Raw genomic sequence first — 71,536 nt, 5'->3', positions numbered from 1 at the left:
TTTTGGGCGGGGAGTTCCGACCCTGAATATATAAAATTGTTGCCCTTGAAATTTTCCAAGTGTTGGATTCCCTTTTTGATGATTGTTGTTTGAATGTTATCTTACCGCCAGAGTTTGGACGTGCTTTTTCTTAATCAATGAAACATTAAAGGAATTAAAATTGTTCCAAGTGCACAATGTAGCAGACGTGGTCCGCCGAATATTGTTGGCGTTGCCAGTTAATTCTTGTGCTTGGACTTGGTGACAATGGTTTGAATTATTCCTCGTTTCATTGATAGCTGATAGATCAGCGTTTACAAAAGCAGGGTTGTACCCTTTGGGTAGCTTCCCTTAGCTAAATATTGAACAAAAATTTAGCTAAGTCAAGATGCTCTTGGGTAGCGGCATGACTATTTGTAGTAATACCAAAGGTGCTCGGTATTCCAAGGGTCGCTCGTTGTGACGCCATCCTTGTCCATTAAGTAGAAGGTGACGGGCCTAACGACTTCTACTATTTTGTACGGTCCTTCCCAAGTTGGGCGGAGTGCTGTTGGTGGTGGAATGACTTCCTTCATTACCCAGTCCCCCAGTTGGAGGTTGCAGACTTTGACTCTGGCGTTGTAGAAACTTGGTACCCGTTGCTTGTTTTGCAAGTTGTGCAAATGGGCCTTGTGGCATCCTTCTTCGAGGAGGTCATTGTCGAGGTTGACGCCTTCGCTGTTGTTCTTGGAGCAGTAGCCCTCGACCCTAGCGGTAGGTTGGGTGACCTCAACTGGTAGGACGGCCTCAGTGCCGAACATCATGCAGAATGGTGTTTCACTGGTGGCAGAAGTGGGGGTAGTCCTGATGGCCCAAAGTACTTCCGGGAGTTTCTCCGCCCATAATCCCTTGGCGTTTTCGAGCTTCTTTTTTAGCAGCTTTTTGATTATCTTGTTCGCTACTTCAACTTGGCCGTTGGTTTGGGGGTGAGCGACAGATGCAAAACTCAATTTGGTGCCCAGGTTCGCAATGAAAGATATGAGTTCCTTGTTGTTGAACAGTGTGCTGTTGTCTGTGATGATTGTGTGGGGGACGCCGTAGCGGTAGCAGATGTTCTTGATAGGAGCATTTTAATGCGACGTTTTAACTGCTATTTGCCTACATTTCCTGCGTCATTTCCTTGAAAAATCCCGGTTTAGGAAAGTTTCCATTCTTCAATTGGGAAAGTTCCTTATTGTAGAAAGTTTCCATTTTTTGTAGTTTCTATTTCTCATTTTTAGTAAGTTTCCATTAAAGATTAGTAAAGTTTCTATTTTTCACTTTTAGTAAGTTTCTATTTTTCATTTTTAGAAAGTTTCTATTTTTCAAATCAGGAAAGTTTCTATTTTTCATAATAGTTTCTATTTTCAGGACCTCAGAGCTCAAAAGTGGAAATGAACTCACGAATGGAAAGAGGAGCTTGCGAACGTTAAGGGGAGCAAAAATGAGATACAAAGGGCCACACAATTGAGCAGAAATGAAGAAATAAGCTTTCCTGTTCCAACCAGGAAACCCTACGAAAAGGAGGAGAGCTTACCAAGCAAGTTTCCAACGCAACCATGAAAAGAAATGGAAAAATGAGGTGTCATGACGTTGGAGAAGACAAGGCTTGAAGTTGGCGCAACAAGGCCCAAAAACTCTATGAATTTGACTTGGATTTTCAACAAAATGGATCAAGGCCTACAAAAGCCCATGGAATTAGGGTTTGTGACGCAAAGAGCAAACCCTAGGGATGTTTTGCCGTGAAAAGCAAAGGGAAGAGAGAAAGTTGGCGTGAAAAATCAAGAAGAAAATAAAAGATTACGCCAAGAGATTTTCTAGGGTGGAGTTTATGGAAAGAAAAAGTGTGGACATCAAGAAACGGCTCAAAAGGAGTCTAGGTTCATTCCTATATTCCCTAAAGGTATTTTGGCCGAAATAAGAGAAGAAAATCAGAATATATTCATGCAATTTCGGCAAGAATATATTAGGGAATCATCTTGGAGTTTTGTGATTGGTTGGATGACACACTAGGGCTTACTTGGCAATTTTTCATTGGTGGAAGCTATGTGGAATTATTAAATTAATTCCTTGGAAAATAAACAGAAAAATCACGGCTTGGAGACCAAGCATTGCCGTTCCCTATATATACTCTTCACCCTAGACGTCTCAAAGGATCCCCTAATTCAGAAATCACTTTATACGCGAAAGCTCTCTCCATTCTCTAGTTCTTCTTCTGCGTTTTCAAGCAAGGGAGGAAGAAGCAAGAAGAAGCCGTGAGCATCTCTCCCATTCCACCTTGAAGCCGTGAGGTTTTGAAGCTTGCTTTCGAGTTTCATTAGTTCATCATTCGAGTTATTCATCACCATCTCCATTCACGGTGTAATTCAACCTTCTTTCTTGTAATCACTTTTGATTCCCCTTGTTTGATTTCATTAGAAGTTGTTCTAGTTAACATTGATATTTGAACAAAGTTTAAATCTGAAATTTTATGATTGAATGAGTATTTCGATTATTATGTTGTGATTCCAACGTTGCTTTTGTGTGATTGTTCGATTAAATTTGCTTAATTGATATCTCTTATATGTTGATTCTAATTGGTTCGAAACTTTTAGGGTTTATGTATGAGTGGTGCTAGATTTAAGAACATGATTCAACTTATTGTTTTGTGAACTTGAATCGAAAGTAGTAAAGGTTTTAGACAAAAATCCAATTCAATTGAAAAGGATTGCAATTAGATGAACTTATTCATACTAAGTTGTACACTTGAGTTGATAGCCTTTCTATATGCTTCATGCGTTAAACGTGTTATGATTGTCTAGCTTTCTAGAGCTTGAATGCATGTTTGATAGGATTAGTCTTTGTGCTTTCACTTAGATTAATTAGCATTGAAAAGTAAAATATGGGAAATCGTTTGCTTTCTAACGTTTCACATGATCAACTCCTTTCACATGACTTGGAAGAACAATTGTAAGGTTATTTCGAATTATAAACTTGGTTTTGATCTTTGTTTCTTATGTTTCATTCTTGTATTTGTGTTTTTGTTTATACTTAGTTTTTATTCTTTCTTTTAATTTTTGAAAACCAAACCTAAAACCCCCCTTTAATTCGTAAATAGTGTTTATATGTGTAAATATTATACTTTGTTTTTATTTTAATTGTTTAATTGTCTTATAATAACAGGTGTACCCTCAATCCCCGGAATAGAACGATCCCTACTTGCTTATACTACTAATGATATTTATAGGGTTAAATTATATGCTTGCTTAAAGCGTATCAATTTTTGGCGCCGTTGCCGGGGATTGAAAAATCACTTGTTGGAGTGTGAATAATAGTTGGATATATTGTTGTTTTCGTAAATATCATATATTTGTTTATATTGTGCTCGAAAATTTAGTTAATTACTGAGGTTGTTATTTATATTATTGAACACGAATTTTAATTGTGAGTTGTAAATTAAAGAGGAATAGGTGAAGTCGTGTTTATTAATATTGACCTAAACCCCTTATTGGTACCTAGTTCAGGTCCCTTAAGGTTGAGGGCAGTCTTTATTAGCATTCATTGAACTGTCTTCACACTTAGGACTTTTTTTTCATCTAAGTAAGTATAGCCTATGTGGGATGGTGTCTAGGAAGGGGACAACGTTCATAATGGATTTTGGATCCAGAAGTGCTTACAAATGGGCCTAAACCACATTGTGGGAGTAATGGATTCTGCCTCTTGTGTTCGCCCTCCCCTACCTGGCCATTTCAGTAAGGTTGCCCAAAGGATGTAGGAGGGACTTTGTGTCTAGACAACTATACTTGGGCCGCACGTCCACTTGATTTACCACTTGGGATTTAATTCGACATCAATGATATGTATAACAAAAGAAAATGTTGTGATACACTAAGGTATATTGGATTAAACATAGTTTTGAAAAGGGTAGCTGTTTCAGTCCCATTGCACATCGAGACTCCCTGTTCCCGTACCTAAGTGTTGAAATACTTATAAATAAAAGAAAAGAAAAGAAATAATTATACATAATTTTCGTGAAAATGGTTTACAAGAGTGTGAATTTTATTATAAGTTTTTGACCATAATGGAATAGGTGAAGGACTTTGTCTTTAACATTAGTCATGCACCCTTCTCTTTCATGTGGCGCACCTTAGTAGCATAGGGTGTCTAGGTTGATTGGATACGAGAAGTGCTAGCAAAGGGTCTCGTCCCCTGCTAAACAAGTGAGCTGAGCTCCGCCAAAATCATTCCTCTACTACCTGGCTCTATGTGAAAAGAGTTACCAAAAGATTGAGGAGGGCGACTAGTATTAAGGATTGAGCCCTTGGGCCGCACGTCTAAACTTTGGTTAATGGCTTATAATGGGATTCAAACTTTTATTAACTATATCACACCCTAACTAAAAGTTGGACATATTTGTGACATTTTATTTTGTGAAAATTTAGTATATTATACTTCTCTTTATACTTGTAAAAACCATGAATAGTAAATCATGAATAGTGACTTTTTGTATAAATCATTAATTTGTATTTACTTTACTATACAATTTACTAACTTCTTTAATTCTTAATGATATTCAGGATTCCATGAATGACCGAGTCTTCTAAACTCCCTATTAAACAAGCAATTGAAGAGAGACTTGCTCGTTTGAAGAATCCTCCACAACTTGAGTACAGGAAACCCTCTCCTCTGACATTTAAGGAATACATATTTAACGAGCAAGGGAAGAGGCTCTTTCCTTCTGAGGAATTCGCATCACCTATTGTTTCATCTAACTCACCTTCACCTCAGACTACACCACCTTGTTCACCACCCCCTGAAGAAGAAGAGAACGGAAAAATGGCTTCTATTAGAGAACTCTCTTCATCTGTAATTCAAGGAGGACTTCCCACAAGTATTGTGTACCCTGCCCCTGCTGCAGGGAAGACTGCAGATTTTGAGCTAAAGAGTGGACTACTTCATAGGCTCCCTATGGTCCATGGCCTTAATATGGAAGACGCTAACAAGCATCTCTGAGAATTCCAGTCTGTGTGTATCAACATGCTACCACAAGGAGCAGATGAGAATATCCTTAAGATGAAGGCATTCCCCTTCTCCCTAGCTGACCGTGCCAAAGATTGGCTATATGAGATTCCTTCTGGGCGCATCACTTCATAGGATACTATGATGAAGGCCTTCTTAGAGAAATACTTCCCAGCTTCCAAAATCATTACGCTCAGAAAGAAGATAAGTGGAATAAAACAAGCTCAAGATGAATCTTACTCCACTTATTATGAGAGGTTTCAGTCCTTGATTGCCCAATGTCCTCAACATCAAATGAAGGAAGAAACCTTGCTTACTTGCTTCTACGAAGGTCTCCTACCTCTGGAACTTGACATGTTAGATGCTGCAGCTGGAGGAGCCTTTGTGGATAAGTCACCTACTGAAGGGAGAGCCATGATTGAGAATCGAGCTAAGAACGCCCAACAGTATGAGGGTGTAGGTCTCACAACCCGAAGGGTGAATGAGATAGGTAATAATTCTACCATTGAGGAAAGACTGAACAAACTCACCCTTCGCATGGACCAAGTTGTAAACGCCAAGGGACCAAAGCAAGCTTGTGGGGTGTGCTCTATGCAAGGGCACGTGACTGACCAATGCCCCCAACTCATGGAAAATGGAGGGTGGGAAGCTGTGAACGCCATAGGAGGATACCAAGGGAACCAAGGGGGTCCCCAATGTCCAAGGTATGACCCATATTCGAATACCTATAACCCTGGATGGAGGGACCACCCCAACTTCAAGTGGACCAATAATGACAACATTCAAAATCCTCTTGGTGGAAGTTTCCAACGTCCTCAAGGCTTCTATCAGAGGCCTCAGGTCCCTCAAAACTTTGCTTCTAACTTAAATAATTTTTCCAATCCTAATTATGATAAGATTATTGAGGCACTAACCAATTCCACTCAAGCCTTGGTTCAAGGACAACAGAACCATACCAAGGACATTGTAGACCTCAAGAAGCAAATGGGAAAAGTGGTGGACTTCATGACCAAAATTCATGAAACTGGTAAGCTTCCGAGCAACATGTACAATTCCAAATCCCAAGAGAGGCTTTAAAGGTCCAACCAACTGAGGACAAGAGGAAACCAAGTCTAGGCTGAAAGACTATAAACATTAAGCGCTGCTTAGGAGGCAACCCAATTCAGAAGTAGCTGTGAAGGAGTCTACACACGCAGATTTGATTTCTCCTTCCCTATTTCTCTTTCTTTTCATGTTTTCTTTTTTGAATTTAGTAGGGCTCTTCGTAAATTTCTACCCTATATGCTTACTTGTTTCATTGCATGCTTATAATTGATTACATTGAGGACAATGCAATATTTAAGTGTGGGGGAAGGGATTTATACTTTTGTCTTGAGTCATATATATTAAAAAATACAAAAAAAATTGAAAAATGTCAAAAATAACAAAAAATTCGTTGCTTTATTGAGTCATTGAGTCATGTTTTGGGTGAAATAATTTCTTCATCGTAGGCGCATCTATTAAGGTGTGATGTCTAGGTCTGGTTTGGATACGAGAAGTGCTAGCAAAGGGTCTCGTCCCCTGCTAAACAAGTGAGCTGAGCTCTGCCAAAATCGTTCCCTTCCTTACCTGGTCACATCCCAAAGGAGTTACTGAAAGGAGAAAGGAAATAACCCTAGTCCAAAGTTGGTGTCTATTGAGTCTTTTCGATTTTGAGTCTTAGGATGCCCTTTCAACTGTCTAGGATGATTCTATATCTCTGAAATTATGGCTAAAAGAGGATCACAATATTGAGATGATTTTAAAATGGTATTCTTTGGTTAATTGAGATATATGAAAAATATGTGCCTTGTAGTGGATATGGATTTCGTGACTTTGGTACAGAATATGAGCATGTTAGGATGAGTTTTCATTCATAAAAACCCATGTGAGATATTTGAGCCCATATCCCTTTTTCTTGGAGTGAAATGAAAAATATATTCATATTTTCTTGGTGATGTTTTGATGATCTCATTATTCTTTCATCTTGATTGACTACTTGTCATAGATTAAGTTCGATGGACTAGAGAATGCTAGAATTCGCTCTTGTGCTTGTTGAAACGTTTTATCAATACATGGCCCTGATTCTGGAAAGGATAGAGGCACCCTAGGAACTACCACCATTGCCATATAAACTTGTGTCCCTATTTGTGCCCGTCGTGGGACTCCCTTAGATAAATCCCTTTGAGCCTACGTTAAGCCTTTTCTTTCATCACCCTTAAAATCTTTAACCTGAACCTTAGTATAGTTATAACCCTACCCTTTGTTCTAAGAACTTAGTGGAGCTAATTTGAGACTTTACTTGAGGAATTTTGGCGTCAATAATGAAGGATGAGAAGAGGTGAAAGTTCAAGTGTGGGGGTAGACTTGTCCATAAAAGAAAAATGTATGAAAAAGCCAAGAAAAAGAAAGTGAAAAAGAAAAAAAAATTTGCACGGCTAAAAAGAAAAACAAAGAAAGAAATATCAATGGATTTTAGTCCCCCATACTTGGCGAGTTTGGAGTTTACTTTGAATCGAAGGCCCACCACACAAAAATTTGGTCTTTGTCCAACTCATTAGAGATCAAAGGAAGTTTAGAGTGAAGTTTGGGCGCAACATGAAGACATTAGGCCCCTTTATAACGCCCCCATGGGATTGTGACGTTTTTGCATACTTGGTGGATTTCTAGAAGTCTCTCTACATTTGCATGAGCTCTGCTAGATTTTTAGGACACTTTGTTAAATTCCTTACACTTCGTTTCTTTAAAACCTTGAGCCATGGCCCCGTTACAACCCTTGATAAGACCTTCTTAATCTTTAAGATGCCCTTGATGCGGAGATGAGTTACAAGAGTTGAACCTATGGCTTGGGTCTATCTGTGCAAGTAGTTAATATCTTTCATGAGATCTTTAAAAGATATATATATATATATATATATATACATGTGCTTTCGTTTCATATAATATGTGATATACTTGCTATCTTTCACATATGCTTGAGTGTATAAGCTTTTAAGCATTGCCATGATCTGAGAAAAGAAACAGTGGATATACCTTGTGAGGATTTGAATCATACTTGTTTGAAGCATGCTTAACAGAAACCATCACCATTGTTCCAACCAAGTCCTACTTGTGCATATGTAACTTATGTGTTTTAATTAACTCTTGAATGCCTAAACATTGATTCTTGGTGAAGTGCTAATCTTGATATTGTGAAAGTAAGAGATTGCTGAGACAAAAAGTTGAAGGGCAATAGAGTCTTTTATGTGTAGAGTCTTTAATTTTCGTTTAGTCTAAGTTGTGATTTTGCCAAGGGACAAGCGAAAACTAAGTGTGGGGGAATTTGATAGGAGCATTTTAATGCGACGTTTTAACTACTATTTCCCTACATTTCCTGCGTCATTTCCTTGAAAAATCCCGGTTTAGGAAAGTTTCAATTCTTCGATTGGGAAAGTTCCTTATTGTAGAAAGTTTCCATTTTTGTAGTTTCTACTTCTCATTTTTAGTAAGTTTCCATTTTAGATTAGGAAAGTTTCTATTTTTCACTTTTAGTAAGTTTCTATTTTTCATTTTTAGAAAGTTTCTATTTTTCAAATCAGGAAAGTTTCTATTTTTCATAATAGTTTCAATTTTCAGGACCTCGGAGCTCAAAAGTGGAAATGAACTCACGAATGGAAAGAGGAGCTTGCAAACGTTAAGGGGAGCAAAAATGAGATACAAAGGGCCACACAATTGAGCAGAAATGAAGAAATAAGCTTTTCTGTTCCAACCAGGAAACCCTACGAAAAGGAGGAGAGCTTACCAAGCAAGTTTCCAACGCAACCATGAAAAAGAAATGGAAAAATGAGGTGTCATGACGTTGGAGAAGACAAGGCTTGAAGTTGACGCAACAAGGCCCAAGAACTCTATGAATTTGACTTGGATTTTCGGCAAAATGGATCAAGGCCTACAAAAGCCCATGGAATTAGGGTTTGTGAAGCAAAGAGCAAACCCTAGGGATGTTTTACAGTGAAAAGCAAAGGGAAGAGAGAAAGTTGGCGTGAAAAATCAAGAAGAAAATAAAAGATTACACCAAGAGATTTTCTAGGGTGGAGTTTATGGAAAGAAAAAGTGTGGACATCAAGAAACGGCTCAAAAGGAGTCTAGGTTCATTCCTATATTCCCTAAAGGTATTTTGGCCGAAATAAGAGAAGAAAATCAGAATATATTCATGCAATTTCGGCAAGAATATATTAGGGAATCATTTTGGAGTTTTGTGATTGGTTGGATGACACACTAGGGCTTACTTGGCAATTTTTCATTGGTGGAAGCTATGTGGAATTATTAAATTAATTCCTTGGAAAATAAACAGAAAAATCACGGCTTGGAGACCAAGCATTGCCGTTCCCTATATATACTCTTCACCCTAGACGTCTCCAAGGATCCCCTAATTCAGAAATCACTTTATATGCGAAAGCTCTCTCCATTCTCTAGTTCTTCTTCTGCGTTTTCAAGCAAGGGAGGAAGAAGCAAGAAGAAGCCGTGAGCATCTCTCCCATTCCACCTTGAAGCCGTGAGGTTTTGAAGCTTGCTTTCGTGTTTCATTAGTTCATCATTCGAGTTATTCATCACCATCTCCATTCACGGTGTAATTCAACCTTCTTTCTTGTAATCACTTTTGATTCCCCTTATTTGATTTCAGTAGAAGTTGTTCTAGTTAACATTGATGTTTGAACGAAGTTTAAATCTGAAATTTTATGATTGAATGAGTATTTCGATTCTTATGTTGTGATTCCAACATTGCTTTTGTGTGATTGTTCGATTGAATTTGCTTAATTGATATCTCTTATATATTGATTCTAATTGGTTCGAAACTTTTAGGGTTTATGTATGAGTGGTGCTAGATTTAAGAACATGATTCAACTTATTGTTTTGTGAACTTGAATTGAAAGTAGTAAAGGTTTTAGACAAAAATCGAATTCAATTGAAAAGGATTGCAATTAGATGAACTTATTCATAGTAAGTTGTACACTTGAATAATGCTCGGTTAACGTTTACTGCTGGGTTAATGGGATGGAGGTTGGCAGATTGATCCTCTTGCACCTCAACGTTTCCCCCGCTACTGTTAGTCATGGTGGTTGTGTTGGGACTACCTTTTTTTCAAGGGTTCCCACAGACGGTGTCAATGTTAATGTTTAAGATTGAGCGGTAGCTTAATCTTGGTTAACGCAAGTCCGATGGGCGGATCACCACTCGCAATTTTCTCAGAGCTTCCACTACCTGTCAAGTAAAATACAGAGGGCATGAGAGGGAGACTGCGTTGGGCGGTCTTCTCTTCTCCAAAGTCAGTCAATGTATTTATATTGACAAAGTAACTCTAGATAAGTAATAAATGCGTAATTAATAAGGATAGAGGAGAGAACCTTTTATAGGTGGGGAAGAGGCTAAGCTCTTCCATGTTTTCGATATGGGACTGATGTGCTTCAGTTCCCAGCTTCTGGAGCTTCTGATGCTAACTTGGCGCGGCACGTGGGGGCGCGTCAGCGATGATCTGGGGGTGAGCCGGGGCTCAGGCGGTAGCCTGTTTGACTGTGTTTCCGTAGGTCACACAGTTGGCGGTAGTTGGGACCGCTGGTTGTATCATGAGCATGGCTCATTATAGCTAATTATGCTTGCAAATGCTTATGTAAGTACAATACATGAAGGTTCCTGATGGACTTCAGTTACCCAAATCAAGTGCCTCTAGACCACAGAGCTCGTTTGCAATAAGGTTGAAATGCTCACTATATGGATTGAAAGTTGAAACAATCCGGACGGATATGGTATAACCGTCTAAGTGACTATTTGATTGGAAAGGGATATGTCAACAATGAACTATACCTGTGCATTTTCATAAGGAAAACAAGTTCCAGATTCGCTATTGTCGTAGTTTATGTTGATGACGACATGAACATTAATTGTTGATGAGTTAAGGAAAACCACTGAGCATCTAAAATCTGAGTTTGAGATGAAAGATCTTGGGAGGACATGGTCTTATCTCGATTTGGAACTTAAGCACCATGTTGACGGTATCTTGATTCATCAAACAACTTATACCCAAAAGATGCTTAGAAGGTTTAATGAAGACAAAGTTAAGTCTGCAAGCACCTTTATGGTCGTTGATGGTCTTGACCCTAAAAAGGATCAGTTTCTTCCTAAGGATGATGACGAAGACGTGCTAGATGCAGAAGTGCCATATCTAAGTGCAATAGGTGAATTATTGTACTTAGCACAATGCACAAGATCAGACATCTCATTTGCTGTGAACTTGTTAGCTAGATATAGCAATGCGCTAACGCGACGCTATTGGACTGGCGTGAAAGATATCTTTCAATATTTGAGAGGTACGATAGATATGGGCTTGTTCTATCCGTACAAAGAGAAGATGGATTCGAACCCATCATACACCAAAGTCACCGCCGCCAATGCGAGCCTGTGCTCTCTATCCCCTCCTCAAAACATGAATGATGTTGTGGAAGGTTTTATTAATGCTGGGTATCTCTCTGACCCCCACAAAGATCGTTCCCAAACTGGTAATGTGTTCAGCATGGAAAAGAGCGCAATATCTTGGAGGTCTACTTTGTCACTAAAATTTCGAACCATGCAAAAATTATAGCTTATCATGAAGCTGTTCGTGAATATATATGGTTGAGATCCATAATTACGCATATTTGAAGTACTTGTGGTTTGAAGTCTATCACAGATGAGCTTACAAGCATTTTGATGATAATGTTGCCTGCATTGAGCAAATGAAGCAAGGTTACATCAAAAGCGACAGCACCGAACACATATCGCCCACATTTTTCTATAATCAACAACAACAGACTCGGCTTAAGATCAAGGTGAACCAAGTTCGCTATGAGAACAATGTAGTAGACTTACTTACTAAGTCATTGCCCAAATCCACTTTTGAGAAACATGTTAAAAGCATTGGTCCACCGAAGTTATCCGAGCTCCCATGATCATAGAAATCAAGGAGGTGCAGACATCAGGAGAAGATGTTTACATGTTTCTATCTTGAAACCTGAAAGGTGTGTTGTTCTCTTTTTCTCCTTCGACGGAGGTTATTTTTGTCCCATTGGGTTTTGTTACTTGTCATGGTTTTTGATGAGGTAACGAGAGAAGCACCAACGTTTGGGCGACACAAGGGGAAGTGTTTAAAGATACATTAATATGTGTCTGTTCCAAACTACGATTACTTGTTTAAGTTGTAATAGGGTAGAATCTTCTAGGTATCTCTTAGATATCCTAATCATTATACGATTCAGATTCTATATCTTATAATACTCTATATAAACAGACCTCTATTAAAACAAAGAGACTATTAAAAAGAAAAGGGGAGTAAAATTTATACTCTTCATTTTACAATCCACACTCTATGTTTCATTTTTTAGTGTCTTAAGTTTTTTATTATTATTATTCTTTTTTGTAGTGTAGATTGTCAAACTGTGATGTTGAGATACTAAAAAAAGAAATATGGAGTGTGGATTTTAAAATGGGGAGTGTGAATTTCACTCACCAAAGAGAAACTTTTAACTTCAATTAAAAATAGAAAGATAGGACAAAAAAAGAGTTAAGAAAATTTTGATAATGTTTAAGGACACCTAGTTTTTATGTCTGGCCCAAACTCTAGTTACTTGTCTGAGTTGTATTAGGGTTAGTCTTACAGATATTTTCGGAGATATCTTCGCAGATATCCAATCATTGTACGATTTGTTTCCTTGTAAGACTCTGATTCTATGCTTGTAATCCTCCATATAAATAGGCCCCTATTATCAATGAAAGACACAACTCAATTCTCTCCCAATTTCAATTTTTTAAAACACGTTATCAGCATGAAGCCCTAACCCTGAAACCCTAAATTCATAAACTTGACACCCTAGCTACCCCTGCCGTACACCTTGAAGCCCTTGATCCCTAGAGTCTAGAACCGGTGGCGGAACCACCAAAACAGGCTGGAAAAGCTCCGAATAGGCCACCGGAAGCTCCGAATCGGTTTGGTTAGCCTTGCTTCACTAGTCTTGCCAGCGCCTCTTCCTGCCGGCATCAGCGTGCCCCTGTGTCAACGTTGGCCTCACTTGCCTCTGTGCGTTAGCCTGGCTAGCCCTCTGTTAACCTTACTCGACTCCAGCTGCCATCTGCCGAGACTGGTAATCTCTCATTAATAGCACACTGCGCCCCAGGGCGCTACAGTTAGCCTCGCTCGCCCAGACTGTTTGCCCTCAGCCTGCACCCCAGCACGGTCAGCCTCGCACGCTCACGCAGGGCACATTAGCCTCGCCAGAGCTAGTAGATAGCCTCGCTAGAGCCCATGCCCAGCACTGCCTATGCATATTGCCCCCTGCATGCATACACGCACAGCAGCCTAGCAGATAGCCTCGCTGCCAGACGTGCCTAACAAGCTCGGGCCAAGTTTCGGCCAGCAACTTGCCGGTGATCGGTCACCACCGTCCACTGTCAATTTTTTTGGTCAGATTCAGGCCATTTTCTGACAACTTTTGCGGCAACCCTATTTTTAGGTAAATTTTACTAAAAGTTCCATTTTTTCTAGTTTTTTCAATTTCTCTTCTTTTTCTCGGGGACTTACAACCTTCCTTCTTCTACCCCCTTTTCTTCTTCATAGGGGAGATGTAAGCCGAATTGTGGAGGGTCGTGCTATCTCCAAGCTTAGAGCTTGTTGAGATCTTCAAACTTATAGTTTGTAGAGAATTTATGATCGACCACTTACATCATTGTTTCAATCTAATCCAATACCTCTTAGAATTGAATTTCTTGGGAGTGATTATGCTTAGAAATTCCTAATTTCATGGGAGCGACTACACTACGAAATTTTTACTATTTTTGTGGTAGCATTTTTGGTCCGAAACTAACCCTTTTTCTTGTTCTCTTTCAGGATGAGTAACCTGAACAAACTGGACTTTGCTCCATTGGAAACAACTAGCTTTGAATATCACAAGCGGGTTCATGATGTCCGCCAGCATCTCAAGGCCCAAAGACTCCTGGATACGATTCTTGAGCCTAGCCAGGACATGCTAACTGTTGAGCAAGCTCAAGCTTTGGAAGCAAATAGAGCAGCCTTGGAGGAAAATAAGGCAAAAGCCATCATCCTAATGACTCGTCATATGGATGATTCACTCCAGTACGAGTATATGAATGAAGAAGACCCCAGAAGGCTGTGGGTCTCACTTGAAGAATGCTTTGGCAATGTCTGTGACTCCTTGCTTCCTGACCTAGAAGTGAGATGACATAATCTCCGCTTCTGTGATTTTAAGTCAGTTCTTGACTACAACTCGAAAGCACTTCGCATTAAATCTTTAATGGAATTTTGTGCAAAAGATCACTGATGCGATGTTGATTGAGAGGACTCTCTCCACCTTCTCTATCTCTGCATTGATGGTTGCTGAGAACTATTGAATCGATATTACTGTAGGACTGATCACAAGGTAACATGAGCTCACTGGAGTCATGAATGTTGCTGAAAAGCATGACAACATCCTTGTAAAGAACTATAATTCGAGACTGGTGGGAACATAGTCTATTCTAGAGTCCAATTATAGTCGGGCCCCTAAGGGAGGGCGCTAAGAGCGAAACCCTAAATCTAGGGACATTTTTGGACTTTTTGGTCCATATTTTTGCTCTAATGAGGAAGGTAACCACCAAAATAGGCGAACACGAAATCGAAGAGGTTAACGTGGAAATAGAAAGGGAGGCAACACCTCTGGCCATGTTGGTGGCGCCACCAACACTAATAGCCATCCTAATGAAGCTTTCAAAGCACCTCAATCATGGGAGTCTGAGCACAGAGATGTATGTTTTCGATATGGAGCATCCGGTCATTGGGCGCACATTTGTAGAGCTTGTGAGAATGTTGTCACCGCCTACAAAGTGTATTGTGAAGCAAGAAAAGCTCACTACATGGAACAAGAAGATTAAGAAGGTGATCTAGAGTGAAGGATTGAAGACTTCAAATTTGGCTGGGATCAATAGATCACCAATTCTGCTTATTTTTCCAAGAGATGTAATAGGCAATTGCCATATATATCATAATAAACGCCATTGGTTTCGTTTTTCCTCAACTAGGCTCATCCAAAGTGAGTATGATGTCTAGGAAGGTTTTGAGATAAGTAGTAATTAAGCGAGCTTTGCTCCACCGACATCTCTCTACTCACCTGGTTATATTTATATTGGAGTTATTGAAAGAAGTCAAACGACTACCTTTGTTTTGCATTAGCTAGCATTTGGATTAGATTCTCCTAATGGTCAAGAGACAATGATGTACTCTGTTGGCTTATGTTACACCCCACATCTGATATACCCTTTTTACTGAGTTACATGAAATTCTTGATGGTTACCGTTCGCGGTTATAATTTTAACGTTTAGGGGATGGTTAAAAATTGACTTTTTATGAGTTAATAATTTGAGAAAATTTCCTTCATGAAAGTTGTAGAGGACATTAAACTGAGCGCGTGCATATGTGGTACGTAAAAATCGGAGTTATTATGCAAAAGTTATGAGTGAAATACGAAAGTTACTATTCATGGTAAAATTTGGATAAATATAGAAAGTTACCCGGGTAGGTTTCCAAAACCGGAAACCCACCCCTCTTTCTCTCTCCTCTCCCCCGACTCTTCTCCCTTTTTCTTCGGGTTCTCCTCTTCCCTTCAATTCTTCACTTTCCGGCCACCAACCGGCGTGCAATCGGTCACCTCAAGAGCGGGTTGAGGCGCTCTTGACACTAGTGACCTAGGATTTTGGAGTTTTGGCCGTGAAAGTCCGGATCGAAGCAAGGATTGCTCCGGTTGCAGTTTTGGGATTTCGCCGATTTCCGGCCATTCCGGCCACCTCCGACCACCAGGATAGCATCGAAGGTTCTGTTTTTGATGGAGATCATTTCCCCTAAGGTAGTTCTTTCCAATTTTCATTGTAGAGGTCGAATTAATGATTTCTCATTTCTAGGGTTCTTGAGGTTTCGGGGCATTTCTTCACCGGTTTGATTCGGCCACTCCGAGGTAAAATTGGATTATGTTGTAGTTGGGAAAATTGTTGGGCCTGTTGTGTAGATGCTAGTGCCGAAATTTGGTGGTCATCGGAGGTAGTGGTCACCGGCGCGTGGTGGCGCGTAAAGCTGCGATTTAATTATAGTTTTAATCCCATATACCCTATAATGATTGTAGAATGTAATGCATGAAGTTTGGTGGAAATCGGAGGAATTACGAATTGAGTTTAATTGATTAATTATTGATTTTCGCGAATTCAATCGCCGAATTCCTTTCGAGTTCACTTTAAATATTACATCGATGAAAGATTAATGTTGGAGTATTAAGGATGGATGTTGTAGAGTGTTGAGGAGTCGGATTTTAGGAAGGGGGATGTTTTGAATTTCCAATTATAAGTATCGTAAAGTTAAAATTCCATCCTGTGCATTATATATATTTATGAATGTTATTCGTACAAGACGAGAGGAGTCTCCATACGAGGAAAATACCGAGCGACGTCAGGATTGAGCATATATTGTGAGTGGACTTTTATTTTTCAAAGAATGATGCATGCATTTATTTAATTGGTTCCGAGCTTATAATTTGTTTATAGTATTAATTTCCTGAGTATATGGTTAATTTCAGGAAGGGTTTGGTTATTTAAATATTTGAAGGTTTTATGGCGTGCGGGGTCACGTCATTGGATTATGCTTGTTTTCCTTTATTTATTTATCTATGATGGGATTTCCGGATTTATACTATTTACATTTTATTTATATTCGGTGATTTGTGATTTTTAATGAGATTTCGATGGAGTAAATCTTTATACTTATTTATCTCCTATTTATTTCGAACTTTAGATTATCTTGGCGTGTGGGACACGTCATGGGAAATTCTTTTACGGGATATGGGGAAGTTTTATGTATTTGTGGTTTTACTTGGTTTTCGGGTTTCTTATGCCATACTTAGGGTGACTACTATCATTGCTAGCATTGATCTTCCGCCTTTGTGGCGAGGTGATGGGATCACCGAAGCCCTCCGCCTTTGTGGCGCTGATTACTGTCTCTGTGACAGTAATTCTGAAGCCCAGTATCCTATCGCTACACTTAGTGGCGGAAGGGTATATTACGGGAGTAATGGGAGTATTTTGGCCTGGGAGGCTATCACCCGAGCCTGGGAGGCTCACTCGTATGGCTATCGTCTTCCCCTACTCTTTATACTATTTTCGACTAGCGGGGCTAGTCCGATTTATTTTGGCCAGCGGGGCTGGTTCTATTTCTTTGAGTATCGGAGTTTCGACCTTTTCTTTTATTCGTTTGTGACTAGCGGGGCTAGTCGGCTTTCAAGAGTGGAACTCCTCTTATTTTAATTTTTTTTTTGTTAATCATTGCATGCATCAGGAATTTTAAAGAAATAAATATGGGAAAGTATAAAATCCATTTGGTTTAAAAATCTTTTATTTTTGTCCACTCACGCTAACGTTTTTATATACTTTTCCCTGGGCCTTTCGGTTTCAAATGCCCAGTTTTCAGTGTTGCTGCTCGGTGTTCTGAAGTGAGCCATAGTGACCGCATCCGCTTCCGTCATCATATTTTGTAGGTTATTTATTTAGCCTACTGTACTCTATGTTAAACTTATATTCCTAGAATGCTCTGATTACTAAGGGATATGTGACCCAAAATTGTATGAATTATATTTGAGGTCTATGACCTAACTTTGGTGATTGTAGTAACTTGTACCTTTCGGAGATTGTGTATGATGTTGTTAGCTTTGAGATGGGATTGGTTGAATTTGGGAGCAGGGTGGCTCCAGGTGTTGTGGTTGGATTTATTAAAAGTGAATTTTGGTTTTCCGCAGGATTTTGGGTTATCCATTTTTAAGGGAGGTTATGCCGAAATTTTTGGTAAATCTCCTTTAAATCTCCTTTAAAGGTGGGTCCCGCAGGGCCACTTCGGATTCCAGGGTGGAATTCGGGGTGGGTCCTGTCAGCTTATGAATAAAATTTTGAGTTTTTTTCATTATGACTCCATTTTGATTTTGAGCATATTACTTTGTGACTACAATAGCTGGGCCATCAGTATTAATTCAAGGACATGGAACAGCCTAAGTTCCCCTTGCCAAATGGCACCTTGATTACTGTCACAGAAACTCTCTACGCTCCTAGGGAAAATCGTACCCTATGAATAGCCAACGGATTCCATGCGAAATCACATGTAGATAACGGAAATGAGTTCCTTTGCAATACCTCTAATGATTGCAAATAAAGGCGCATCTTAGAGAAGTTTATGTGTCTCTCTAGTGGATTTTATGTCATCACTCACTATAGGAGAAAGTGAATTAGACGACATATTGAATACGACATATGAGTTAAATTGGTCGTCTCTCTTTCCCTCAGCCAACACAGGCTCAAAACTAAAATTTGCAAAATTTGGGTCAACACATACAATGATATATGTTGTCTGAAAACCCAAAAAAAAAAAAAAATTCAAATAATTTGGTGGGTTGAAATCCTTGAAATCCTTGAAACCCTAATCTAAAGTATTCCCTCCCTAAGCTAAAAAACAAGCTTGGCTTTCCCTCTCGTTTTGCTAGAAAAGGTTTTTCCCTTAGCTGAAAAAAACAAACCCTAGATCTAAAAAAAATACTATGCCAAAAAAGGAATCAGACGACACATTTCCAACAACAGCGAAATTTTTAACTGTCGTTTGATATAATCAGATGACAGCAAGAATTATTCTGTTGTCCAAATTTTCAATTCAGTCAACAGTTATTACATTGCTGTTGTTCAATTGTCATTGAGACAATGGTTATATTTTGATGTTGTCTGAGTGAGTTATTTCAGACAACAGTTATTACATTGACTGTTGTACAATTACTATTCAGATAATTGTGGTATTTTGATGTTGTCTGACCAATCTAATTCAGACAATAGTTATTTTTTGTTGCTTTATTATGTTGTATAACTCTCTTTCAGACAATGGCTACAGACAACAGTTATCTATTGATATTTTACTGTTGTGCAATTTGTATTTAGACAATGGTTGAGTTATGATGTTGTCTGACTGATTTTACTCAGACAACAGTTATTTAGTGCTACTTTATTCTGTTGTGCAAGTCTCCTTTAGACAATGGCTTCCGACAACAAAAATTTACCAAATCAAAATTTACATCCCGAACCGTGTAACGTGTCGAACCAAAATTTACCAGTTTACGAGTCTTTCGATCGGTAAACGACATTTACATTTACTTTTCGGCTCCGTTTTGATATTTTATGGGGCCCTAAAAGTTGACTTTTTGTTCGGGTCAAAATTTGAGAAAATTTTCTTCATGAAAGTCGTAGAGGATGTTACACAGAGCGCGTGCATATATGGTTTGTAAAAATCGGAGTTCATAAGTGAAAAGGTAAACTTACTGTTCATGATAATTTCCTATATATATATGGAAAGTTACTATAGTAGATCAGAATCTACCAACTGGGTAACTCCCATTTCTCTCTCTCTCTCTCTCTCTCTCTCTCTCTCTCTCTCTCTCTCTCTCTCTCTCTCTCCTCCCTCCCGTGGTTCTCTCTTTCTCTCTCTTTGGCTCACCTCTGCAACTCCTTCATCCGACCACCTGGGGAAGAGCCACGGCCACCATTCGCTTCCTCTCCCTTTCGTTGACTTGCCTGCGGTGGTGGAACGTCGTGCCGTGGCCGGAAAACGAGGAACCACGACCTTAAAGTTTACCGTAGTAAAATGGGTCAACGCAGAGTTCTCCATATTTCGGCCACCAAAACTGGCCAAACTTGGCCGATCAGAAGCGGCTTGAGACGTAGATCATCCTCCCCAAAGCTTTTGCCAAGAATTGAAGCATGGAGGAAGAAAGCATAATTGGAAAATTTCACTGTACTTCAGATTGCTTAATTGTTCGGCCACTTAGAAGTATTTTCTGACTTTGCTACAGTTAATAAAGTTGTTGGAAATGTTGAGACGGTGTTGTACATGAAATTTGGTAGCCATCGGAGGTGGTGGCCAGTGGTGCGGGAACCCCCACGCGCCGCCACTGTAGGTGGCGAGTGGAGGCGCGTAGCGCTACTTTCTAATTTCAATTTTCAGCCTATAAAATCCTATAATTATTGTAGAGGTTGTATATGAAGTTTGTTGAAGATTGGAGGAGTTTTGAATCGGTTATGAATTTCTGAAAATTTAGAATTTCGATTATCGATTGACGAGAATCCCACTGTAAGATTTCTCTCAGTTCTGCCCTAGAAACTTTCAATTAAAGAATTGGTACAAATGATAAAGTTTTGGTTAAATTGGATAAGAAATGGAAATGTTGATTTATGAGGATTTGATGTGGGAATCGTATTTAATTTCCGGATTGTTATTCACGAATTATAATTGTGTACAAGGCGACATGCTGAGCTACTGCTCGAAGTAGAAAACCGGTTGCGTGGTCACCTAAATAGTACTGTGAGTGGACATTTATTTTACATAAGTTGTGCATGCAGTATTATTATTATTTTCCAATTGATATTTAATTTATGATTTGAATTATTGAGTTTTATGGTTTATTGAGCTTTGATATATTGAGATTTATTTATGAATTACGAGATTAGTTTTGAAATTCCTTCTTGAGGGATTTTAATAGATTTTCGAGATATTTATTTATGAGTTATTGAGTTGGGAAATGATTTTCGGGAAGTGACTGATAAAGAAAATACTATGAGAATTATTGATTTCAATTATCGATTTAGATGATATACAAATATGAATGATTTATCAAATATTAGAGCACGATGGAATTATCGAGATTTCTTGAGTTTTGAGCTCCGCAATTATCAGCTTTGAAGTTATATTGAGATTTTTCCCGAAAGCATTTATTGATTTACCGAGGATTTATGCTTTCGAGGATTTATTGAGACATTGAGCTTTGGCTTTGAGTTATCGAGATATTCTTAAGTTATGCTTTGGTGAATTATTGATGATGTATTGAAGTAATATCGAATTTCTTTCTGGAAACAATGATTTGAAAGAGGTTGATTCCAGTTTATTGAGGAGGTAAATAAGTTAGCGCATACATGCATTACCTGGTTGGTAGTCCCCTCCAGGTAAGTCTGGTCGGCAGTCCCCTCCAGAATATCCGGTCGGCAGTCCCCTCCGATGCGTCATCTGGTCGGCAGTCCCCTCTAGATGGCATGAGGTAGTTAGCTGGCAGTCCCCTCTAACTACCTATGGTTAGTCGGCAGTCCCCTTTAACCATTACCTCCTCGTCCGGTCGGCAGTCCCCTCCGATGCGTCACTGTTCGGCATTTCCCTCCAGGTGGTATGAGATGACTAATCGGCAGTCCCCTTTAATCATCGTCTATTTTGAGATGTGATTTGAGATATGACTAATTTAACGAGATGTTTGGAATATCATTCTGTATTTGAGAGATTTGAGATTTTAAAGAGATTTCGAGATGATCGACATTACATAATTGAGATTTCAATAAAAATGATGACTAAGAGTGTTTCTAAGATTTTTACTGCATGCGAGGTTTTAGAGAATAACTTGGGAAAATATTATGTTTCACTTGTTCATTTGAATTACTTATTTTTCGTCCATTAACTCTAATGATTTTCAAATGTTTTTCCCCTGGGCCCTTCGGTTTCAAATGCCCAGTTTGCATGCCAGTTTGGCTTGAGTTCGAGCGTACATGGGGTTGAGGCATAGCTGTCATAGCTTCCGCATTATAAAGTATCAGTCATTTATCTTGTATTCTATCCTCTTGTATGTCCTATGCATTAGATTGCTTTGATAACCCATGAGATTAATATTCTGAAGTTCAGAATTGTTTTGTGAAATGAGAGATGTTGTGATTTAGGGAGTAGGGTGGCTCCAGAAGAATAAGGGTGGATTATTTTAGAAGTGTATATGTCTTTGTACAGGAATTTGGGTAGTCCACTTTTAGAGGAAGTTCCGCCAAATTTTTGGTAGAATTTCTTCTAAGGTGGGCCCCGCAGGGCTACTTTGGATTTCAAGGTGAAATCCGGGGCGGGTCCTGTCACAGCGTGTTTGGGTGACACAAGGGGGGAGTGTTTAAGGACACTTAGATTGTGTGTCTAGCCCAAACTCTAGTTACTTGTCTGAGTTGTAATAGGGTTAGTCTTACAGATATTCTCGGAGATATCTTTATAGATATCCAATCATTGTACGATTATGTTTCCTTATAAGACTTTGATTCTATGCTTGTAATCCTCTATATAAAGACACAACTCAATTCTCTCACAATTTGATTTCCTAAAACAGATAAGTTTTTGTTTTTAAATGTTATATAGTTTTATTTGAAATGTTTTGTCAAACAAATTAAATTTTGATGAGCTTTTGTTTTTAAATTTTATTTTCATAAGAGGGTAGATATACATTTTTATTTCAATTTTGGGGTGCGTGTGTTTGGTGGGGTGATATAGGTATACATTTTTATTTTTATTTCTATCAATATATTAATTGATCATAATATGATATAGGACTTTTGTAGTAAAAAAAATAATTTAAATGGGTATATTACCCTTGAATATATGTCATGTGCTATGCAAATGTCAATTTTGAAAGAAAGATTAACGAAAGTTAGTGATTGGTACCATTTAAAATGAAATCGAAAAAGTTCAGGTACTGGTTGTGATCAAAATTAAAGTTTAAGTAATATCGATAAAGAGGATAAGTTCAGTTACTATTAATGATAAGTTAATAACCTTAATTGTCTCATTGAGTATTATGACAAGACTAAGTAATCAAATCCCAATTATGTTGCAACATATTCTGACTTTGGTGAAGTTATGATTTAATTAAGGGTTAATGCTCATACACCCCGAATCTGCCAAAATACTTCTCATACACCCCAATATCTTATTTTTATTCCTCTTTACACAAACCTTTCTCTCTTTTCTTCCTACAAACCTTTCTCTCTTTTCTTCCTACCTACCCATCTTGTCTACCTTCCTACCTTTAGTACCCCTCTTTGCGGTTTATTTCTATGTTTTGCATATCTACTACTTCCTATATAAAGATTGATGAAACATGGTGGGCCCATCAGAATTTTATTTGTTTAATATAAGTACAGTCGTTAAAATTCATCCTCTATTTTCAAAGGTAAATAGCTAGTACGTGTTACTATTCATAATTTCGATTGTCGACAGATTAGAGTTGATTGCTATCTGTAATATTACCAGCAAAGAACTGAAGAAAGAAAGAGAAAAGTTAAAAAAATTGAAAGATTTTAGAGAAAACCTCAAAAGAGAAACTCCCGATTACTGGGATATCATCTTTAGGGTTCAAAAAAGAATTTATAAAGTTGAACAAGAGATTGAAAATCTCTTATATACTTTCAAAGAGGAACAAAGACCTCTTGATCATTTGAGCATTGGTTAGATCCGCAAATCACTGGTATTAGAGCTTGTAAAGAGCTCAGCAGGGGAATCCCCAATGGAGACAATGTCTGATTTAATATTAGAGAAGTTGAATTCTCTGCTGAAATCTTCTGATGAGAAATATCAGAACCCGCAGAAAGAATTATCTAGATATCTAGATCATCTAGAAAAACTACCTGCTATAATCCACCAATTAGAAAAATTGGAAAACAAACTGGATTATATCAAGGAACTTCCAAAAACGGAAGAAGAAAAGCTAACAAGTGTTAGTAGATAAATCAATGAACAGCAAAAAACGCTGGATTCTATGAAAAATATACTGAAGGGCAACAAAATGCCTACAGTAAAAACAAAGAAAGCTAATGGATTCAAACCATTAGAAAGACCAGAAAAGAAACCTGTTCCAAATATGATTTTTCTGGAACCTTCTACTAGTTATACTAGTATTCGGTATGAAAATCCGAAAGAAACTCGAGATGTCAAAATGATGAGCATCTTTAGAAAAAAGAAAGGAGTACAACTCCTAAATGCTGAAGAGTTCGAATACAATGAAATAGAACACGAGGTAAAAAACGCCTCAATTCCAAAGCTAGATTTTAAACAAATCTACAAAAGGGGAACATTTGACCTGATGGATAGCCATCATTTCAAACTACTGGAATTTACAACCCCCTCCACAACAGGAGAAACAGATCTATTGCTGATCACTCCTGCAGAAGTTGCCAGAGCAAGAACAAAAAATTATCAATTTATGCACATTGGAGCAGTCCAAGTTGGCATAAAACTTCTTGCCCGAGAAGACATAAACTGTTCAGTTCTATGTGTTCTATAAGACAATAGACTGACAGATTTTCAAGCTAGTTTGTTGGGAACCCTTGAAGCATCTTTATGCAATCAACTGGCATATTTCAACTACTTTCCAAACTTCTCAACCAGCTTGAAAGATGCAGCTCACTGTCTAAGACTGAGAGTCAAAACAGATGACATATCTATGAAAAATGATATGCAAGAACTCGCAATAGTATACAGGATATACTATAAGCTGATGAGTACCACATTAGAACCTAAGACAAGAATATTAAATATTCCAGGTCTTACTACTGGATTCCTCACCAGTCAGAAGAACCATTCACAACAGATTCACAAGGTTACTTGGAATGAAGTAACTTTTCCTCTCGAATGGAAATTGTCTGGTCCGAAAAAACCAGCAGAAAATGCCAAAGCAGTAATTTATGAAAGTAGAAAGACTGGAGATATCAGTCTCAAATCCGATGACCACAGAAAAAGTGAAGTCTGTCCTGAGAATATCAGAGTAAACAAAAATCTTCTCAGAAGAAGCTACAGCACTAAAGAAGCTAGTAGCAGTGGTACCAAATTCTCTGTTGAAGAGCCAATAGAACCAATCACTGAAGAAGAATTAGAAGCTGATCTGAACATACCAGTAAATATGCTTAGAGCACAAAAGCTCTATGATCTCTATGATGAAGCAGAATCTTGCAAAAATCCTGAACGATTAGAAAAACTAATCGAAGAAATAAAAAAATTCAAACCAGGAAAGGAAAGAAAACTTCTTCCCTATCAAGATATTGAAATGGAAGAAGGAGAAAGCTCCAAAACAGTCATCATAAGAGAAAAGGGAAAAGTAAAACTCCCTTTACAGAAGGCCCCTACGGGCAAAAATGGAGAAAGAAATTCTCAAAGATTTGTCCCAAAGGACAATATACCCAGAGTACCAATTTCCTCTCATGGTATCTGGTTAAATCTAGACAAAGCTCTAGACAAGAGAAAAACTCTTGACCAATGGGTTGATAGCCTGATGATGGCTTCTGCTCTAACCCATGGAAAATTTGAAGCACCAAATCTTCAGGTGTATTATGAAACTACTCTCACTGGAATAGCAAAAAAATATTATTTCTCTTTCAAAGAGACTGCCAGAGGAAAAGACTGGCTTGAAGAAATCAAATATTCAAAATACCCGTATGATTTTGCAGTACCTCTGTATGATAAGTTCTGTGGAGATCTCTCAAATTTAAGTGAGAAGGCTAAAGAAACAGCCAAATCAAATATCTATGCTCTCAAAATTTGTGACATGAGATATTTTGAAGAATACTTGAATGAATTTCAAGAATATTACTGTACAATTGGTGAATTAGAAAATACTGATCTAGACAACCTGTTGCACAGGAAACTCCCTGAACCATGGAGAACAGTTGTGCGAGAAAACATAGCAGAAAAACCAATTGAAAGATTTTCAGTTGGAGGAATTGCCGACAGAATCCGGCAATTGCTAAAAGAGCAATGCAAAGCCAATCTTAGAGCAAAGATGGCTAAGAACAACTCAAAGGAGTTGAAAATTTCTGTTATGGAATACTGGATATGCCAACCAACTGGGGATGTCATGAATCCAAGTTCCTCAGAAAAAGAAAAGAAAAATATTACTCGAAAAAATTCAAAAAGAGTAATAAGAAAAAAGATTGGAAATTCAAAAAAAGTTCCAATTACAAGAAACAACAGGATGAAGATCCTAAAAAGAAAATTCTTCAAGAAATAGAAGAATCATAGAGTTAACCCTCAGAATACTCAACCAGGCAAGAAAGCTTGCAGATGCTGGTTATGTAAAGTTGAAGGGCATTATGCCAATGAATGCCCAGAAAATGGTAAAAGATATCTACTAAAGCTCTATTTGAAGAATATGAGCCTATAGTAGAAACAACAAACATGAAGGGCTACGAAATAGCCTATTATGATGATGAAGATGATGACAGGTCAATCTACTCTGCCTGGTCTGAAGAAGAAGAATCATCTGATTCTGAAATAGATTCTGAAGTAGAGTACTTAGAATCTAGACAAATGAACGTTCTACACGTTAAAAACTGGGAAGAAAGTAAGACAGAAGCAATAACGTCTTCTTATCAGGTGAACCCTGGTACATTTGTTTGTGACTATTGCTTATGTCACGAAAAGAATGGGCTTCCTATGTTCTGTGAAAAGTCAAAAAAGACTTATCACAAAGAATGCTTCATAGCTGAAGCAAGAAGAAAAACCAAGAATGGCCTTGTCAGCCAATTAGTAGAACAAGAATATGAAGAATATTTCTCTAAGAAAAAAGAGAAAGAATTAGAAACTCAATTCTAAGTAGCTATGGAACCTTCTTCCTCAAAAACAAAGGAAGAAAAACTCAAGACAAAAGAAGAAAAAATCGAGGAAATCGATACAACTATAGAACTGGTCGAAATACCAGAAAATGTTCCAGAAGAATGTAAACCATTTATACCTCAAGAACAAGCTCAAGAAAATGAGCTACAATAATCGAAAGTCGTCTCTACTAGTAGATACAGCAACTAGATAGAGATTTGACTCAAATTCCTTGATCACAAAAAATACCATCTACATGCATTTGTAGACAATGGATCGGGATTTACAGTTGCAAAGAGATTTGCAATTCCAGAAGAACTCTGGAAAGAAGATAAGAAAAGAATAGCTACTGGTGTCACGTTTGATGGAAGCCATCTTACAATGAATAAAGTAGCAAAAAATGTTCATATCACCATTGGTGGAGGAATATTTATCGTCCATGATGTTTGGCAATCTGAAGGCCAAGGATCAGATTTCTTGTTGGGAAATGACTTTATTCTCCAACAGAGATTCATCCAGGATGAAGAAGCGATAGGCTTCAGAAAAAGAGAATGGGTGTTCTGGGGAGACAGGCTTACTCAAGCCAAAAGTGTAGTAGGACCAAACTTTACTACACAATATCAGGGATCGCAACAGAATAGTGGTGATCTTACCCCCTAGAAATCCAAATTTGATACTATTCTCCAAATCAAACAACAAGAAGAACTACTTGTTGCAGAATCATCTTCTGAAGATGAAGAAGAAGAAGAAGAAGAAACAACTAGCGCAGATGAAGAAGCTAGTTTCATTCACGAGCATAACCTCAAGCACTTTCAGAATAAACTTGAGTCTCAGAAAACTCCCATTCTTGACAAAATCAAGAAACTACTCGAGCAGAACATCGATGTAGAGCCTCAGAAGTTTTGGGAAAAAGACCCAGTGGTCTGTGAATTACGATTACATGATATGAATGCTATCTGTCATGTCAAAGCCATTCCTCAGTACAAAGAGGAAGACCAAAAAGAATTCAGAAAAGACATTGAAGATCTCCTGAACAAGAGATTGATTCAACCTTCCACTAGCCCTCATCATGCTCCTGCATTCTACGTGAGAAATCATGCAGAAAACCTTAGAGGAAAAGCTAGAATGGTGATTGACTACAGAGATGTCAACAAGAAGACTGTCAAAGACGGTTATCAAATTGCTCAAGTAAGAGTACTGATCAACCAGCTCAGAGGAGCTAAAGTCTTTTCAAAATTTGATGCAAAGTCGGGTTTTTGGCAAGTCAAGATGCATCCTGAAAGTATTCCTCTCACTGCATTCGGAACACCACAAGGCCATTACGAATGGTTAGTAATGCCTTTTGGTCTAAAACAAGTCCCCTCAATATTCCAAAGAAAGATGGACAACATCTTTAAACATGTGGCTGAATTCTGTGTCGTCTATATTGATGACATCCTTGTCTTCTCCAAAAACAGAGAAGAACACATGTAACACCTCCATGAGGCTGTAAAGCTGATAGTTCAGCATGGAATTATACTAGGAGAAAAGAAAATCTTCTTTATCATCGATGAAGTTGACTTCCTAGGAATAAACATCAAGAATGGAGTAATAAAACTCCAACCTCACATCTTTGAGAAGATCTGAAAATTCCCAGATAGAATTCCTGATGCCAAGAGTCTAGAGAGATTCTTAGGAGTCATAAATTATGGGAAAGATTTCATTCCCAAAATTTCAGGACTAACAACAATGTTATCTCCTAAAACAAGTTCCAAGAGAAAATGAAACTTCACAACAGATGATGAAAAAATTGTGAAGCAGATAAAAAACCTCAGCAAGAATCTACCTCCTCTACATCAACCAGAGGAAAATGATGAAATTATTCTCCAAACATATGCGAGTGATAATTACTGGTCCGGTGTAGTTTTGGCAAAAAAGCCTGAAACTAACATAGAAAAGATCTATAAATTTTGTAGCGGCAAGTTCAGCCCTGTAGAACTAAATTATCCTACAGGGGAAAAAGAAATTTTGGCTGTCAAGAAAAAGATTTTAAATTCTCCAACTTTTCTCTGAAAACCCTTTACTGTCCGCACCGATTGTGCCAGAGTAAAGAATTTCAAAAATTTTAAACTTCATAAACCTGCTGATAGAGGAAGATTAGCAAATTGGCAATTATTTCTTAACCAATATGATTATAATGTTGAATTAATTGCAGGAAACAAGAACTATCGTCCAGACGCCTTAACCAGAGAAATGGCAATGTTCAGCAGAAAAGATGATGACGAAGGTCGCAATCCCAGAAGCAGAAGAGCCAGGAAAGAACATGAACCTACTGAGGACCCTAAAGAAAAAATCCTCAAAAGATTCCTGCTAGGTCCAAAAGGACTAGCCACAACTGATCAATCCCAGGGTAAAGGATTGGCTAGCCCGTCTCAAAAGGCAGACGGTAAAGGCTCATCAAGACCATTGAAGGCTGTTGCTTTGCCAAAAAGCAAACCTACTCCAATAAGAGTAATTAATGTTTTCAATTATGAACTTCAAACATTTGATGCTCCTGTGTTCAGAACTGGCAGGAGACTAGCTTACCACCAGAAGGCAATCCTAGATAATCTTTTATTTTCCTTTCAAGAAAGAAGCAGTGGTATGATGTTCCCAGCTCTCTTTGCACTAGCTGAAGAACTCTATGAAAATGCTAGACCACAGTTTGAAGAAATTCATACACAGCAGAGTGCTGTTAGAGAAAAAATTCACTTCCTTGAAAATCCAGAAAGTGCTAGAGCTCCTATCATAGCACTAAAAGAATCAGATTGGTTAGAATTCCATAATCTGATAGGAAGTCATAATTCTGAAGTCCATGTTCCTCCAACTCTCTTCATTATTGCTGGACCTTATGTTGGAAGATACTTAGTTAATGTTCAGAGTGAACATCCGCAAGAACACAAGCTTTGGCTTGTTGAAAATGGTTTTGTCCATAATCTGTGGACTAAAACGAATGATGATCTCAAATGCCTGCTCCCTATCATTGTCAACATAGTCAAAAATGTCAGGAAAAATGACTGCATGCTTCGACTGAAGTTTAGATCCACTCCACTAGAATGGATTCAAAAGGCAAATGGTGAGGTTGAGTACATTTCTCCATATCATTATGTGAGAATTAGTCAAAGAAGATATCTTCAGCCTGCCTGTGTTGGATACAATGGCCAGCCAAATTCAAGTATCCCATGGATGAAAGCCATGGCTCTTGAATATATCAAAAAAATCATCTCTGAAGACATCAACAATACCTTCCTGGCAGCAGGAGAGAAAACCATTATCACTGCTTACAATCATCCTGACGTAGTCAGCAGTGACATTTTTCTATCTCTCACAAGAAAGGAGATAGATTTGACACTGGCATGCTTACAGTGGGTTGAAAGGCTTGAAACAGACAACCACTACAAAATGTATGTTGATACATATGTCGAGGATAATGCAACATCTGTTCGGATGGCCCAGGCAGACAACGACTCCTTTGTCCTTGGCCACAACTCAGAAACTGACAAGAATATGTGAAGCTACAGGTGAAGAAAAGCACCAAAATTGCAAATGTAGACTTTTAGAAAGCTACTTTTGCTTTTTCAAAAGAGAAAGTGAAAAACATTTCTCTAAAGGGTTTTCTGCTTTTCCCCGTCCGACCTCCATCATCAGGAGCACTCAGGAAAGCAGAGTCACGGAGTTGTTCTGTACATTTTTATGTTTTGAATTCTGTTTTGAGTTCAGCTCCCTATACAAGGAGCTTTAAGTTCAGTTGTAAGGCATCTAAAATTGAGCAGAAGAGTCTTCTCTCAAGAAGTAAGAAAGCCATAAGTAGCAGTGTGCTTCCCTTCCTATCTAGTGTGAAGTAGTGTGCTTTCATTTCAAGTAAGTACCCGCTCTCATTCTTATGGGTAGCTAAACAGCCTTTTGCTGTTTACCTGAGAATGAGGCTCTGAATTTCTAGCATGTATTTATATTTGAATAAATAAATTCAGTTGATCACCCACTTCATCAAAATTATATATATTTATCTACATGTTTAATTATCTGTTATATCCCTGTATCCTGTAGAAATCCAAAGTTCTAGTTTTACCTTTTTACCTAAAAATCAGTTTTAAAAATCTAGGATTAAGACAAGCAGCAGTGATTCCGCCTGTTAAAGTAACCGTTAGGCAAGGAGCCGTAGGTGAAAAACTTGGGCATGTTGAAGGCTAGTTTTGCTTTTAGTCATAGGTTTTTAAGACAAAATTTTTAGGCAGACAATTAATTCTCAGAACCCAAAGGTTAAAGTAGGATACAAAAGGCATGATCCTGAAAAGGACTATCCCTATTAGTCTTTTCCTAAGGTAATAGTGTAATACAAAAGTATTGGGCAATTGGGCACAATACGAGAGATTTTTGGGTATACGGGAAAAACCCCTTTAATTAAAGCCCTCAAAAAGCTTATATGAGATTTATCAGTACATTTACTAAAAACCAAAAACAAAACCAATGCAACCCAAACCCAAACGCAAAATAAGACAAGCTCGTTGTCTCTTCAATGTTGAAGTATTTTCTAGTGGACATTAACTCAAATGAATATTTATTACTCTATTTGGCTAGTTTGTTTGATCTCATTCCTAATCTCTCAACCAACATAAAGGTACAATACAGATCAGATGATGTTTATGGTTAATTGTTCTCATCAATTTTGTTTTCGCCGATTAACATATATCATAACAGTACATTGGTCAATGTCTTGATCTATATCAGTCAATTGAAATTTAATTTTTCAAAGAGAATAATTAAGAATACACAATTCAGTATTTCATAGCAACATTATTCAAGCTTGTAGGAATAGACCACAATATTTAGGTTTTAGAGTTTCATAAATCATTTTTATTGCTATTAGGGTTCCAAGTATCCCAATAAAAAAATAAAAAAATTACATTCAACAACCATAATGAACATGTTTGGTGTAAAAAAACATTGATATCATAAAAGATTAAAGAAAAGACAAAAAAAACCAAAAAAGAGAGATGGTGGAGAGACCAACCTCTTCGTGTGTAGAGAGAACTTTGTTAGATTTTCCAAAATCTTTGGTCTAGTGGCAGAAAAATTATTAAAGTATACATACCATATACTACAAAATCTATAATTATCCATGATTTTCTAATTCTATAAGTATGAATGATATCATTTTTAAAAGTCCTAATTGAATACACCTAGACTTCCATTCTTGAAGTCTTTTTAAAATCTTGATTGAATACTCCAAAACTTTCATGAACGGCTAAAAGTCATACACCAAAACTTTAAAAGAAATTAACTTTTAAATTTCAATTTTTTTTCCTTTTAAAAGTTACACTACACTACAGTACTTAATATTTTGACATAAGTCATAGTATAATTCTAGGAAATAAAAAAAATAAAGGGCCAACCGGGAGGGCTGCAAAGTGTGTATAGAAAGAAACCCTGAATATCAAATGGAATGAAGAGATGAAGTGAGTGTGTGAGAGAGAGAGAGGTGAATGACGATAGCAGCAGGGATCGGTTACGCCTTGTTAGCACTCGGCCCGTCTCTCTCCCTTTTCATCTCTGTTATCTCCAAAAAGCCCTTCCTGGTTCTCACCGTCCTTTCCAGGTAGGTATTCTCCCTCTTCTACTTTCGATTTAGGGTTCATCGCTACTTCTCTACAATTTTTGGGAAAATCTGAAATTGGAAGATCGAATTCAAACTTTAGGTCAGGAATTCAAATGGGTTTGTTGTTGATTTGTGTACAGTACATTGCTATGGCTTGTAAGTCTCATCATGTTGTCGGGACTGTGGAGGCCATTTCTGCCTCTGAAATCATCCGCATGGTGGCCCTACAGCCTCCTCATATTCACCTCAGTTCTCTTTCAAGAAGCCCTTCGGATTCTTTTCTGGAAGGTCTATAAGTAAGTTTAAATCTTTTCGATTCATATATCATGTTTTCTTCTGCCGTTGGCTATTAGCAAGTTTGATTTGATGTAAATCAATGTTGTAAGGGAAGCTAAGGTATAGTAAAGAGTCAGTGTTGTAAGGGAAGCTAAGGTATGGGATGAAACTTCACACATATTTCCACCCTGAGTAGAGAGAGGATCATGGAGCAGTAGATTGATTTAAAGTATTGTTTTCGCAACTTATTTAAATTATGTTATCCCATGAGAAGATGATTCAAGAATTTTTTTTTCCCTTCTGAAACTTTTCTATTGGAGGTTTCTTGTTTCATTTTTAAGATGATCCTGAAAAGGGGTACTAATTATGATCCAGAAACGATTTTTTGGACACAGAAATATAAATTTCGTGTTAGATTGGTGCTACAGAACATCTGAGGTTTTACTCAAGGTAATTATTAGATAAGTAGAGAAGACATGATCCTTGACATATCCTCTAGTTCCTTATTCCGCCCACCCTTTTGGGTAAATTGTATTGGTAAAGTTAAATTATGTAGTGGTGATTTTAATTTTGATTTTTTTTTTTAACACACAAGATTTGAATTTGTGTTTCTGTGACTTACATGGGCATGGTTCATGTTTACTTAATGCTCTTCACTGCTATTCTTGCTGCTAATCAATTGATGATAGTTGTATACTTGCGGTATCTAAGTTTATCTGCAACATTTTTCTTCCTCATAATCGACATCCGTAAATTTTCATACATTTCTACAGATTTTTTATTTATTTATTTATTTTTTTTATGTTTGAAACTAAACATCTTACTGTTTTTTGCTTTAACGTCAATCGTAACACTTGAACTGATGTTACAACAACCATCAAATTTTTCTAACACTATTAAATTTTAAATTTGTGCCATTATGTGGAAGCTAACACAACCCCTTTTATTTGGGGTGTTAACTCTGCATTTAAGAATAAGGTCTTCCTCTTGAGCACCTAAGGTTATTGTTTTTCCCTCTATGTTGTTGTATATGTGATTCGGTGGGTAAAACATACTTCAGTTTTCCATCTACTTTAGCTTTATGGATCACATATAGTGATGCATGTGATCTATACAAGTTGGGTATTGTAACATCAATTTCTCGAATCATTCTTCAATTTAAAACATCTATTGCCACTCGACGGAAGCTAACAGAAATCCTTTATTTAGGTGTTCCGAGTGTAAGTTTAATAATTCATTCTTCCTCTAGCATTTCTATGTAATTATTTTTTCCCTCAAGTTTGTTGTATATAAGATTTGTTCATTTGGTTGGTAAGGTATTCACTTTTCCAAATACGATTATATCTCTGAAGTCTGGGTTACTAATTGGTAAAGGTATATAACATCATTTGCTTTATATATTGTCTAGGAAGTTGGAAGATACATTGGATGCATTTGCTGATAGAGTATCTAAACCACGCCTGTATATGACTGATAAGATGCAAATTGCTCTGGGTAAGGTTTATGAGGTTCTCAGACTTGTATTCATCATATTTCAAATAGGCTACCATTCATTCTATATAGTAGGTTTTTCAGCAGTTTGTTATTACAATTCAATTTCTTTCCATGTCGACTCCTAAATCTGGTGGTTCAGAGGGAGGTACTAAGAACCTCTTGTAAGATTAGCTTTGTCTGCCTGCAATAGCACCCTTTGAAATGGTTTGATAAAATACTGTATTGGGCTAGCAATTGCATGTCTTTATTCATGCTGATACTTTACCTAATGTAGGCTATATATATGAAATCATTCTATTTTAAATAGTCTAGCAACCAAAGTATTGAACCTTCTTATTTTCCTGGTGATATGTATCCATTTGCGGCATAGTTTCATGGTGTTCCTCTCTTACCATACCTTTAAACTTCAAGAAAGGGATAACTAGTTTAATCATCTTTTGCCACAACTAGACATAGCTGTAGCTGATATCTTTTCAATAAATTCTACGCAGCTGGTGGTTTGGGTCATGGCGTGGCACATGCTGTGTTCTTTTGTCTCAGTCTCTTAACACCAGCATTTGGTCCAGGAACTTTTTTTGTCGACAGGTGCTCAAAGATACCCTTTTTTCTTCTTTCTGGTGAGTCAAGCCTTATAGTAGCTTCCATGCATCTATTCAAGGTTGAAATAATTCAATATATGGTACATGAATTTAGGAAAACTGAAATCAAATTCTCTGATACTTATACAAGTGCTGATTTGGTGGTTCAGATATTCCGTCACTTTATCTTTCTAACATTTCTTTCTTGTATTTTGCAGCTATCATTGCCCTTGCATTTGTTACAATTCACACATTTTCAATGGTCATTGCATTTAATGGATATGCAGAAGGCAATAAAGTGGACCAGATTTTTGTTCCTTTAGTTCATCTTGTTGCAGGGATGGTGGTAAGTGTCACTGACCTCATGAGACTGTTGGTGTTTAAATATGTTAAGATATCCTACTGATTGTGAATGTCGGGAAGAATGCCTTATATACTCATGCATGATAAATGTAAAAACAGATTCTGATGAAGAATACAAGCAGAATATTTTAAGTCAAGATTTGGAAAGTAGTTCAAATAAATCTAGGCTTTTATTATTAGGATTCTTATAAGGGTTTTTATCACAAATGGTACCTGAATTTATCCTCTATTTTATCGATAGTACTTGAACTTCAATTTTGATCACAACCAGTACCCGAATTTTTCGATTTCATTTTAAATGGTACCTAAAGCCACTTCGGTCACTATTCCAACAAAAAAAGCCAAATCCAAAAAAAAAAAAAAAAGTTGTTCAAGGCAAGTCTAGTACCAAAAAGATTATCACTATGATCGCAGCCCTTGAAATCACCAAAGACCATCACTATGATCGCCTCACATGCCATTTTTAGTTGGAATAGTGACCAAAGGTGGCTCTAGGTACCATTACAAAAGAACCTGAATAGTTCAGGTACTGGTTGTGACAAAAAATAAAATTCAGTTACCATCGATAAGATTGAGGTATAGTTCAGGTACTGTTTGTGATTTTTACCCTTCTTATAATTATTAGGATTCCTAAAGAAATATTCTTTAAGGATATTCCTAGTTATTCTAGAATTATCTTAGCCTCCCTATATATATAGAGGCCTTTGTAGTCTTTTATTTTGAGATGAAGATTAATAAAATTGAAAGCTTTTGCTTCTCTTCAGGTTTGTGTGATGCAACCTAACCTTAGGTGTGATGCCTAAGACCTCTGGGTGTGATGCCTAGAAACCCTACTGGTGTGATGCTAGTAGCCTTATCCTAGAAACTTACTTGTGTGATGCTGGTAGTTCTATCCTTTTCTTCTTAACTTTCTTATTCTAAATCCCTTTTCTTCTTAAAAAAACAAAAGCACAGCAACCAAATCCAAGAGTACTCAAACAAACCCTAGTTCTACAGTTCTTTTGCTACTTGTCCTGCATCAGATTCACAATAGTTTTACTTTTTATTTTTATTTGGTGTACTGTTTTTTAGAAATCTTGCTAAAATGCATCTCATTGACCCTTTGACTCTGTTTCTCAGACACTAGTTAATTTTGCATCTGGGGGATGTATTATTGGTATTCCTCTCCTCTACTTTGTCGCTGTGTTAACCTTATTGCATTGTGGGAAGATGGTGTGGAGAAGGTTAACAGAGAACAGACACAGACCGGTCATGTAGAATGCAGTCACTTGTCTGACTACACGTGCAGGTCCTTTGTGTATCCTAAAGATTGAAGGGCATCACCTACTGCTGCCTGAAGAACTGTTTTGTTACTCTTAAGCTGAAGAACTGTTTCGTTACTCTTAAGCTCTTTAAGGGCGACTACATTCGGCATTTCCAGCAAAGAACAAGATTTCGTGTTCTGATATTCTGGGATAAATGATTGTTTCAAACAGCTATACAAAAGACTTCAGTATCTTATGAATCAAACTGTGTACATTTTAGACTTGTGTAAAGATTTTTTTTGGTTCATTCACATAGCCCCAGCAGAAGAGTAAGAATGAAATTAAAAGGACCATGGATTTTGGTTGCTGTAAAATTCGGCGGTGGCTTCAATGTTTGTAGCTTCTTTTCTTCCGAGTGTAGTTGCTCTATATACTATGTAATGGCAAATTATATTATCACTTTGAACTGTATGCTAGGGGAATAGTCACTTCAAAGCCTCCCACAATGCTGAATTGCCCCATCTATGTTGCCCTTTATGATATCATGTACAGGCTTAATACATCAAGAAATTGATGTATGCTTATGGTACCTCTCTTATATTTATTTTCAAAGAGTGAGAGCTTCAACATGCGGCTATATTGGTAAGAGACGAGTTTGAAGTTTTTATATTGTTCATGGCCTTGCCAAATTATGGGATGATAGCCCTTTCTTGACCAGAGATGTAACGTCTATTTGTTTTCCGAGTTACAAGGCTGTTCATTCCCTTGCTCCACACTGCAAGCTTTCACTCCACGGTTTCCTGAAGTGCAACATAGATGGGGCATGTCAAGCTGAACCCAACAATTCCTTGGCCGTAAAGCAGTCTTCTGAGACATCCTTAACGGATTGTTTTGGACAATCACAATAGCTACGAGATATCACTTACATAACCCATTGTAAGAAGCCTCTCTCTGGTAGTAAGTCACTGAAGCTGAACTTTCTTTTTCATGATAAGAACGAGTGGGTAAGTGTAAGTATGCTGTTATAGCTGTTTCAAAGCTATACTAATGATAGACAGCCAACAGGGGCATCTTCCATAGGGCTGTCGGAATGTTGGAAACTCTTCCAATTACATGTTCTGCAGAGTGAGTAAAGCCCTCAAGCGGTAAGTGAACTTAGCTATCTTTATTGACACAACGCGAGCACATCCGGTAAAGGCATGCTGTCCGCCTTAAAGATCTGGCTGGCATCTCCAACTATTCTTTTGATAAAGCAAATCCAGGCTAAATGACTTACTCAAAACCGGATTCACCAAACCAGGAATCTGTGCAGAAAACCAAAGAAAGAGGCTCGGGAAGAGGAATTCCCATAGAAGGGACTCGACTTCAATAAAGAGGGGAATCGGCAGAAGGCACTGAAGGTGAGGCTTACCTTACAAAGTCCCATCGCTCCTTATTGAGCATCCCTTATTACTGATAAAGCTTACTTGCTCTCCATTTGTTCCTTCGCTACTAGGAGAGTCAGCGACTTCTATTAGTACCGGACCTTGAGTCGAATTGATCGTGTCATGTGCAACGTCCATCAATGATGGTTCATTAATGTCCATTGATTTAGACTCCTTCCCCTTTCCCAACTACGAATAAGATCGAGAGGAGCTCGAGAGCCCCAAAACCAAGGAGGGAAACGGGAGCCTTCCGCACTTTCTCACTGATTTTGTGAGATAAGTGTGAAATTATCCTCCACAAGACTCTAGATGGCAATCCTTATCACTTCGACTTGTTAGCGTTCTGTTCTTGGAGCCCGTAGAAAGAAAGTCTTAGTCGCTGTAGTGCAATAAGTCTAATGCTTTGTGAATATGTGAATAGAGTGGTTACGGTGGAAAAATTCTCGTCTTTTATTAATTCTTTCTCCTCGTTCGAGAAGCAACCTCCTTCCGTTAGTGTAATTAGTTAAGGAGTGCTCCTTTCTTCGTTATCGCACATAAGTCTCGGAAAAAGAAGTCCATCTGCCCAGTTTGATAACAATTAATCTTTGAAAAGTGGTGTCAACCGGTCTATCTTTACCTATTGAAGTGAAGGAGAAAGCACTTTGCTTTGAATCACAAAGATCTAGCCTAGTTGTTAGGACCAATCCGGTGTGATCTTAGAGCTATTGACTCTACCCGACTCTCTCTAAGTAAGAGCTCACCCTTACTTAGTCTTCTCAAAGGATATAAAGGTCCGTGCTTCTCCTGTGAGCGACTCCTTTGATTTGCTTACTAAGCCCTAGCTTACTAGAAAGAAATGGATTTCAATTGCTTGCGCTTGAAAAAAATAAATAAATTTGTTAGAACCAAAATGGACCTATCATCATCTATTATGCAGAATGCAAATTGGATTATAACTTGATTCATTAATAGGAGTTGTAAGCTAAGTACAATACCTAGAAACCTATTAAGACATTTATATCAGCTCATAGGTTAGGAATCCATTAGTTGGTTTACATTGTAATCCGATTTAGTGTTGCATTAGGTTTTCTAGTTGTTGGTGACTTGGTTGCTAAGAAACATCTTTATGGAAGGATTCTTAGGATCATAACCAATATATATAGGAAGTGCTGTTCCCTGCTCTCTCTGTTACAAAGCATTAAGTCCTGCCCCATAGATAGGAGCTTGTTTTCAGAGTTGAGGAGAAGATCAATACTAGTAGCTGTTATCTCATCTACTGCAATGGCTCCAAACAATGAAGAAGGTATGTCCAGAAAATCATATTATTTGGTTCATGATGTGTTGATTAATATTAAGTGTGTTTATGCCATTGTGAATTGATCTTGGATTAATTGCTCATTAAGTTTAACAAATGGTATCAGAGCAAGGTTTTCACAAACATAAATCAATTTTTGATTAATCAATTTTGGAAGAACCAAAAGTTTTATTTTCAGCAAAAATTTACAAAAATTCTGTTTTAAACCTTGCTAAAGAAAAGGACCACGAGTGGGCCAGTTTTTCGAAAAATTTTCTGCCCAAACCAGCAAAAATGCTGACCCGGATCCAATCATTCAGAACCCCTGCAGATGACCGTTGTATCCTAACGGTCATATTTGATTTGGGGATTTAGGGTTCTATCCGGGATTGAAAGCGCAGGGGACGTTCGTGTCCTCTATGGAATTCAACACACCAATTCTGCGGATTAAGAAGCCGAATTAATCGATTGCTGTTTTGGATAAAAACACATGCTTCCGCGATAAAGTTTTGCAGCAAATTAAGAAGAACAAGGTTAGAATTTCTGGAAATTTTAGGTTTTTAAAATTTTGGAGTATTTTGATTATCGTAATATGCAAGAATAATAGAGGCATTCCCGGCGTGCACCTAGGTTAGAGTAGATGGTGACCGGATGAAACTTAATTTTCAGAATTTGTTTTTGTGATGCGATGGTTTCCGAAATGAGCATGAACTTGAATATCTTGATGTTTTGATATGATTTGTTTTACATGTTGTGAAGTTTCTGTAATTGATGATCTGTGATGGCATGAAATGACATGTTATTAAGTTAATCTTCCTATACATGCTTATTGTGTTAAAATTGCAGATTGAATAAAATTTCGATTGATAGTAAATTGTCTTTAAGAAAGAAATTTTTTGAACAAAACTTCTTCATGGTCTGAGAATTTAAAGAATTAAGAAGATATGTTGCACAAAGCAATTGTCTATCTATCAGTTGAAATTCATTAAGTTATTAAAGGACCTGAAATTTGTGCTTTCTTTTAAACTGTGCATATAGTCTTCCAAAGAAGTGTGAATTGTATGGTTTAACTTGATAAGCAGCATTATGCATAAATTTTGGATTCAGCTTGGGATTCTAGAGACTTTTCTTCTGTCATAAAGATGTTGATTGCCTTTAGAATAAATTGAATTCACTACTTGTGGCATAATGATTGAGAAATTTTTTTGAATATCATGTTTTCTGCTATAAAAGTGATGCTTGATATTGACTACAGAATTGGGGCTAAAAAAAAAAAATTGCATTATTTGCTTTTGGTATTGTTTTGTTTAGCTAGATGGTTTGTTTTCTGCTTGTGTGTTTACTTGAACTGCTTTAGAATTAACACATGTATGCAGAAAACCTTTTGACAAAACTTGTTTAGAGAACTGTTGAAAACTAAAACTTATTTTTCTTTGTTTTGCTCCCTAGGAATCACCTACATGAACCTGAATAACATCCAGATGCTTACTGGATCCAACTTTAAAGCTTGGAGGAGTGGTGTAGAGTTTTATCTCATGATGCATGAAAACATGGACTTGTGTTTTACTAATGTAGAGCCTTATGGAATAGACGCCAATAGCTCACACTACTACAAAAAGTTAATCACACAACACTAATCACACAACGGAACACAAATTATCTCTGTTGTGTGTTGAAGTCAGTTTTATTATACAACGGTGTTGATTATATTCTGTTGTGTGAATGCCAACAAAGTGATAACTTTTTTATCGGAACTACATTGCACAACGGAATTAAGCATGGTCCGTCGTCTGAGCCTTAAAAATTGAGCGGCAGATTTCCCTCCACTCTTGAGTCTTGGTTGCCTCTTGAAATCTGAAATTTGGGCTACTTGATACAACGGTGCTTGAGGTTTCTGTTGTGTGATTGAAAACTGGATGCCAAATTTTGAGGAAGCTTGCTTGAATGTCTTCCACAAGGTAAACCTAGTGCAAGTTGTAGAAATTAGACAACAGAAGTTATACTTTTCTGTTGTGTGAAGTTGGAATATAGGCGGCAACATTTTAAGCCAAAATGCTATGGGCGCGGTATATTTCCCTCCATGTGTTTGGCATTTTGATTTTTGTAGTGCACTCTTACAACATTTTGTTAGGTTTGTGTTGTGTGAGTCACTTTAGAATTTATTTGAAGTTTAATTATGCCTCCCACACTCTTGAAACTCTCTCGACAAAATGAAATGAAACTCCCAGTCAGTCCTCTCAGACACACCCTAAATCTCAGTCGGCTCTCAATCCTCTCTCACAAACCCTAAAGCGGCCTATTTGGATCTCTCTCACCATCCTCTCTCTCTATCTCTATGCGAAACCCCTATCTCTCGTGAAAGCTCTCTCAATCTCGATCTGCAAGTCTGCAACCATGGCCTTCATCTCAATCCATCGCATAATACCATGGCCTTCATCATTTCAGCCGTCAAGCAAGAAATCCCCAAAATCTCCTCCCCCAGAATGAATGTATATAATTCATTCATTATTGATTCTCTAGTCATGGGATTCTACTTCAGTCATGCATAGACTCATTTCTCCTCCCCCAGCACCGCCGCGATGACGTCGACCGAGACGGAGGACGCCGTACAACGTCGCACCGCCATCACCGATCACCGCAAGAGGTTACTTCAGCACAAAGAGCTTAATCCCTAGTCCGCGGAGGTCAGATTTGCACTCCAAATCCTCCTTATTCATGTTCGATTCTGCATCTGCAACCGGAGAGCGTCTCTCTCGCCATTGCCGAACCGGCTCATAAGCAAATTCTAAAGTCCAGAGGTGTGTTTCGATTTAGGTTTTCTCATCTTTTCTTCTGCTGAATTTGATTCTGTATTTAGCTTTTTTTTCATTTTCGATTGAATTTATTTCTGCTTTATCTCTCTCTTAGAGCTTCATCTACGCCTGAAGAGTTGAGATCTTATCAAGGACGATCGATTCAGCTCTTGCAGGATCCGAAGCACCATACAAATTCAAAGGTACGCCTCTATCTTATTTTATCATAATCGAAATTTGCTTATTTGAAATTTCTGTGAGGCCAGTGATGTTGCTATTGCTATCTTTGTTGGTTGTTTAGCTAGAGTCTGTGTTAAGAGTTTGTCTGAATGATTGTTACTATCCACTCTAGAGTCATTTTCTTTTTCAACATGAATTTTGAGATCGATGCATTATTTTTTGGGGGAGTGGGTGTTTATTGCACACCAGGTGTTTGATTCAATTCCCCTTGAGCTGTGTTTGGGGTTTTAGAATGGAATCATCAATTGAAAGACTTGTGCATCTTCATAAGATACTAATTCTGATTTTCAAGTTAAGTGGCTTACAGAATCTAGTATTTATTGTAGACCTCTTGCATCTTCATTTGTTACAAACTACAGTTTCATTATTGACAGGTTCTTTGCATCCGCATACCTGAGGAGGCAATTGATCTGTTTATGGTGGAGATTATGCACATGCGCCATAAATTTGATGCAGATACACGTTTGGTATGTTAATATCTTATATACTACTCAACCTTTAAGATTCTCTTTTGATCTTGATCACTTGATGAATATCATTGGATGTAGTTCCAATTCTTTTTGTTTCTTCATTCCAAGATTCAATGATGGAATTGAAAATCATATTACTGCAGGCTAGATCAACTTTTGTTTTTGATTGCTGGGCTTGATGTATGCTTTGTCGGTGCTTTGTATATGGGATAGAAGTTTCTGTTGTCATTCTACAGTTTCTCAGTTAATCTATGTCTTATTCTAGGTTGAGGGTCTTGTCCTTGATCATGGTTCTAGGCATCCTGATATGAAGCGACGAGCAGAGAATTGTTACATCTTGACAGCCAATGTATCTCTGGAGTACGAGAAAAGGTAAATATGTAGAAATTGGGTTGTAAAGAAACCTGTGTAAATTTTGGTGTTAATAATTTATCCAAATGTTTCTAAAATTGTGGAATCAGTATTTATATATGGAGCTCTTTATACTTTCTTCACAAACAAGTTATTTGTGAGCAAAAACCATTGTCTTAAGAGTATTTTGTTTTGCATTGTGCTTGCAATATGGCTTTCACTTTTTATTCTTAAAGCTTGTGAACAAGATAGCAGTCCTTTGTGTAGATATCATCTTCTGTTCTCATAGTCATGGATTTTTCTATTCAAATGCGGAGCAGAGAGAAGCAATGGTTTTAGCTTAAAGTCGTTAGGTTGACGAGAGAGTTAGAAAGATTATTGAGCTGAAAAATAAGGTAGAATGTTTTAATTGATACTGCATTTTAATTGTTGATGCAGCACACTAGCATTCCTGCACATGCTGAAATGATTCCTATACTTTGTGACTTGCAGGTTTGTTCTGGTAATGACCAAGGTTCTAAAAAACGCTAGGCGCTAGTCGGGCGGAAGGCCGGGGACTAGCGCCTAGAGGCCTAGGCGGGAGCCTAGGCGGGGACTAGGCGGTTTTTTTTTTTTAATTTTTTAATTTTTTTATAACATATAAATGATATAATTATAAGTTTATAACATATAAATGATATAATTATATAAAAAAACTGCAAAACAGAGCCTAAAACAATTGCAAAAACAACCTGCAAATCTGCAATTTAGTAACCAAATCCAAATCTGCAATTCAAAGTCTAAATATATCTAATTCAATATTTATCAAGCAACATTCCAACCAAGCAACATTCCAAATCTGCAACATATAATTACATTGTCATAAATAAAAATATAAAAGGTAAAAAGGGATCCTCAAATTCCAAATCTGCTATATGTTATAATTATATAAATCTGCAACATTCCAAATCTTCCACTTCCAAGTTCCAAGCCTAACCCTCAAATTCTTCTTCTCCATATCCCTCTAGTACTCCCTCCTCATCGGACTCAAACTCAAAAGTCATCTCATCTTCTTCCTCTTCATCCGATACAAAATCCTCCTCATGAAGTTCCCTAATTTCTTGAATTCTACTACTTCTCCTATGCTCTAAGCTACTATCCACTCCCAATCCCGATCCCTCTCCAACTACTTCACTAGTAAGATCGGAATCTACATCTTCATCACCACCATCCACAATCCATCCTTGGGCCATATTAGCTTCACATGCTAGTAATACATCCACATTCTTCTCTTTCATTCTTCTCTTCTTGTTGATGATCTTGGCATTGAATTGGACATAAACTAAATTGTTCAACCTCGTTGTATCTAGTCTATTCCTTTTCTTTGTATGGATCTACATAAAGAAAAAAAATGAGTATATTATGAGTTTCTAAATAAGTAAACTACATTCCTAGTTGCTTATAAACTTACAAAAATGCATAACTAAATAAATACTTACCCCCTCAAAAGCGCTCCAATTTCTCTCACATCCGGATGAGCTTGTGGTCAATGAAAGTATCCTTTTAGCCATACTTTGCAATCTTGGTACAAGGTTTCCATAAATATTCCACCACAAAACAAAAAAAAAAAACATAAACAAAACAACAACAATAATGAATTAGCCAAACTCCAAAAACAAAACAATAACAATTGGCCATATAAAAAAAATAAAAAATAAGTTGGTATTTCTTACCCGGATTATAAGTGTCATCATTTTGTGTGCATCCCGCCTTAGCCAAACCTCTTCCAAATCCATCCTGTTTCTTCAAATACTTGTGCAATTCTACATTTGTCACCAAACTTTGAGTTTGAATGTCATCAGGAAAGAATGTCTCAACACAAGTGAAGAACCCATCCATAACCACATTATCATTCTCAAGACTTGGATTGGCATATGTGTAGTAAGGGTTCAAGAGGTAACCCGCTAAATGCAATGGACTATCAAGTCGACCACGGGCTTTTCCATCAACAATGTCAAGGATTGGACGATAGTGAGTTTCTTGATCTTTGAATGCCATTTTAATCTCCTCCTTGGCTCTAAGTAGTTCTCCATACACAAAGCCCATTGATGGCTTTCTATCCCCATCAACAAGGCGAAGCACCTTGACTAAAGGGGCAAACACCTTCAAGCAAAGACTTACCCCATTCCAAAAAGAAGCACTCAAAGCAATATTCACCGCCGCCTTCCCCTTTACACTCTTTGCATGCTTGCTTTCATTCCATTCATCACTAGTAATCATAGCTCTCAACTCATTCTTCTTCTCCATCAAGCTTTGCAAAGTGAGGAAAGCTGTTGCAAATCTGTTGCAAATTCTTCTTCTCCATCCAAAACGGCCAAATATTCAATTAAGCAAAACAGAACAATCCAAACTTAATGTCAACAATCAAAGAACAAGAAACTGACCAAAACAGAACATTCCAAAATAAATGAGTAAATGACAGAAGCTTCAAAGTTCAAACAATCAAACATTCAAACTTAATGTCATCAACAACTCAACAAGACAACAAGACAATGATTGTCAATCAATCAATCCAGATTCCAGAAACGGAAACCATGAGAAACAGGCAGAGAAAGTGAGCTTGAAGCCTCAAAGTCTCAAACACGAGTCCAAAGTTCAAACCATCAATTCTAAGAGTTTCATTGATACATACAATACCCAGCAACTAAACAAAACTACAAAAGACTCACCGAGCTGCAGAACCCAGAAATCGAACCGAGTGGCTTGAAGAATTGCTGCTTGAGTGAATGAGTGGCTTGACAGCTTGAGGAGGACTGGAGGAGTCGAAGAAGCTGAAAGTGAAACCCAGAAATTCAGAAATTCCGAATTCGATTAAAAATTTAAAACCCAGAAATGTTCTAAAACCTAGAAATTCAACTTACCAGAAAATCGTGGTCACCGGCGACTCGGAGAGAGGCTGAGCACTTGAGCAGCTGATAATAGATTAATAGTGCGGCCGGACCGCAGAGAGAGGCAGAGAGACTGAGAGAAAGAGACCGGAGCTTTTTGCTTCGATTTGGGATTTGGGTTCAAAACGTCGACCCTCAGTCCTCAGAGGCTCAGAACCCTATCTTCGATTTGGGAATTGGGAGTTTGGCCAAATTACGAAAATGTCTTTAAGTCTACCAAAAAAAAAAAAAAAGAGGGGCAAAACCGACTAATCGCCGACCGCCCAGATCCCGCCCAGGACCGCCCAGGGCCGCCCAACACCGCCTAGGCCGCCTAGGCGGCCGATTTTCTCCTCACCGCCTAGCTCACTCGACTAGGCTAAAATCGGAACGGCCAGGAGGCGCCTAGCGCCTAGGCGGCGCCTAGGCGGCCGCCTAGCCCGTTTTTTATAACCCTGGTAATGACAATAATTTTGTCGTTATCAATCAGAAGGGAATTGATCCCCCATCTCTGGACCTTCTAGCAAGGGCAGGGGTAAGCATGAATCATTTATTTATTACCTTCTGTCAAATTTCTGAATTGGTTGTAGTAGTATACCATTATCTATCTTTAGCAATCTCTCATTTTGATAATCTGAGTTTGGTTAATTTCAGGACCGCTCACTCATTCAAGAATCAGATTTGGAGTTCCAAAAGCTTAAGTGATCTTTTTGAGCAAATGAGGCAGGTTCGGTACTTTCTTGCTAAACCATATTCTTAGTCACTTTTATTGGTACTTTTAGTGATTTGAACTTGTTTTGATTTTTCACTCTAACCAGAGCGGGGATTAGATTCCCTTAACCATATCCTGTGGAAGATGAAGGAGTTTACAGAATTTGTCTTTTTTGTGAAAAAGGTAATTAATATGAATGTTCCTATAGTCATTCCTTGTTTAGTTTGAAGTTAATTGCTGTATCATAATATTGATTGCTTGTCTATTATGCTTTCTATGTCCTAGAAAAGAAAATATTTTTTGTGCAGTAATGACATAGTATATGTGGCAGAGAAGGTAAGCCTGCAAGAGAAGTTGCAGCTTTACAACTTCTAGATTTGTTTGGTAATCCACATTTCTCTATAAAAATGTGTTTGACTTTATCATGTCTTTAGTAATTGATAGAGTACAGACTGACAAACTGAAGATTTCATTAGGCGTTGATGATGATTGTTATCCAGACTGGAATCATGACCTCCTTGTGGCATGGAAGGTAAGAGGAACTAAACAGATCATATTTTATTTTATTTTATAGGATATGTGCTTTGTGTTCTGACACACTGCCAAAAGGTTTTTCTGACACTTGTAATCTGCAGATTCTGGCAATTGAGAAGCTTCCAAGGTTTCCACATACCATAATTCTCGAAGGTGGAAGCATCCATGTAGATGGAGAAGGTAACAATCAAGGCACTATGAAAGCTCGTTCTGTGCAAGCACAGTTGTCATCTTATTTTGTTAATCATAAATTGCTTTCTTCCTTTAGGGACTTACCTCACTACTGAGGAGTGCCTGCTAAATAAAAACAGGAACCTAATTTGATGAAGGAGCAAATAAAGGATCAACTTAAGGCATATCTTGGAGTGACGAAGATTATTTGGTTCCCCTGTGGATTGTATGGTAAGAACTATACTTGGCTACTATCTAATGATTGGTTTACTTTCTTTCATTTGGGAATTAGGTCACTTATTTTTTACTTCAACCTAAACTGTGTACCAACATGCTTGGCAGGAGATGATGATACTAATGGCTAGTCACCCATTTTATTGTTAAATTGGAAAATTATTAAATTTCAAACTGTGTGGAGCATTTTTTCAATCTTGCATGTTCATTGTTTTTACAGTTGCAGGCACAAGACTTGCAGCTTCTTATGTGAATTTCTACGTTGCCAATGGAGCAATCATTGCGCCACAATTTGGGGACCAAAAATGGGACGATGAGGCTGTCCGAGTCCTATCGAAAGCCTTTCCATACCATGAAGTAAGCTGAGTTTATTAACTTTTATTATCACAATTGATATCAAGTTCAATGGTCCTAAAGTTTGTGTACTATCTAAAGCCTTTCCATGCCAGAAACTTTGTGATATTGTGATCCTAATGAGCTGTTTTAACTGTACAAACAATTACTAGTGTGTACTGTGCTAGGCTTAATATAGATTGTAAACTGGAATCAAATATAAAACAGAACGGCTCGATGCTCTCAATGCTAGTGTAAACAAACAATTAAAAATTGTAGATCAAGACGGATTGATACTCTCATATCTTAATTGATTGCTCACTATCTTCAGGTCTAAATGGTACAAACAAGAAGCTGCTAAATTTAAAGTTGAGATAGGCATTCAATGCTAGAAGGTGATGGAACAAATGGAAAACTTCCTTTGAAACCTATTATATACTTCCAGCCATGGAGAGTTGGTACAGTTTAGTATCACAATGCTTCATTTTTCCTATAGGTTTTGGATATTCTATTTCATATGGTTATAATCAGATCGCCCTTAATTTGTTGTTATTCTGATATGCAGGCTTTTTATTTTTTGTTCTTGAAAATTGCCTAAATTTTGCATTTGCTTACTCTGTGGTAATCAATTATTGCAGAACCATGCTACTTTATTTAAGATTTCATGGATTGCAAAATGTTGCAACTTGTAAATTTGCAATTGCGTGAGATGGTGCTTTATTTAGCTTTGGATATATTTAGACTTTATGGGAGGGTCAATTATAGGATCCTTCATTTCTTTCAAATGCTGCATCAATGACGTATATATCTTCAATACAGATTTATAGCTAGCTTTGATGCCCCTTCAATTATATGATGCGCGGCCATTCTTCATACTGACCTTTGAATAGATTGGAATTATAAAGCCTATATTCTGCAAGTTGCATTCTTTCTCTTTAAATTCTGAACTAGCTAATATATGAACATCGTCAATTATTTGGCTCTTTATGCATTCTTCTGTGTTCTTGCTTTCCCTTCACTATTCAAATTATTTGTGATGCTTATTTCTTTCTTTTCAAGAATTTAGGCATGTAGAAAGTACAACACTCATCTGAAAGCTCTGTTTGCCCCCCTTGTTAGAGATGATCAAACTTAAATCTAGCTATTAGAGTTTTTCTCATTGAATTTCTGTTTTGTACATTTTCATTTAGATGAGTTTAGTTTTCTATTGTAGGTACTGTATGTATCATGCTCTTCTGCTGTAATATGTGCTACTTGCGAAGCTTCACAATAACCTTGGAGGTCATGCAAGTCAGAATATAGTGCACAAGATGCTTGATAAAATGGCACATGAAGGTTTGTTGATGTCAAAGGATATTGTATCAGCTTTTGATTCATGTATAGCTACTTCAACATGATGAATTTCTACTTGTGCTGATAGATATGACATACAACAATTATCAGCTTTGATTCATGCATGCATGGGTCTAGCTAGACTAGGAATGCTTTCTTTGTTTGTTTGATAGTTTAATTATCTAGTTTGGATGTTTGGTTGTACTTGACAAATGCAACTCATATAGTTACACTAATTATATGGATCAATGTGGCTTTATATGTACTGTTCATTCGGTAATATATATTGTTCATTTGATGAGGCAATCTCAGTTGTCCAAGGTTTAGTCATACAACACAATGCAGAATAATATGTTGTTTGATTGTAAAAGGATTCAAAATTAAGGCTTCTCGTACAACAGTTACTAGATGTTAGCCAATTCGATTACAATATTCACACCACAGTTAAAACAATATAGCTGTTGTGTGAACTAACAACCAACAACAGAAAATAACAAAATTCTGTTGTGTGAGATTCATAACACACAACAGAAATAAAATTATCTCTGTTGTCTGAATCAATTAACAGACAACAGATAATTTCATTGTAGTTGTCTGTTACTTATCTCAGACAACAAAGAACAAATTATATCTGTTGTGTGTTATGAATCTTAGACAACAAATAAACAATATAGCTGTTGTGTGTTATGAATCTCAGACAACAAAGAAATCACAACTGTTGTGTGTTATGAATCTCAGACAACAGCTAAATTTCATTTTCTGTTGTCTGAATGGCCATGTCAATGCCGAGGCATCCCCGCGCATGCTATGCCAGGCACATGCCTGCGCAGAATTCACACAACAAAAATAATTATCTGTTGAGGAAATAAATATTGCACAATGGTGAAATCACCGTTATGTGATTTTTCAATCACACAACACTCGTTTAGACCACAGTGAGGCTGGTCATCACACAACACAAAATGTCTGTCGTCTGATTAACTTATTGTAGTAGTGTCATCTGATGAGAAAAAGTATTATCGAGATTGCCATAGAGCAAATTATAGGGCTAAGAATGTAATGAGAACCACCATGTCTGATACTGTGAGGGGTAGCATAGATGAACCAGCCTTAGCAGTTAGCAACTGATTATATGGATGCTATACTCGAGAAATTCAAGGAGAGCAATAAGGCTGAAGCAGCAAGACTCAATAAGGAGATGAATGAATTAAAATATACTGGTAGTGGAGGAGTTAGGCAGCACATTTTGAAGCTTACTGAGTTAAATGCCAGACTCAGGGATCTTGATATGGGGGTTAAGGATGACCAACTTGTTCACAATGCCTTAGATTCCTTGCCACCTAGCTTCAACACCATGAGGACTAGCTACAATGCACAGAAGGAGAACTGGACCTTGAATGAGCTTATTGCAATTTGCGTGGATGAGGAGAGTAGAATGAAGAAGGAGAAACAACCCTCAACCTCAGTCAATCTAGTTGAAAAGCCAAAGAAACAGAACAAATTCAAGCCTAAGAAAACTATAGCTAAGCCATCAGGAAATACTGCAGCAGCTGAAGTTAACAAGCCATTTAAGTTCAAGTGCTACTTTTGTAAGAAAGTAGGACATATGAAGAAGGACTGTACAGGTTTTAAGGCATGGCTTGTGAAAAAGGGTAAGATTGATTTATTTGATCATTTAGAAACTTTTTCCTTAGAAGTTAATTTTGTTAACATTGAACCTCATTCTTATTGGTTAGATAGTGACAGTCCCTTACATATTACAAATTCTTTGCAGGGATTCATAAGGAAGAGGAAGCCAAGAAGTGATGAAGCTAACATTTACATTGGGAATGGAATGAGGGTTGCAGTCAAGGCAGTAGGATCTTTAAGACTAGATTTGGGATTAGGAAATTTTCTGGTTTTAGATAGTGTTTATTATATTCCCTCAATTAAGAGGAATTTGCTTTCAGTTAGTCTTTTGGTTAAGAGTGGATGTAATTGATGCGGCTTAAATAGCCTCACAATTTAACCCTGCAAAATGTAGTTGTCAGTATAGGATAAGCAGGGATCGTTCAGTCCGGGGATTGTAGGGTACACCTACACAAAAAGGTCAATTAACAAATAAAAGAATAAAATGGGGGGTTTTGAATTTTGGTTCCTAATCTACTTAAAATAAAAACAAAACAAATAAATCTATATACAATGATCGACTTCCCTAACCTAGACCAATATCACTTAGAAATTACTAAGTGTAAAAACAGAAAATTCATTTCAACATGCTACAAAAATGTGCCCATCTTAAATGCCTAGATAAGAGCTCAAATGAAAAGCCTCAGCGGATCAATCCACTTATCTGATTCATTCTAATGTAGGCATGGATCGGAAAAGTCCTTACCAAGCCTAATACTACTAATTTTCGAAAACACTCAGCGTAATTCTCTTAACTAGTAGTATTATCTAACCCTCGAATCAACTCACACATGCAAATTAACCATTACACATAGAATTTAACACGTAATTTCCAGAATCATTTAATCATTAAACCATGATTTTTACCACCCGTTAGAACTAATTACTACTTGTTTAACTCAGCGTCTTAACAAATAACAATTACTCTTGGCAAATTAAGCAAACACACAAGAACTCTCACCGTTATTCTAGCATGCAAACTTATTAACCTAACTCTGAAAATTACCTAAACACGTAAAAGGGCACAAGATTGTAACATGCATCATAAAAGAATTCTCGAAATTAACTCAATAATAAACTGAAAATCTCAAAAATATTAATAAAAATATTCTGAAAATTTCATGTCTCCCATTACATAACTCGCAAATTGAAACACACAAAACCGAAACAAAAATTATAAGTAGAGTCATAGTTACACTTTGAAACTTTCCTCAGCGGCTTGGCAACAAGGTGATGAACTCGTCTCTGCTATGGTGGTGGAGCGTCCTTGACTCAGCGCCTTAGAGCTTTGTAGATTGATGGATGTTTGGTGTCACGGTCTTGTAGGTGATGAAAGTTTAAGGAGTGAATTGGGCAGAGTCTTGGAAAAGTTTTTGGCCAAGAAGTGATAGGCAATGAATTATCTTGGTTGGGAAGTGATACTAATTCTGTTCTTGACGTTGCCTATTTATAGGGGAGCATTGGTTGGCTTTTGTCGATCATACCCTTCATCATTGGACGGATGAGATTGCATCATAATTCCTTTAATTTTCCAACTGAAACATCTCCTTTAAGGCCTTAACTCCTCTCATAATGGGGCAATTCCTTTAATTTCCAAGCTAAAACGTTTTTCTCTTATTTATTTTCCAGCTGAAACATCTTTCACTTTTATTCTTCAACTGAAAACATCTTTCTCCTTTATTCCCCTTCTTCATTGCTTGGTCAAATATCTTAATGCTTTATTTTATGACTCCATCATTGCTGTTTCCAAGAGTTCAACCAGGCAAGGTTTCCTACAACAAGCAGGAGAATATCAGAATTTTCTGCAGAAAATAAAATGTAAAGACCGCAAAAACAGTCGACAGTGAGGAATCCTGATCCAGCTAGGATTTTTCATGAATTTTACTTTTTCCGCTTATTTCACTCCAAACACTCAACAAGACTCTAAAAACGACTCAATGACTCAAAACACTAAACTTAAGGGAGAAACAAGGCTAAAATGGGGCACATATTCAATAATATCGTCACACTTTTTGCTCCTATCAGTAATTTTTACATTGGTTCTAATGGAATAAAAATTTTCAAGGATTCTCTTGATTTCTTACTTAAAGATTATTCCATTTTTGGTTCTAGTGTTATTGTGAATGATTATTTTAGATTGAATTGTTCATTAGGTTAACAAGAAACTTTACTTGTTGAAAATAACAATAACACATCAAGAATAAACACCATTACTGGTGTAAAAAGAACCCTACACTACAAAAAATCTGCATATTTGTGGCACAGGAGACTTGGCCACATATCAAAAGATAGATTGAAAGTACTTGTGAAAAATAAAACACTTCAGAATTAGACTTTGATGATTTTGAGAACTGTATTGAATGTTATAAAGGAAAAATGACAAACTTAAGAAAGAAAAATGCCAACAGAAGTAAGAAACTGTTGGAATTAATCCATACAGATATATGTGGACCTTTTAGACACAAGACAATATGTGGAAATATTTACTTCATTACTTTTATAGACGATTTTTCCAGGTATAGCTACATCTACTTACTGTCAGAAAAATCACAATCACTTGAGGCTTTTAAAATTTTCAAAACTGAGGTTGAACATCAACTGGACTTGAAAATTAAGGTTGTGAGGTCTGATAGGGGGGGGGGGAGAGTTTTATGGCAAATTACTTAGCAAGGACAACAAAAGGGTCCTTTTGCATTATATCTGCAAAGTGTAGGCATAAAGGCTCAGTATACCACACCATATAATCCCCAACAAAATAGGGTAGCTGGAAGGAAAAATAGAACTCTATTAAACATGGTAAGAAGTATGATGTGTACTTCTGGATTGCCAAAAATGTTTTGGGGAGAAACTTTAAGAACTGCAAATTACCTTTGCAACAGATCCCCAAGCAAAGCTGTAGATAAAACACCGTTTGAATTATGGTGTGGTAGGCCACCAAGTTTACACCATTGTCTCATGTTTGGGGATGTAAAGCTAAAGAAAGGATTTATAATCCAAATTTAGGAAAGCTTGATCCAAAGTCTGTAACTTGTCATTTTATTGGCTATTGTGAAAAGTCAAAAGGCTATAAACTTTATTCACCTCATCATTCCCCCAGAGTTTTTGAAACTCATCAAGTTAAATTTTTAGGTGAAAGTGTCAGCAACACAAATTTTGAGGACTTGTCCTCAGATTTTGAGGAAATTGTAGAAAATGTGGATAATATAGCAGTATTGCCAAGCATTCAAAATAATTTATTAAACTCAGGATTGGCTCAAAGTCAAAATCTAGTTGAAGGTCAAAATGCTGTAGATGAAAATTTAGAGGCTAATGATCATGATTCTGAAATGGCTGAATTAGACTTAGGACAGGAGCAAGAGCAAGTGACTCAAACTGAACCTCAAAATGAACCTCAACTCGAACCTCAGCCACAACCTGAATCTCAACCACAACCTGAACCTCAACCACAACCTCAACCTCAACCTCAACCTGAGCCACAACAAAATCAAGTTGTGCAACCTAGAAGATCACAGAGAGTGAGGAAACCAAGGTTTGGAGGGGAGGATGACATTTATGAAGTATATCTAAATGAAGTTGAGTCTGCATTGTCAGATGACAATGATCCCACTAGTTTTAGACAAGCAACTGACTGTATAGATTCTTATGCTTGGACTCAAGCTATGATTGCAGAACTTGATTCTATGTATAAGAATGGAGTTTGGGAGCTAGTTAAGCCAAAACAAAATCACAAACCTATTGGCTGCAAGTGGGTTTTTAAAACCAAAAGAGATGCCAGTGGAAACATAGAGAGACATAAATCTAGACTAGTTGCTAAGGGTTTCACATAGAAGGAATGGATAGATTTTACAGAAATTTTCTCACCTGTTTCAACTAAAGATTCATTTAGAATCATAATGGCTCTAGTAGCTCATTATGACATGGAATTACATCAAATGGATGTAAAAACAGCCTTCCTGAATAGGGAGCTAGAGGAAGAAATCTTCATGGTACAACCTGAAGGTTTTATTGAGGCAGGGAAAGAAAATATGGCCTGTAGACTTAAGAAATCCATTTATGGACTCAAACAAGCTAGTAGGCAGTGGTATAAGAAATTTGACTCAGTTGTTTCATCTTTTGGATTTTCTGAAAATCTAGTTGATGAGTGTGTTTATCTTAAAGTTGTTGGAAATAATTTTATCTTTCTTATCCTGTATGTAGATGATATTCTTCTTGCTAGCAGTAATGTAAAATTGCTGAAAGATACTAAAGCTTTCTTGTCAAGTAATTTTGACATGAAGGATCTAGGAGAAGCATCATATGTATTAGGAATTGAGATTAAGAGAGATACGGGAATGTTGGGATTATCTCAACAAAATTATATTTCAAAAATTCTGAAAAGATTTGGTATGGAAACCGCTGCTAATGGTGAAGTTCCAATGTCTAAGGGAGATAAACTAACTAAAAATCAGTGTCCTAAAACTGATATTGAGAAAACTGAGATGGAGTCAATACCATATGCTGGACTAGTATGGAGTTTGATGTATGCACAAGTCTGTACAAGACCAGACTTGTCTTTTGCAGTAGGTATGTTATCCAGATTTCAGTCAAATCCTGGACATGAGCATTGGACAGCTGATAAGAAGGTTCTAAGGTACCTGCAAAGGACCAAAGACCATATGCTTGTGTATAAACGTGTGAAAAAGCTTGAATTAGTTGGCTTTACTGATTCTGATTTTGCTGGGAATTATCCCACATCTATGAAGTCGACTTGTGGCTATGTTTATATGCTAGTAGGTGGTGCAGTAGCTTGGAAAACAATGAAACAGTCATTGACAGCTACTTCTACTATGCAGGCAAAGTTGATAGCTATATATGAAGGAGTGTGTGAGGGATTGTGGATCAGAAATTTTATTTTGGAGACTAAAGTGTTGAGTGATCTCGTTACTGGTTGAAGGTGTTTTGTGATAATGAGGCTGCTGTGTTCTTCAGTAAGAATAGTAAGAGGTCAAATAACTCTAAGCACATAGATTTGAAATTCTATAGTATCAGAAGGAGAGTCAAAGATGGTGAAGTGGAAATTTCTGGAATCAAGACAGGTGACCAACTTGCAGATCCATTTACTAAGGCATTGTCAGTAGCAGCTTTTAAAGAGCATTCCAGGAATATGGGAATTCTGTTGAGTTTTGAAGATGCTTAAGTTCAGTGGGAGCAAAATGTTTTTTGAGGAAATTGTTTTTCAGTTTAGTTTTGTTTTTGATCAGTTCTTGATTTTCTGTTTTGAGTTATGTAACAGAAAACGTTGTACTTCATGTTTTGACTTAATGAAATGAGGTATTTTCAGTTGATATTTTGACAACCTTATTTATTCATTTTTGGTTAAATTTATGGTTGTTGTATTTTACCAGTTCAGTTATCTATGCATATATTCAGTCAGAAGCAAACATTGATCCATTGTGTGTTAAGTTGTGTTTGCATTGTGATTTTGATATTCAAAATACTTAGGTTGGACTGTTGTCAAATAACAACTGCAGGTTGATATAAAAGGTTATTTGATTGCATCACATTAAGTTTGAACTCATGTGAAGTGTAGAAATTGTTGTTTTGTGTTCTGGAACGAGTATGCTCATTTGAACATATCTATTTCTTGATTCTGCAATGGTTCTACATTTTGACAGAGTTGAATGGATTTAAAGTACACTTACATCTCAGTGCACACTTCAGCTATTTCTGGAAATTGTTTTGGGTCAGTTTGTGAATAGACTATGATGGTCCAAGTGGGAGAATTTTAGAACCAAAATGGACCTATCATCATCTATTATGCAGAATGCAAATTGGATTATAACTTGATTCATTAATAGGAGTTGTAAGCTAAGTACAATACCTAGAAACCTATTGAGACATTTATATCAGCTCATAGGTTAGGAATCCATTAGTTGGTTTACATTGTAATCTGATTTAGTGTTGCATTAGGTTTTCTAGTTGTTGGTGACTTGGTTGCTAAGAAACATCTTTATGGGAGGATTCTTAGGATCATAACCAATATATATAGGAAGTGTTGTTCCCTGCTCTCTCTGTTACAAAGCATTAAGTCCTGCCCCATAGATAGGAGCTTGTTTTCAGAGTTGAGGAGAAGATCAATACTAGTAGCTGTTATCTCGTCTACTGCATTGGCTCCAAACAATGAAGAAGGTATGTCCAGAAAATCATATTATTTGGTTCATGATGTGTTGATTAATATTAAGTGTGTTTATGCCATTGTGAATTGATCTTGGATTAATTGCTCATTAAGTTTAACAAAATTGCCCTAAACTAAGTCTCGTCAACGGCTGACCTACCAAGGAAGAAAGAGCACTTCAGGTTTAGGGCTTACTTCATACTCGCTTATAAGAGGGCGCTTACTAAAGGGGATTCAAAAAAAAAAGGACTCAAAATCTTTCTATTCCCCCGGCACTGTCACTGGCTCTGGCTCGCCTCTACTAGAGAACTATAAATTCTGGCCTGCAGGAGAAAGAAGCTCGACAGGACCTCTTTCTTCATTTGGCCCACTAAAAAAACAGGAAACCGCAAACACTGACATTGCCACAAGCGGGAAGTACTTAAGAAGAAGACTCAGGAGATCCACTCTCTTAGAAGAGCTTACGAATAATAAGAAAAAGTATAAGAAGCTAGCTGGTCTAAAAGTGCTCTTAGCAATCGATCCTTAGTAATCGCTAAATAGGGGCCCCTAGTTGTTCACATAGATTTTTGCAGGCTCGAAATCCCCTTAGTAGATACTAAGCAAATTTCATTCCCTGATTACTATATAATGTAAATGTCTTACCTTACTCTAAGATCTTCTCTTAAGCTATCGAATAAGCCAATATCTTCTATAGGACTAAACTAGATCAATTATAAATTACCCTACGACTGCTGTTTTGGCCCCTCTTAGAGTCTTAGGCAAGTAAAGACAAAAGTTTACCCCTACAACAGTGCAGGTTTTGATCACTTGGCTTGTATTTCTAAATAGGGGCTGCAAAATTGACATAATCCCGAAAGAACAATGACCTTTTTTGCTCATGTGACGTGAACAATGAGATTCGCTTTTGGAATAATGTGCATTCGTGTTTCTAAGGTTAAATTTTGGTATCTACTTTAATTCTTTGAAAGTTGCCAGTAATTCTGGTTTGTTTTTGTTCTAAATCTTAGTCATTGAATGATGCAGGGAAGTTCAGCACAGGTGAGGTTCCTGCCAAGAATTGGACAATTTATTGATGCTGAGAGTGATAGGCAGACACATTCACTGCAGGTCTGCATGCATGATTAGCTGCTATTTATTTCACTAAATTCTTAACAGTTTCGTTGATCTGTTGACCTGCAAAAAAATGTCTTGTATTGTCATATGTTGTTACTAATCAAACAACACAATATTTTGAACTTATACAGGGCACTCCACAGAGGTGCACTCTCTTTGTTGGGATACAAATGTGGCTTCGGTCATTCAAGAGTATGTCAGAGTGTCTCTGGAAAGTGCATTCACGAGCTCAGTTCTATCTCCATAAAAATGTTTGGTGGAGTTTTTTTGTTTTGAGAGAATGTTTGGTGGAGTTATATAGTTTTATAATTGTCCTGCATTTAGTAAGTGCTATCAAGTACTTAATATTTGGTTCTTTTTTAGCTAGCAGATAGAATTCTCTAGCTATTTATTCAAACAAAATAGAGCATGGTACTCTAACATTTATACTGTTCTGATGAAAAATATGAAACTGGCGTATTAATCACTGATCTTAGGTTGTTCCTGCTAACTTCTTTTAAGCTGTAATTAAATCAGTGTTATTCAAGCTTTCCCTTAATGTTTTTTGTAGAAGTGCAATGCAAATTGGTATTTAAAAGGTGTAGATGTACAGCCCGTTTTCATTCTGAAAGTTTTCCATTCTTTTTGTAGGAAACTCTAGAAGTTGAGATTAAGATGCTCAGGAAGAAGCTGACCTTTAAAGCAACTCCAATGCCTAACGCTGATCCTCTTTCTAATATCTCTAGGTACTTGTTCAAGTCTGCAGCACCTGTTGAGTTTAAGGGTCTGTAGATTCTGCAGATTGCTGATGAAGCAAGGAGTGCTGTTACTAACATTACCAGAGAGGTCAAGGTACCTAAGATGGGTCAACTTGCCTACGAAATTTGAAAGCTCATCAATTATTAGGTTATGCAGATCTAACACATACAAGCACCTCTAGTTTGAAATGATTGTACGATGCTTGATTCTGAAGTGGTAATGCTGATTTCAATTTCACATTGGTTGACTTATCGCCAAATTAATTTTATGGACCATTTGATTGTTCTTTTCCTGCAAATAGTGAACAACATTTTCCAAGAATAGAATCATTGTATGCACCCTTAGCTCTGTGCCATGCATTAGTTTTCTGCATGCCTTCTGTTAGCATTATGGCTGGTCTCTTGATCTTGACAAGTAAATGCATTCAGCTTATTGTCTTGCTTCAACTGATTGAATGAGCTCATCAACAGGGTTATGGGGCCTTACATACAAAATTATTAACAACAAATCCCGCAGCATAGCGCGGGCGCTTTTGCTAGTATGTTCGTAGATCAAGAATCCGGTCCTAATAATTCATACAAACAGCTAATGCTGTCATTTTCATTTCCTTAAATCTTGAAGTTACTTAAACTCAACTGGAAACACCTGGAATATAATGGCAATCTATCCCCAAGTGGAAATCAAAATGTTCCCTTATAATAGAACAATAATACAATTAGAAGAGAAACGTGATCAAAGTTGAACTTACACAGATTGATTTAATTTACAGTATAATAATGAATAAATGCCAACAAAAACTGGATTAGACCCATTTACTGTTATATAAACTTTCGACTTCATTATCATTAACCCCAGCAGAAGTAGACTTCTGTATTATACGGATAGAAATTACGTTGATTAAGGGTTGGTTTTTGAGAGCTTCTGTCTTTTCAGTTCACTTGTTAAAAAATTTCCATACATCTCTGTCCGCCATCTCCTTCACTAGATGAGCACCAAAAATTCCCTCTTCATCTACCAGGCTTTTCAGGTGCCGAGCACCGCCGTTAAAGCTAACATAATTCCTTTTTGTGGCCAAGTATACAACACCATATGGTGGCCTTGAACACTGTTCAGTTAAAACAAAAGAAATTATTTTCTCCAATGAAGATATTCAAGTTTGTCCAAAAGAAAACATTGGGATTAAAGGAGCCAAGAAACTGACCTTTTTTATGAGCGCATAAAACTTTTTCAATGAGGTTAATGAATATGGGATCTCGGTCATCAAGATAATATCATATCCACCTTCTCCTTGTTCGGTCTCACTCGCTCTCTCCCACGCCCGACTTCCTGAAAGCTTCCTTGATCGCCTTGAGGAAGATTCTTGTCCCAAGATGCTTCCATCTTGGCTGCTGCTACAACCCTCCATAAAATCTTCCTCAGAGAAGCTCAGGTTCATTCCTGCTGTCACTTCAAACCCATCATTCCTCACAACAGACAAGACAGTGGGAAGCTCTTCCCAGTCACCAGCATAAAAGTGCACCGACTGGGTCACAGTTTGTCTTGATGGAGTCAGGGGGCTCTCTGGCTGTCGGCTCTGCCTATCTCGAGCTTGCTCAAGATTGGCAAGGACATTTGGTATTGTTGTGCATCTAATACTTTCTGCACTGAGGTCTTGAAAGTGCACTGTGGCCGCTCCCTATTAATCAGTGAGTCAGATAGGAACATTCCAAAATAATTTCTAGCATGTAACACAAATTGCGCTATTGAATGTTTTTGTTTCTTATATAACTGGTCACTTATTTAAACTTCTACTCGAGTACAAAGCCATTGTGCACACAGAACAATACCATCTGAACAATTGAAACCTAGAATCCCATTTTCGTCAATATTTTGCTATATGCCTATGGAAATATTTAATACATACGACACTTCAGGTAGAGTAAAGGTAATCATTTATTCCAGTGTTTACAAAAATGCATTACTTACTGAAACATCAGGATAGACAAAAAGAGGTACGGAAAAAAAAAAAAAAAAAAGGATTGAGCACACTCGCATACAAAACTTTTGGCTACAGGATTTATTGATGCATACCTTCAGACAAGCAAAAATTCCTGGAAGGCCATAGCTGCAACCCAGCTGAAAGAACCACCAAGTGTGTGGATATTAAACACCCAATCAACAAAAGGAAGCTTAATACAAGAACAGCACTAGAATGATCAAGCCTATAGAAATCAAAAACCTCCTGGAAGACAATGCAATAAAATTTGAATTCAATAGACGTACCTCAAGTACCCTTTTTCCTCTAAAGCTCAGTTGCCCATCTCGAATCTCATGCTTCAGGACATTAACAAGATCAATAGAGCTATCCCAAGATTTTAGATACCCTGCATAGTAAATGAATCTCCGGTTTTAAACTCAAATTGAGCAAGTTGATAATCCTTAAGACGTAGTGAGACTAGGATAGTAACACTATCGTATAATTAAGACTGCCAAAGGTGGATAAACATCAATTCAAAACATAGAGAATGAAATTGCATTTGAAGCCTTCACTTTAAGTATTGGAATATCATGTACCCACCATCTGGTTTTGAAGATATCATTTCTGAACCATTGAAGCCGATGATATCAGCAACACTAACTCTTCCCTGTTAGAGATTGAGAAATGGGTAAATCAATCTTATGACCACAATTTAAGATAAGATTAATGGATAACACACTTGAACTGTCAATTCTACTTTTTCAACCATTATGACAAAATTTTCAATAAAATTCATGAACATATATATAGTTCCAATAAGCTCAGATATTTCTCTTTTGCAGCTATCCCTAGAGACTGGAAGCAGAAGCTCACTAAGTTGTCTAAATTTTAAGTTTTTCTTGTTATAGGCGGTTTGCGTGTTTTCTTAGCTTGTTTAAGCGTGAAGCTTTTTGTTTGCCCAAGTTTTCTCTTAGTGTGGATTACTTGTCCACTGCTTTGCAATCTCTCTTTATTATCATCACACAATTCTGTAAGCCACCACAGGGAAATAAACATTCAGCAATGTTAGGAAAACAAAAGAAAAAAGGTGTGAAGGTAAGTCACATTCCAAGATTATATTAAGAGCACACCTCATACACCAGAATCTTGATAAATAACAACAGTGCCCATAAAAACTGATCCGTGAAAGGAATAGACATTGGGTTAGTTCTGTTGGTATAAATCTCTTAACATCAATAAATGGTTTTGTTTTTATCTTTATTTTATTAACAACGAATTTCAGTCTGCAATTAATCTTCCATAAAGTAATGAAATAACTATGTTTTTATACCAAGCCAAGACATAAAGGAGAACCAACAAATAGTAGAATAAGGGCATACCTTTGACGCATTGAGTCCTTGCAAGTCAATATTCTCACCAGCATACTTGTATGGGTGAGTTGACTGCATTGTATAAAGAGAGCACTTTTAGAAATTAAAAAGATCTTGTTAACTTTCTCTGCTGTAACTAGAGGTCCAAAACCTAAGACCCCTTGATATAGTAATGAAATTTTTTATTCTTCAGTCAAACATAATAAAGCTTTGATCACAAAATGGTTGAAGATGAGTAATACCTTGGAAGGGAGAATCTCAACAGCCGGTGAAGGGAGATGTGATTCTCTCTCTGAAATAGAGGACAAGCTGTGACTTGCTTTGTCATGAGGCACCAAACCCGGCAAGCACTGTGCAAGCAATGATGGTGCGCGCATGATTTTCTGATGTCTAGAATACACCCTGCAATTATTGATACATCACGTTAGTACTTGCAGCATTCCAAGAATCTTAAGTTTCAGCTATACTTGTTCTTTTTCTGATCCTAAGTTGGGAAACCAGCTCAACAAACACTTACCATGTTTGAAGATATTGCATTGTGAGTCAAAACTTAAGGACCCAGAAAATGTTTGTTTTTAAAATTTAGAAAAATTGAAGAGAAACAAGAACAAGAATGAAGAAAGCAAAGGCAAAACTGCATTGCTTGCATTCACTAGCTAATACTAAGCACCCAGTACAAACTCCAATTACAGAAGAACATATATCAAGTTAGAAAACTAAATCTAAATAGATTACTCAATTGGGTTTTGCAGAAAATCAAAATCAAAACCAAACCCAAACGCAACAAGTACGTATGATCCAAAAGCAAACCCATGAAGCATATCGAAATCAAGAAAGGAAAAATACCTTTCACTAACTTAAGCACGAGAATCTGAATGAATCGGAAGGAACAATATATAGCCTTGGAGTTGAGAGAAACAGAGGAGGTTGTAATCAAAGTCAAAAAACCAAACAAGAACAATTAGCTTCTGAAAGCAGAAAAGAAACTTAGAGGGAAGGTTCGGTTTTCAGACCCGACCCGCAATCCAAATTACCAAAATGTCTACGCAATTACAGGGATGATTGTGGTTAAGCCTAGTGCCACTTCGATAAATATTAAAGAATATAAGGGCAATTTCGGCACTCAAGTCGTCGTGGTTACTTGCTTCGCGTTACATTCCAAACGTGTAGAACGAAGTGTTCGTCAAACCCTGTACAGTCAACACGTGTAGGTTGGAGGTAGGTGTCTAGGTGACACATTTTTCCTCCTGTCATTGTAAGATTGGTTAATGTTTGTTTTTAATCAGTAAATTAGTGAGAAGTGCATTTTTAAAACTTAAATTAAGCCCACCGATTTTTTTTTTTTTTGAAAAATATTATGTCGATATATATTAATATTCAGTCAAAAAAAGACCATTACATATCCTCTCTCTAACATCTCTGCGTAGATAAAGGGTTTGTGGAAAGCCACATGATACATAGATTATGTCCGATCATTTGACGATACTCATACTTACTTATTCAAGCAAGCCTGCAGACTATGAAATAACATAGTAAATAAACGAGCCTAAAGGTAAAACTTATAGTTACCCTAAAAGCATAGGAAATAGAGTTCCCTAAACAAAGGGAATTATTGAACAAAAGACAAACTAAAAATAGCCAGCCCAAAATCGCAGCCTAACAGCCCCAAGAAAGATCCAACTCAGGCCCAACAAACAAAGCTTAACCCAAGCCCAAAATCTATCTTCATCACACTGGTTGTCAACCGCCACAACCCAGCGCCAGATCTCGCCACCGAAACCCATCCCCGGATCTCGCGCCTTAATTTAACGCCAGACCACACTGCCAATCCAACACCGACCTCACCGCCACAAGCCCACACAGGACTAGACCACCACAACCCACCGTCGAGGCACGACTGAGCCACGCCGCTTTGAATCCAGCCTCCCAAGATGCAGTCGATCCAGCCCCTCCCCATCGCCATCATGTCGCCGATCTTGAAGGTGCCTCGACAAAGTGTGACCGGCTTTGCACCGCCGTCACTACGCTAAAGACTTCGTTTGGTGCTCCTTGTCAAACCATCTATCCAAACCCAAGAGGCTTTCAGGCAACTGGTGTTCAAACACTCGTCCGGTAGCAACCCATTAATGACGAGGCGAACCTACGTCGACCATGAGCGCCGCCAGACAAGGAGGAATTCGCAAACCCTAGACCCAAGCTGTCCGAGTTTTTTGGAGTTCTCAAAAGAAGAGCTTTTTTTTTTCTTTATAACACCGCTTATGGAAAAATGAAAAATGCAAAGTAGAGTTTCTCCATATATAAATTAGAGATGAAATGTAAAAAAAAAGATGAGATTCAAGGATATGGATAAATTTGCGTTGGCGAGAGGACTACATTTGCACTGGTCCATCATCCACTGTAGAAAGGTGGCCGCACGGCAGATGTCCAATCGAGTCGAGTTTGGCCTAAAAACATGTCAGTACAGTAGTTCATGGGTCGAGGCGAAAGCTTTTCGTTTTGTGACAATAGTTTTTCAGTTCTCCAGCAGTAGCATTTTGGTTCTTCAAAAGTAGTTTTTTGGAAGATATTGATAGTTTTTTAAAAAAATACAATATTGTTTCTAAGAATGGCGTAATTTTTAGTTCATTGACAATATTTTTTCAATTCGGAGCAGCACATTTTCCAAATATGACAGTGACTGTTCTTGAGAATGAGAATAACTTTTTTGAAGAATGATAGTATACCTTTTTTTGCATTGACAATAGTTTTTTTAGCACGAGGTAGTAGCTTTTCAATTCGGGATAATAACTTTTCGATTAATAATAATAGCTGTTTGAACACGGTAGCCTTTTCGTAAATAATGAAAATTTAAAATGTGGTGTAAATATTGATATTTCGTATATTTTGGTTTCCTTATATTAGGGCTTAGCCATCTGAGAGCTTCCTTTCAATGCAAGCTATTTTTACTCAAATTTCATGGTGAAATTTGGGGCAAGTCATGTTAGAGGAGTCCAATGCTTATTAAGTTTAACTACTGAATTCTGTAGTTTGGCCTCTATGCTGACACGTATTCACCATGCCATGTGAAAGAACTTTGCATAATTGCTTGTGCACTTTGAGAAGTATCAAACCAAATCTTACTATTTCTATTTTTCCATAGAGCCCAAATAAGCATTAGTACTTTCTCAAACTTATCATTACACAATTGCAAAGCTTGATCAAGCATCTACTGAGGGAAGAGAGCTGACCTATAAATTGATTGAGGAGGTTGCAAAGGTTTCTTTTGCAGTGGGACATTGACAAAAGACATGAGCAGTAGCTTCCAAAGCCTTAGCGCATAACATGCAGTTTGTAGAACCAAGATAAACTTTATGTACCAATTGCACCCTTCTAGGTAAGATTTTGTTGATAGCTATCCAAGCACAGATTTGTACTTTTCCATGAACTCTTGTTTTCTAGAGTTTCTTCCTTAGAGGTTGATAAGGGTTGCTTGATGAAGTAGAGGCCAAGAAATTGCCCATTACTTGTTCTCTAGAAATCTAGTGAGCAGATTTCACTTAGTATCCTCCTTTTTATTTTTTATTTTATTTATTTATTTCACGCATCAATTTGTACTTATCATCACTTTTAGTTCTACTTAGTGGGATCCATAGTATTATCTCAACCACTATAGGCTGGAAGAGTTCACAGATCACATCTTGTTTCCAACATCTTCTTGCATGATCAATCAAAGTCTGCAACTATTTCTATAGTTGCATTCCCAGCCTTATGTATCAAGTATTGTTGAGACTAATTTCGACTACATTTTTAGTACATTTCGACTATATTTTGCTTAGTTATTTCCTTAACATTGTTATTTCTAACTTGTTTTGTGTTTTTAGGTAGTTTTGAGTCTGGAAATGGAAGGCAAGGAGTTATATGCGCAGAAATGAGAAGAAATGGAGAAATGAAATTTTCACAGTTCTACCAGGAAAAGGAATCCCAGTCGAACTAGGAATCCTAACTCAACTAGGAAAGAGCTCGGAAAAAATGATGTTTGGAAATGAGAAATGACAGAGTTGCAGTTGGACTAGGAAACTTGATGACACTAGGAGTCCGGATGCTGCTAGGAGACCTGGTGAGACTATGAGATGCTGTGTCTTGAAGATGACTCAAGATTGTTCAAGAATGTTCTAGAAGAAGCAAAATGGAGTCACATTTGAAGTGGGCTTTCGAATTGAATCATTTTGAGAAGTCTGCCCCTAAGATTGAAGTATGTGACTTGCACATGAGGCTCTACAACCATCCATGACGTCTTGAGGAGTCCATGGCCCGTTAATATTTGTTTTTGCCATGATAATTAAAGGAGATATTCAAGGAATTTCGGCAAAATCCATTTTGGGATAGTTTTGGATTTCTATGGAATTTTGGAGAAGAAAATAAAGGAATAAATATTGAATTTGGATTCCTGATTCCATTCTATATACTTGGAGGATGAAATATGGTCTAGGTTCAAAGGAGATTTCGACAAAATAAAGGTGACTTGCTCTCCAATTCTCAAGGAATATTTTCATTGGCCGGATGATGTCACAAGTAGGTTTCGACCTTGACACCCTGGTCCTTGCCGTTCACTATATAAAGGAGGTTTGAGAAGCCATTCTGCACACCACAAAATTCAGAATCAAAAGCCACAAACACTTCCCCTTCTCTTCCAAGTTTCGGCAATTCATCCAAGTTCCAAAGTTCAAGGCTGTGAAGCATCCTCCTCTCCATTCAAGCATCCTTGCCATGATCCTCATCCATTGCACTGATATGCTAAAAGTAGCATCCAACTTAACCCTGTAAAATATCATCGTTAGTATACGGTAAATAGGGATCGTTCAAATCAGGAGATTGAGGGTACACCTGTCATTGTAAAACAAATAAAGAATTAGAATAAATACAAAATATAATATTTACAAAAATAAAATAAAGGATATATAAAAAATAACGAAACACGGGGGGTTTTAACATTAGAGTTTCAAAAATTAAAATAAACAAAATAAAGAAAATGTAGAAACATATATACAAAGGGGAAACGTAAGAAACAAAGATATAAAACAATTCCATGTAATCAAACTCGATTCAAACCCTATAATTGATCATCTAAGTCATGAGAAAGAAGTTGATCATGTGAAACATTCGAAGCAAATGATTTCCCATATTTTACTTTCCTTTACTAATTAATCTAAATGACATCACCTAGATCAATCCTATTAAATATGCAATTAATCAAAGTCTAGAAAGCTAGCTAATCAACACATATTCAACACAAGAAACGTAGAGAAAGGATATGAACTTAAGTGCACAACCTAGTATGAATAAGTTCATCTATTTGCAATCCTCTTCAATTGAATTCGACTTTTGTCCAAACCCTTTAATACTTTCGATTTAGGTCACAAAACTATTAGGTGAATTGTTAACCTAAATCTAACACCAATTATATGCAAACCCTAAAAGTTTCGAACCAATCAAGATCAACATATAAAAGATATCAATCAAGAAAATTCAATCGAACAAACTCACATAAGCAACTTAGAATCACAATTATGGAATTCAAAATCTTTATTTGAACATAAAATTGGGCTTAAAGTTTGCCCTAAAAGTTTATGTTAACTAGAAACAAGTTCATACGAATTCAAACAAGGAAACCAAAAGATTACAAGGAAAAAGAATGAATTACACCGTGAGTGAAGATGGAGATGGAGAGCTTGAAACGTTGGGATCTTGAATCTTGGAAGTAAGTCTTCAAAGTGGACGATGGAGGATATGATCTTCACGGCTCCTTCTTCTTCTTCCTCTCCTTACTTGAAAATGCAGAACTTGCAATTAGAGAATGGAGAGAGGGAGAGAGCTTTATGACGTTATGGAAGAATTTTTCTGAATGGAGAATGTGTCTAACGTTAAGCATAGAGGGAGTATATATAGGGGAACGACCAAGCATCTCCAAGCTTTATGAATCTTCTTTTATTTTCCCCAGAATTATCTGGATGCTCCACACAGCTTCGACCAATCACAGAGTGCCACGTCAGCTTTGTTGTGTCATCCAACCAATCAAAAAGCTTCAAAATAAAGTCCATAATATTTTAAAATACATTTTTGGCGAAATATATACGGATTTAATCTGATTTTCTTCTTCATTTTCGGCCAAATATTTAGGAATGAACTTAGACAATGTATCTGGACGCATTTTAAACCTTTTCTTCCTTAAATCTATCCATGGCTTTATCTTTAACGTCCTCCCCTTGATTTTCACGTTATCTTCATGATTTCCCACCGCAAAATCAGATTTAATTCCCAAAAATATCTTCCTCACGTCCAACAACCCAAAATTAATTGGGCTCTCACCATTTTGCCGAAAATCCAAATTAACCTAGAGGATTCTTGGGCCTTCATTGCATCATTTTCAAGCCATAAGGTCTCCTAGTGCCTCCAGGAATCTTCTCCCAATATCATTTTCCTTCATTTTTCCCATCACTCTTCCTGGTTGGCTTAAGAGTCTTGCTGTGACAAAGTTTCCTTTTCTGAACAGGATTTCCTCGCTGGACTAGAAAAACTTCATTTATTTGTTTCAGCTCATTTTTGCAGCCCTTGTGCCTTGTCTCAAGATTCTCCAACGTTCTCTAGCTTTTCTTTCTCTTTTTGAGCTCATTTCAACTTTATCTGCTCCATGGACCTGAAAATAGAAACTATTACTAAAAATAGAAACGTCCTAAAAATAGTAACTTTCCTAAACAAGAATGATTCATTTAAGGAAATAACTAAGTAAATATGAGGAAATAACAATTAAAACTTCGCATTAAAATGCTCCTGTCATGCACTACCTTTTGAAGCTTCTTGAGTCTTTGAAGATAAAAAACCATGAACACCTTTTTATGTTTTCGGTTTTGTATGAAAAACGATTTCGAGTTTCTAATAAATTGCGATTTTGTTTTCTATTTTTGAATGATGTTTTGCTGTTTCTTGTGATGATGAAGTGTTGATTTTAGATATGTAGTTTTCGAATACTATGAAGCATGTTTTAGGTTTTAGGTTTTCAAAACAGAAAATTGTGATTTCTTATGTGTTGAGCATGATTGTTAATTTCAAGCTTCAATCCCATCTTTTACGTGTTAGTTGTCTTTAGATGCATACTTAGGTTGATGAACATGTAATTGAATCCATATTAAGGTGCTAGCGTTCTAGGCTTTGATAATTTAAGTGGAAAACCTATAATTACTTAGGAAAATTACAATGAGTCTTGCATGCTTGATTAGCGTTCTAACTTGTGTTCTTGGCTTGAATTGATCAAACTTCCAATGTGCTTTATGCGTTAAAAGTGTTTTTGTTAGTGATTAGCTACCACTAGTAATTGCATGCTTAATAGGGTTAACTATGGTGCGTTCATCTAGTTAATTTAATTAAGGGAAGTAAAAAGAACTTTGTATGCGTTCTTCTTTGTTCTTGATTGATTCTATGCTATGACATATTTTGATTCGTGATTTGATGTTTGAAACCTTGCCAACGTGTTAATAGTGGTTAGTTCTATCTAATTTCGTTCCATTCATTTATCTCTACTTGATTCTGTGTTTTGATGTGTCACATGTATATATTTACTTAGTTGTTAAATTAGAAAATAAATCCTAAATCCCTTTTACTTGTGTAAATCGTAAATAATGTGAATATGTTTATAATATATAGTTTTGTTTGGTCTAACGTTTTATTTTTCAGAAATTAATAAGGCCCTAATCTCCAGTTGAGAACGATTCCCTACTTACTCTTACTACATTGATGGGGTTTTGAATTGAGCACTAACTTTGTGCAGGTCAGTATGTGGGGCAATCAGGAATCCACTTTTAAGTTACAGGCTTATGTATCAAGTATCTGAGTTTATTTTCAATTTTTCATTGAATTCCAATAGCTAAAACATATCTGCTTTCAAGGATGCTCCTCCAAGAAAATGATGGTGCTTCTCCAACTTCAGCTTTCAAAAAAGAATTATTTGTATACAATTTAGCTATCAATGAATGAGGATTAGATAATAGTCTCAAGGTTTGCTTTGCAAGCATGGCCAAATTGTGAGCATATAGATTCTTGAAACCCATACCCCCTTCTTATTTTGTTAAGCACAGTCTTGTCCAACTTCTCAGTGAATCTTCCTCTTTTGATCTGTGTCTCTCCAAAGAATTGTGAACATAGTTGGTAATGTCATCCCAAAGACTCTTTGAAAGTAAATAGCAATTCCATAGCATAGGAGGGTTTCGTTTGGTTTTGGTTAAATTTTGTTGGTTTGGTGCGGTTTGTCGGTTTTCAGTTCCAAAAAGTCTACCCTTAGCTAGTTTGTTTTATATTTTGTGAGTTTGTTGAGTTTGTGTTGCACTCTTATTAGTGGAAAGCAATCAGATAAGATCAAGGAAACAACAACACGTAAACTTGCCAAGCAAGCTAGGCCGTAAAAATTGCTTAATTTTTTTGATAACTCCAAAAAATGTTACTTCTTCTTTCGGGAAAAAACTAAATGGGATGAACACAAATATATAGTGTTAAAGAAATTAAAATTTACCAAATATAATTATGAATTCTCATACAGGGTAGATTTGATTTTGACGCCCATTGTTATTGTAAAACCAGCAGTACTCACACAATCGCCCGTTGTTTTTGCCAAAACCACTTATTCTCGAATCTTCTCGTTTACCTATAAATATAACCTCATTAGTCTTCTAATTTGTGCACAACGTACATCTCCAATTCTCTATAAACTAATAGGGATGGAAACAAATTTCAAGGTGTCTAAGTGTAGTGCTGAAGAGGAAGATGATGTTGCGACTGAAGAGCCTAATTATAAGTATAACTCACACTTATCGAATTAATGATCTACCAAAAGCAGTACATTGAATGTGTTTGAATGATTACTGTTGAAGAAATTTTGATTTCGATTCTGACATTCATAGGTTTTCTCATACTCTAGAGTTTGTTTGTGGATGCCCCTCTATACAATTGTAATCTTATGATCCATTAGTTAAAGATAGTTTCTATTCATACCTCCATAATTGTTATTTAGACCTCCTTGCTTACTAGACCTCCAATATACTTTTTCAAATATGCAATAGGGTAAATCCTTATGTAGTATCTGAACTATCATGAATTGTACTTTTCTGTACCTATATAATTTTAAGGAAGTCATATGGTACATGAACTGTCTCTCTGTTAGCCCATTTAGTCTTCCGTTAAAATACTTACTTTTTTATTTTTTACAAAACTTTTATTAACTAAATTTGTCACGCCCCTGATTTTGCACACATGAAAATCGATATATATAATCCCATAATTATACATGCGTGAACGTTCAATCATCAATACAAAATACCTGGAAATCTTTTTCTCTTTAAACCAAGTACCTACTAATGCCCTGAACCCTCAAAGTTAATACACACTTGCTCCATAGAGTTATATATTACACAAGCTTACGAATTAAATTGTCAACAACAAGATAAAACGTAAATGCTCCTCAGAGCTCACTACAAGCGGAATTCTTAATAACGGTAAAGTCACAAAATTGGCTTCCTACTGTAAAGCTGCTAGCTCGCTGCCTCAGCTTCAGCCACAATTACCCTGACTTGCAGGATTAACCCCTTCACAGTTTGAATGGTGTACCGGGTTGCCACACAACAAACCCGGTAAGATTTTGCAAGCCCGTATAAGTA

At 37.1% G+C, this 71,536-nt stretch overlaps 3 protein-coding genes and 2 long non-coding RNA genes across 8 annotated transcripts; 3 read left to right on the top strand and 2 right to left on the bottom strand.

Annotated features, from left to right (window-relative positions):
• Positions 1–31,916: 31,916 nt before the first annotated feature.
• On the top strand, positions 31,917–36,591 carry LOC112198530 (gamma-secretase subunit APH1-like). Of its 2 annotated transcripts, none has more exons than XM_040519040.1 (6): positions 31,917–32,123; positions 32,264–32,419; positions 33,808–33,893; positions 34,385–34,510; positions 34,690–34,817; positions 35,599–35,652. In XM_040519040.1, exons 1-6 carry the CDS (start codon positions 32,011–32,013, stop codon positions 35,635–35,637), a joined length of 648 nt encoding a protein of 215 aa, XP_040374974.1. In that variant the 5' UTR covers positions 31,917–32,010; the 3' UTR covers positions 35,638–35,652. The 2 variants fall into 2 exon arrangements, with proteins under 2 accessions (XP_040374974.1, XP_024195442.1); XM_024339674.2 differs by lacking the exon at positions 35,599–35,652 and adding an exon at positions 35,954–36,591 and having other exon boundaries at positions 31,918–32,123.
• Positions 36,592–43,437: 6,846 nt separating this feature from the next.
• On the bottom strand, positions 43,438–44,945 carry LOC112199077. Its single transcript, XM_040517527.1, has 3 exons — positions 44,344–44,945; positions 44,110–44,228; positions 43,438–44,004 (listed from the first exon to the last, which is right to left on the bottom strand). Exons 1-3 carry the CDS (start codon positions 44,915–44,917, stop codon positions 43,603–43,605), a joined length of 1,095 nt encoding a protein of 364 aa, XP_040373461.1. The 5' UTR covers positions 44,918–44,945; the 3' UTR covers positions 43,438–43,602.
• A 1,188-nt stretch (positions 44,946–46,133) lies between these two features.
• Positions 46,134–47,830, top strand: LOC112196385. 2 transcript variants are annotated; one of them, XR_002935163.2, is made up of 6 exons: positions 46,134–46,264; positions 46,356–46,432; positions 46,726–46,781; positions 46,885–46,963; positions 47,052–47,185; positions 47,409–47,830. It is a non-coding gene; the product is annotated as an uncharacterized LOC112196385 (long non-coding RNA). The 2 variants fall into 2 exon arrangements; XR_002935162.2 differs by lacking the exon at positions 46,356–46,432 and having other exon boundaries at positions 46,191–46,264.
• A 9,631-nt stretch (positions 47,831–57,461) lies between these two features.
• On the top strand, positions 57,462–58,029 carry LOC112199904. The gene is made up of 3 exons (XR_002936100.2): positions 57,462–57,611; positions 57,702–57,785; positions 57,923–58,029. It is a non-coding gene; the product is annotated as an uncharacterized LOC112199904 (long non-coding RNA).
• Positions 58,030–59,193: 1,164 nt separating this feature from the next.
• On the bottom strand, positions 59,194–62,870 carry LOC112199903. 2 transcript variants are annotated; one of them, XM_024340888.2, is made up of 8 exons: positions 62,703–62,868; positions 62,099–62,258; positions 61,866–61,928; positions 61,087–61,153; positions 60,792–60,892; positions 60,600–60,644; positions 59,731–60,204; positions 59,194–59,634 (listed from the first exon to the last, which is right to left on the bottom strand). In XM_024340888.2, exons 2-8 carry the CDS (start codon positions 62,231–62,233, stop codon positions 59,464–59,466), a joined length of 1,056 nt encoding a protein of 351 aa, XP_024196656.1. In that variant the 5' UTR covers positions 62,234–62,258; positions 62,703–62,868; the 3' UTR covers positions 59,194–59,463. The 2 variants fall into 2 exon arrangements, with proteins under 2 accessions (XP_024196656.1, XP_024196658.1); XM_024340890.2 differs by lacking the exon at positions 61,866–61,928 and having other exon boundaries at positions 62,703–62,870.
• Positions 62,871–71,536: the final 8,666 nt, after the last annotated feature.

The sequence above is a fragment of the Rosa chinensis genome, chromosome 4, assembly GCF_002994745.2.
Source record: "Rosa chinensis cultivar Old Blush chromosome 4, RchiOBHm-V2, whole genome shotgun sequence".
Classification (NCBI taxonomy): Eukaryota; Viridiplantae; Streptophyta; class Magnoliopsida; order Rosales; family Rosaceae; genus Rosa; species Rosa chinensis.
This window is presented reverse-complemented; position numbering and strand designations above follow the sequence as displayed.

Coding starts and splice junctions, on each gene's coding strand:
- LOC112198530 (XM_024339674.2), top strand. CDS start 32,011: ATGACGATAGCAGCAGGGATCGGTTACGCCTTGTTAGCACTCGGCCCG. Junction 32,420..33,807: donor CTTTTCTGGAAGGTCTATAA/GTAAGTTTAAAT, acceptor TATATTGTCTAG/GAAGTTGGAAGATACATTGG. Junction 34,511..34,689: donor ACCCTTTTTTCTTCTTTCTG/GTGAGTCAAGCC, acceptor TGTATTTTGCAG/CTATCATTGCCCTTGCATTT.
- LOC112199077 (XM_040517527.1), bottom strand. CDS start 44,917: ATGGAGAAGAAGAATGAGTTGAGAGCTATGATTACTAGTGATGAATGG. Junction 44,229..44,343: donor TGATGACACTTATAATCCGG/GTAAGAAATACC, acceptor TTTTTTTTTTTG/TTTTGTGGTGGAATATTTAT. Junction 44,005..44,109: donor ATTGGAGCGCTTTTGAGGGG/GTAAGTATTTAT, acceptor TTCTTTATGTAG/ATCCATACAAAGAAAAGGAA.
- LOC112199903 (XM_024340888.2), bottom strand. CDS start 62,233: ATGCGCGCACCATCATTGCTTGCACAGTGCTTGCCGGGTTTGGTGCCT. Junction 61,929..62,098: donor TTGAGATTCTCCCTTCCAAG/GTATTACTCATC, acceptor TATACAATGCAG/TCAACTCACCCATACAAGTA. Junction 60,645..60,791: donor GAGGAAAAAGGGTACTTGAG/GTACGTCTATTG, acceptor TGGTTCTTTCAG/CTGGGTTGCAGCTATGGCCT.